The following is a 72,089-nucleotide window of genomic DNA, read 5'->3' on the forward strand; positions in this document are numbered from 1 at the left end:
CTAGTATCATGAACGGTTTCGTTACAGAAGGAATCCACGCCGGGAGCATGCAAGAGTTCGCACGAAAAGAATAAACGAACTACACAGACAACCCAAGAGTAATGAAATATACATACAAGTGAATGTACTTGTCGCAATCTCACGGTCCCATCTCATGACATACCCTTAAAAGGTATTATCCCATATAAATCGGTACCCCAGTCGCGTATAAAAGTTTTCGACACATCGTGCTGAGCGTAAGTTAGCGACTTCCTCCGCCATGAAGGGGAAGTGAATGTGAAAGAAACCAATGCAGCAGCTAAGGCCAGTAAAAAAAAAAAACAGGAGCAAAGAGGTGACTGGAAGCATCTGGCGCCCATCAACAGCCTAAACCTATAAAAAGTTATTGTTTTTATTCTGTCACCGATATCAACAACGAACTGCAAACGCGTTCACCGATTTTCATGGGAGCAAAGAACAACACCAAACGTTTGACCACATGATATATTAAATAATTGTTACACACTGGAAAACTCCCACACACTTGGAACAAAAAAGTAGTCAAAACTAGCTATACTAAATCGAAGAACATACATTTTCTAATACAAGATGTATTTGCGCCACAGTATAAACAAATTAGCCTATGTAGTATTTTGGAATTAAAAAAAAAATCGCTTTTTTGTAAGTTTGAAACCCAGGCCAAAATATGGCATCAGGTCTATACGAACAGAAGGCCAAAAAAGTCAAATTTCGAAAAAATATGACATTAAGCTTCTTCAGTTTTGACTGTGGCGATATTTAAATTTAATTGGTCAAAATTGAAAATAGTTTTTTGAAATGTAAGTAGCCTTTTCAAGATTAACACTATCACCACACACTATCTAATTTCGAAACAGAATAACTTGAAGAAATATGGCATTTGCAAATTAACCGATTGAAAAAAAAAGTTTCGAAAAGCAATTCAGACTCAACCACACTTTCCTTTATTAAATTCCACAAAGCACTATGAATATAACAGTTCTGTCATTATTCCAAAACGAAAAATATTTCAAATTTTAAGGCATATTTACCAATAATGATAAAAACATTAAGAATGCTGTTTTTAGAAAGCCTATGCAAGACAAGGTAGTACGCATACTTTGAGGTATCATAATCATTTAAAATTACCAATTTAAAATTTATGTTATTTATATGCCAAAATTTTGGTAAGAACAACAAATACAGCTAATTTCTACTAAAATATAGGAACTTCAATGTTCAAGACACCTTTGTATCTGGCTAACCTATCCCAGTACTGATTAATTTGACGACTGCATATTTGATAAACATGCTCTACAATTTACATTATAAAAGAAAAGATGGAGACGAAAAAGGTTGAACAATACCATGAACGATATTGCCTTGTATCACACTTAGTGAACAAGTTGAATAGTATTATGGGTGCATTTTTGCAGAAGTTAACTAATGCATAGAACATGCAACAAATACACTAAAATTTTGACAAAATTAATTTCCATCTTTAAATATGAAAACAAAAAATTTCATTTTCTTTGTGCATAAATTATAATAAAAAAATATAATTATTTCACGAATTAAGATGCTACTCAAATCTGTTGCTCAAACTCATTTTTGCTTCTAACACAGAATACAATTTCACAGGTATTTTATTTTACTTATGTTTGTGCAAACTCACCATTTGCCATTCAACTAAAAAGAGAAGGTTAGAAACTATACAATCATAAGACTGGAATTGTACATTGATACATAAGATTTTAGTTATTTGAATGGCGCAAGCAAAGCCTCAACGAGGCTGACCAACAACCAGTCTATGTAAATGTCATCTAAAATATTCAAATCTGTTATGTTACTAAAATAAACTTCACGTTATGCCACATAAATAAAAGCACCTGCTCAGCACACAGAAAGCTAACAATTAGAAAAATTCAATGAACTCAGTATGCATATCAGCATGTATTCTAGCAAAAATAGCTTTGAAGGCACCAAAAATCGACGACCTACCCAGCACCTATTCACAAACCACCTGTTGATATACAAGATTGTTCTTCAAATTCCTAATGCTGGATTTGAAGTCACGAAATCCAGTATAAAATATTTTAGATTAGATTAATTATATATATGCTGGCATATGTTAATAGTGATGTTATATGCAATATGTAGAAGATTAAAATCGACATATCATTCATCCATTCATGAATATAACCGCTACATCACCAAATCATATAATTTTTGTAGAGAGAAACCCATGTCATTGGAGCAACCCAATCTTTGAGTTGAGATGTTAACTCTTCGAGTTCCGGTGTTTGCTTATTGACCTTCGAGACTGCTCCAGAAGGCTTATAATGAGCAGTAAAAGCAATTTCAACTAAAGGTCCATCAATTCGCTCTGGTGTAGCAAACATAAGGGTAAAATTCCATACTGGATGCTCAATTCCACCACCATATAGTACGAAGAACGATTCTGCAGAAACAGAAAATTGCATTGGAATCCTGAAAGGCGGTAGGTACATAATATTTTAATTTTAAATTATTTACTTCTATCAATGGTGGTTTTGAAAATATTTCGCCAATCTCAATCAACAACAATCAATATTAAAGTTTGGAGATGACACTTTGACATGAGTGGGTTCGCATGTATGAAGTGGAAACCAATGGTAATTCCAGCAATATTATTGCTAAAACATGTCCCTTAAAAACAACCAAATATTGCTTTGCAGTTTGCACATATTGTAATGATGCAACGAATGATTAGCATCACATGACACAGATTCCCATACTTGGTCTAAATACAACAATACAAACCATTGTGAGAATGTTTGCTCTTTGCTTCGTTCAAATCTTGATGAAACGACCAATTCCTCAAAGATCCAGGATATACTGGTGCAATGTGAAGTGCCATGTTGGGTGGGCCTTTCACTCGAAACGTGTGCTCTACTATGTAGGCTAGAAAAAGTTGTAAAAGCATGTGAAACGAAACGCAAAAACTGATATATGCACGGGAGAAACTGGAACAGAATTCTACAGGTATAGAATAGGCAGTACTCACGTAGTGTGTGTACCAGGTTAGGCCATATTTTTTCCCGATATTTCTTACTTTTAGTTCTAATACGAGTGGGGGATCCGTCTGTGTTAGCCAAGTGAATATCCCCCCTACCCATAGGCTTCCGTCCATTTACACAACTTGATGTAAAGTAGGCGAACAAAATTAGTTACCTCCATATTGGTATTTGGTACACATACTTCTGGAGCGCCGGATAGCCTACAATATTTCAATAGGCCAAAATGAGGTAGCGGATGGGTTTGAACAAACATCAATAACCTTAATTCCATTTGTAAATATGAATTATGACTGTATCAAGGCAATGCAATCAATCTTTGAGTATGAACTATAAAGATACTTTAACTACAATTAGGCAATGAACCTACTTCCATCAGATGCAGGACCATGCAATCTATTCCAATGAATATCAAAAGGATACACTTCAGTTGTCACAGATGTAGGAGGGGGTGGAGCAGGTATGTACTGATTTCGCTTCACTAATTTCATGACTGGCATGAGATGAGGAAATTCGCAGTATGTTCCTAGACATTAGAATTGATAGCTAAATATATGAATGAGCCGGCAGAACACAAAAGTGCAGGTATTAAGTTAGAAGAAACATCAAAATTGTGATTTTATTTATAGCACGTTTCCTGTAGTTATGAGAAGCTGTATCACCAACAACAGCTGGTTTCAATGTATTGTTCACAGTATAATGATAGGAAGTATGTATTCAGCTTAATACCAGATTTGGTAAAATTATTCGCGAAATACCCATGGAATTACTGAAGAATTTTACATACGATAATAATTAAACAGCTTCAAAGGCCTCATCTCGTGTATTATTCGGACACTAAACACATCTAATCATTGTACAAAATTGCAGATGTTACTACCTTTACATGGCTGAATTTCAGCATCCATGATACTCTGAGGTCCAATATTATATGTTAAACCTGTATAATCCAGGTGGCAAACAAACATTCCCGAATCATTCCTGACCATATCACCATGAATATCATAAAATTCACGTTGAATATGCTGTAAAAATCAAATGAATTCAAATAATACTGAATTTGCAGTTTCCTTGAAAATTTTATCAGGCCTATCACCTGTTATAATTTTTTCAAATAATATTATAGAATTGAACAGAAAGTGCAATTTAAAAATATATATATTTTAGAATATATCATCACTATTGTTACACAAAAATGAATAATGTCATCACCTGCATATAAAATCTTTTGTTTGCTGGACTAATAGGATCATTATCAAATGGAAAAGTATATCCTGAGAAACACAAGACAACTGATGTCAATAGACAAGCCGTCATGAATATGTAAAACCTAAAGAAATCACAAAAACTATGTCAAAATCCAGAATACCATGTAAATAATTAATTTTATCATACATATTTCATAAGTAACCATGTTGACTTATACCTGCATCCTCTGTTAAGCCCATTGATAGCAATTAAAAATTGGACAAAAAAATAGCAACTTATCTTTGAAATATAAAAAAAGACCCACGCTAGAATGATGACAATAAACAACGGTACTCCCGAAGTATGTGAACCAAGAGTGCGGACACCGGAACGTTGTATGTGTATCAGATTTGGGATTAGGGCCATAATTTTATTCCAATTTTTCGTATTTCAGTTCTATTAAGAGTTCATGGAATAGCCAAGTGACTCTCGTAGTATTTGTACCTGAAATTATGGCCTAATCTTAACCTGGTACACATACTAAACGTTTCGGTGTCCGCCATCTTGGCTCACATACTTCGGGAGTACCTAAACAACAACTCACCCTTTCAAAGAATTGACAAGATAGATGGTGCAAACTTGAAAAGAGAAGACACCAATAATCGATAAACCGATAATAATAGCAATGAAAACTTCAGGAGGAACCTCTGTTCCTGATCTTCCAGCTAATGCCATGAACAGAGATCCGACAAGTAATAATTTATTGATCAGAATTGTAGCAGGAACAATCAGAACACCAAGATACAATATTACACGATTTATACCTGGTGATCCTGTTATTATGTATATTGATAAAAAAATATTATGAAAAGAAATTAGTTGAAACTTGAAACATTAATAAAAGATTTTTGAATTGCCGACATTACATTGGCACTTGGCAGGTTCAGTTTACTGAAGAAATAAGAAAAGTGAAACATTAGTAAGAAATAAATAGCAATTATACTTATTCACAAATCTATATTCGTACAATACATATTATGTATAGGGTGAGATTGCCCCTGCACTTAAATGTCTAATGCGCAATAAACCCATTCAAAGTTTAGGCAATTCTCTAAAATTTTCATTCAAAATGAACCAATAAACTATGTCATCAACATATATGTTAAAAATTAAAATCATTATCACATCTTTAAACATGTCATTGTAAAATATATATATGCTACTTACTTGATTGGTTGCTGAAAACACTACTGCCGAGAAATCCACGAAGCATAACAGCGAATAGTATCTGCATCACAAACAAATATGAGGAACCAATATTCCTCAATTGAAAAACGACAGATGTCCACATGATTAATTCCGCATCAAAGAAAAGACTTTCTAACTTTCTAGCATCATCACCCTGTAACGTAAAAATAAGACCAGTGGATACAGGATGGAAAAATAAATGAAAAGGGATAAACACAAAAAAGAACAGAAGTGAACTGAAATTGATTTATCTATTCATTGAACATTATCATTCATAGCAGAAAGCAAAAAAAAATTTCCTACACAACACAAATATGAATAAGTAGCCTATACATTTTATTTCTGATACATGCAAGACCAAATCACTCCTTATTTCTAAATGAAACAATTAGGATGTTGAAAGTTTGCTTAGATCATCATTATCTATAAATCAATTTAATCATCATGTTAAAAACATATATCATATGCCAGGATCTATGAAATATAATGTACTTTCTACGAAACCAGAAAGAAATTAATGAAACAGATTTGTAGAGAGCGGTAACACAGTGATTCTAAAATGATGGGGCGCGAAGCGAATAAAAAATGTAAATATTTGTTAGGTTTGATTTTTTCTGCCCATTTTGGATATTTACGTTGCATCCACGTATTTTCAACATGTTTTTTTGCATAAAACATACTTTCGACTTAGCTTATTGTTAGCAAGTTATTTTTGAGGTAGGGAGCGAGACTTGAAAAATTCTAAAAATGGGGCGAAGCTTGAAAAGTTCAATACCCACTGCTGTAAGATGTAGATAGTATTTTACAATGAGAAGGATAATAATTATCACTTCCACGGCAGAAAATTGAAGAATTTACCCTGGATTTTATGTATATTCCATCCAGTATCATATCTAAGATGAGTCATCAACTAAATTCAACTGAGAACGATAGTTTTTATTCCTTTATTTCAAAGCTTACCTTGAAAATAGTTTTTTTAGCAATGTGATGGACAGACACGAGGCCCAATAATCCAGCTGGAATGTAAAGAGCAAATGCAATGGGTGCCTGGGAATACCACATCAGAGATAGATTGTTTTTTGTCAAAAATGCTGCCAGAATAGCCAGGAATAGAAAACATGATGCGTAACCAAGAATGTTGACAGCAACAGCCTTGATTAACTTACTGCTATATTGAAATGATGAATATCCTGTTAAAATAGGACTTGAATTAGAATAATTAGAAAAAAACAAATTGGTGTTGTTGATGAATTAAAACCCCCAAGGCAAAGGTAAAAAAATTATTGACGGGATCTTTGTCATATATAAAGGTTTCATCAAAATTATCTTAAATTAGGCAAAGAACTGACAATCCATTTCATATTCTGCTGTGAATATAATAAAATCATATAACCTAGCTATAAATGTTTCCTTTAGACTCAGAAAGAAAATCCTCCATTCTTGAAAATATTTAATGTTTTTCAGCACATTTGCATACATCGAATTTAGCACAGTATTGACAAGAAAACATACATATACTACTTTATGTTAATAATTGGATGATGAGAGATACGATCAACAAAGGATCTTACACATGAGTATAGACTTCAGGGTCCCATTCCCAGCTGATAAATATTCAAACATACCACTGAGTGAGAAATAAAAAAGCTATACAATACCAGTAACTTGTGAATGAAACATTCTTCTTCCGATATAGGCAAGTACGGAAACTATTGCAAAATAGTTGATGAATGACAGGAGACGTAGAGGTATAACTACAAGTGTCAGTCCGAGCACATCAAAGTACGCAACTTTTCCATGACGATAAGTTGCAGGATCCTTTAGAAGAGATTCTGTAGATTGTACAAAATGCCGAACAACTCCATGTATGTTTTCACCAGCTCGTTGAATACACCCAGGTTGAATCATGGCCGGTACATCATGATAAGTATGATAGACGTAGCCATTTCTGATATAAGCTAAGTCAACTCCGGGAATATGACCATGATCTCTGAAAATCCTGTTAAACCAAAATAAATTCAAAATCGAATAATCGAAACATTCCAATTCGAAATTCGATTCAAAAATAAAATATTCGAAACTTACATCCCTACTAATAACAAATGATGTGCAAAACAAAGGGCGGTCGTGAGGATATTTTCGCTTTATGTAGCTAATTTTAGCGATTCGCAAATTCGAATATTTGGTTCGCTTGGACAGCCCTAATTAACACTCAAAACTGATTTACAAGTCATGAACTTGCGAAGAAATAAATATGACGGATGATTATATTTGAAAAAGTAGCAAAATCTGAGAATTTTTCCTGTGAATGAAACAGCTATGTTGAACAGTAGGGATGAGTAATTCAAAATATCAAATCCGCATCAGAGTTCTCCTGAAAATCAAGATGTGAACCACAAAACAGACGCCGTTATATGCTTTAATTAAATAATCTAATTAAATAATTTAATACAAACAAACTAAACAAAAAACTTTGTGCGTAACAAGAATTAATTGGGGAGAACCTAAAGAATATGTATTGAGTTTCCGTCGACCTAGAGTCCATTTATGTTATGTTATATTATGCTTCATTTGTTCAGGTCTAATAGGTCCTGCTACGGATTTGCGTTCCCATTTTTTGTACCCTACTGTTTGCCGTGAAAGTGTATGATGGAAATCCAAATTTAAAAAACAATACGTAATTACTACTTACTAGGACTGATAATTTTAGTGTCATTACTTTAACCGTTACCCAAGCAAAATTGCCTGATATCTAAAGTAGAATCGAAGATAATGAGGAAATAAATCACAACCACCCTCAGTTTTATCTGTAAAATATATTTGGCCAAAGAATTTGGAAAAAAGGGACTGAGTTTGACATCCATAGCATGCTTCACTATGAAAAACAAGCATGAACCAGATAACAAATTTTAAATTACAAATTACATGAATACTATTTTTAATAATCAGAAATATTCAGAATTATATTATATGCTAAGCAACAGAATGATATTCACCTAAAGTCAGTATCAGATGGAATTATTCCAGCTTGAAACAAATCTTGACCAACTGAAGATCCGTGAGGATGAGGAGCATGTTTGGCCCAAGCCCAGACTAACCATGGATTCTCAGGTCCAGTTTGGAATAAAAATTCCTTCCCTCCGGCACCAGCAGCCTCAAGATTTATAAATGCTTTTATCTGAAAGAAAATAAAAGTAAGAAAATGTACTGTTTATGAATTGCTCTGCTTTGTTTTGTATTTAGAGCATTTGGCAATCAATTACAATTTTATAAACGTAAGTTGTTGCTTTGGAATTTCAGTTTCAAACTTATTTAATTGTATAATCTGAATTAATTGTATAATAAACGTATGATCGATAATCAAATATTTTATAAAGAAGCAGTAAATTAAATAACCCAAATTTATAAATCAATATTAAATTTAAATAGTTTAAATTTTCAAAAACCAATAATTTGAAATTTTTAATAAAAAATATGATGGCCTGATTCACAAATAATCTTTTCATTTCGAAAAATTTTGGAGATGAACATTTACAGCCTATTTGACATGAAATCATTTGACATTCAATATATTTCTTCTGACTGGAAACTACAAATTTTCATTTATTGAACCACATAGATATGCTAGTACAGCAGCCGTCACACTCACACCCATACATCAATTACCGTAGATCAGAACATTATTAAATCCTTACTTCGATCATTATTTTGAGTATTTGTTAAAAAAAAACCTTGAATAATAAGTATTCATATTTTGAATTGAAGTGCTGTATTATTTTAAAATGACTTAACGACCAACAGTTACAGATTGTGGTCAAGCTGTATTGCCTCACAAAAGAGAATCGAGTTACAGGAAAGACCTTAGATAAACACAATAGAAGCGATAACTGGGAAATTATTTGAATGGTATCAAATTATGTTAGTACTCCTTATGTTATTCTTCCTAAAGTCGAATCTGAAACGTGGTGATAGAATTTTTTACTTCACATTTTGAAAATTTGGCAAGCTACTTGAAATAGATAATATAAGTTTGCATGTTATTGAATGTCATATTGTGACTACGGTTATACAACTGTATAACATTGCTTTATTCATTTTTATTTTTAGCTTACAATCAACATCTTTCAACAAAATTCGGGGCAATCGCTAAATAATAAACTGCGATCTTATATAACTGACATGGCCTGCAGGCCTAACCCGGCCCGCTGAATATTTCGATCTGGCCCGCCTGATACTGCCACAACGAAACTGAAACCAAAGTTTGATATATTAGCTAATAAATAGCTTAGGGAATTGTTGAGTTTGCGATTAAATTTCGTTTTGGCGCAGAGACTTTTCATTTTCCATTTTTGCTTTTGTAACACTGTAAATATTTTTCATAAAACTTAACTTTTTATGTCACACTTACATGCGGACCTTGTTATATACAATATATCCAAAATAAATTAAATGTGGACGTGTCATTACTACTTGATATTTACTTAAGATAAGAACATGGAACTATGTACACTAACACGCACATGTTGCTTTCAGGATCAGTGCATGGAAATAATGTGTGCATAACTTTGAATATTATATTATGCCAACCAAATTGTATAAATTATTTCCAACTACGCAGTTCTAAAGTTCAAACCAATTTTCTCATTTCAAATCTACGATAACTAAATCTTCATAAAAAGACAGTAGTTTATCTTTGAAATATTCACCTGTTTAACCCACTTATGTTGGGTAACAAATCCATGACTTGCTTGAAGAATATTTTCTTCTGCTCCATTGAATAGAAAAATCAAAGGATGCGCAAGAGGAGTTTCATCTGCTACAATGGCTCGTAAAATCTCCAACATAACAGAACAAGCAACTGCATCATCACTAGCACCTGTAGATGGAATGTTGAAACAAAATAAAACAAGTTTCTCTACATTTATCTAAATAGTTCTTTTAAAAAATAAGAGAAATATGACTTAGGATACTATGTCAAGAGTCAAGAGTTTGACAAAAAGTTAAATATTAAATATCAACCGTTAATCACATTAACATGCACATGATGATATAAAAAAATAGAAGGTACTCTTGTAGTATGTGTACTAGGTTTGGGTTAGACCATAATTTTATTCCGATTTTCTTTATTTTAGTTTTAATACGAGTTCGGGGACTGTCTGTGTTAGCCATAGACCCTCTTGTCCATAGGCTTCAGTCTCTTTACACAACTTGATGTAAAGTAGGCAAACAAAATTAGTTACCTCCATAATCCATATTGGTACACACACACACCAAACAAAATGCTCATGCCGCATGGGGCATTTATCAAAAATATGATTATAAATTGAGTAACACCTGGCCCATTGATGACAGAATCAGTGTGGCAATTTAGTAAAAGAGCATTTTCATCAGATTCAGGAGATGAAATCCTTGCTACTGTATTTGTGATATTATTGTAGCATTGGGTGAAGTCATCCAAGAACGGTAGATAAAAACATCCCTGAAAATATACCATAATAATGATTAAATCAAGGTAGTTACGTGATTTCAATATTTAGTTAAATTGATCCATATGAATTTAATCATTAATAAATCCTGAGAAATTCATGAATATTAGAAGTAGTAATTTGATAATAATAATACAACAGTATACCAAATCTTATAACAGTTTGTGTGTAGCTAATATCTTACAACATTTCTGTGAGTTTACCATCAACTTTCGAGATATCTACAGCTTGATTCAAAATACAATTCAAAATTCTTTAATTTTATCATTACCATGAGCAAAATGAGGAAGAAAATTATCACTTTCATGAATCCGAAAGAACCATAGGAAACAAAGATACTGTTATGTTCAAGACATAATTCATGGCTCACATCAACTATCACTATATTTAGCACATGTTTAGAATAGATTTAGAACATAACACATAATTTAGAACTTCCACTAACGAAAGACTCCAAATAAAAAATTTCCAAGTTGCGAAATGTTTTTTGTAGAAATATTGCTCCGAAAAAATGCTTCTAAATACGAAAGCCTGAAGGTGCTCTGCCATTGGCTGATGCCCAGTAACTTCCTGAATCCGAACATCCCATTCGTTCGTTTGTTTCCCGCGGGTACGTATGTACAACCAGTCTCACAGAAGTATTAGAGCATAGGTTCTCAAAGTGCTCCCCAGGGCTCCGCCAGAGAAACCAAGGGGCTCCGTGAGCTATTCGATTACTTTTGAAAATACTGGCTAATTTTGTAACTGTCCAAAAATGCAATAACAGCTTTGATAAAATCTGGCAACAATATAGCCTCGAAATATGGCAAAGAGATGGAATTAAAAAATGACATTATTTATAGGCAGGAGCACAGCCGGGATTCTAAGAGGGAGGTGGTTCAAAATTGGAATCGGAAATTTCCGCTCAACATTCTTCGCGATTAAAAAAACGGATAACGAGATTTCTGTTCGTAAAATATTCAACCCATGACAGATGCGAGCATTTAACGTGTCTCGTCGTTATAATGTAATTGTGCTCATCGTTACTCACGTTTGATTCTAGATTACTATTAGGGTTACTAAAATGAAAGAATACTATTCTAAAATAGCAAAAAATATGTGATAAACTGCAACCTATAAATAAATTGAAGTCGTATTTTTGCGATCTTGGGATTTGTCAAACTTAATTTCTTCTTTCGCACTTGAGATTATTTTTAAGCAAGATATCGCCGTTTAAAAAATCACAATGTCTGGGCAAAATACGAACAATTGAAATTAATTTTATTGCGTGCGGCTCAGTCGGTAGTTTCATAATGGGGAAAAAGGTACATCGCGCGCACAATTGACTGTGTTACGATTTGCAGTTACTACGATGAAAACCTAACATAACACTAAATTTTGTGATTTACAATGTCTATAAAAGCATTTTCAACCTGAGGTGAGTCTGCTGAAATCAAACGTGTGATCCTTCCATTTTAAGTTTCAGTTTTAATATTTTAGAATGCCGCTTTTCAATCAAGAAATTAGAGTTGCGGATTCGCCTCTTTATTAATTATCATTTTTAGCATTTCGTCGCCGATGACTATAATATGGTAACATGTTTTTCACATTGAACTCATAATTCCCCACGAGAACAAAAAATCAAATAACGTCGTCATTGTGTAACAATACATGTATATGCCGAGGGAAATTTTTGATCCAGGAAGAATAAACACCGGCGTAAAGATGTTTAGAGGTTCAAAAACACGTCATGCTGACGAAAAAAACCGTGATGGTAACAAAATGCAATCGCGCACGTTATTAGCGGCCTTTTAAGTCTTCCAAAAATGTCAAAAGGGAAAAGATTCAACCCCTAATTTATTAATATGTTTATCAGCTGTCAAATTCACAGCTTTAGTATATATAATTTATGTTTGAAATTTAGATTTATGTACGACTTGTATTAACCCTATTAAAAAAGGTTAAGCATTTAAATTAAGTAAAGTACCTTTAACTTGCTCCGGAATATTAATCTGAAAGTACCAATTTTAACATTTATTTTGGGGCTCCCTGAATAATAGTCAACCTTTTCAAAGGCTCCGCAGAACCAAAAGTTTGAGAATCCCTGTATTAGAGCATTTATAGGGTGAAATGATATTCTACTCACAATATTTTTTGCTTACAAAACAAATTAATTTTGTAATAAAGGTTCTACTGTACTTAAAATGGTACATTGTTATCAAATTGGTGATTAGGAATCTTAGAAAAGGTATCATGACAATGACAACATAGGCTACCTCTGGTCTCTGAACATTCACTTGAATTTTTTTCTTTGTATTATATGAATTCTTAACATTGATGATAGATTTCATGATGTAATTCATGGCACCAATGTCATTTTCATAACTCCCTGCTGGTCTGGAACCCATTTTCACAAAATTTTCTAAATGTGATCTGAAAATATATAAAACATATTAGCATGTATATTGATGCACATCATTCTTCAAGACTAGTATTTCATGGTCATTATATTATATTTATAATTTAAACCAGATTACGAAAAATCATGTTGACAGGTTAGTGCTATGACATCTCAATCTCATCATGGCAATTGATTAAACATTTGATTTCTGCATGGCCATTTTACTGAGTTTTGGGCTAAAATAAGGGTCTGGAACTTGAAAAATATAAACTCAATTTATCAAATATATTCCTCGCCAGCATCTTGTACCTTGCACGTTCTTCCGTAAACTCGTCAGGTGTAGATCCTTTGATCGTCCTAGGCATTGGTAGATGATTGTTCACAAGTATGTTCAAAGAAACAAGAGAGAAATAAAACACTGCCATAAGAAGCATCCATGAAAAACAAGATATGTGTCCATCCATTGATAATTCATGAGTTTTAGGATGGCCATGGTGATGCTCATGGTGGTGGTCATCCTTTGATTTTTTTCCTGTGAGTGAAGCACAAGAATCATTTGAATTATTAAATTCACAAATTTATAGGTTATTGAAAAATATAAATACTGTTATCTTGCTTTGAGCAAAATCTCTTGAAAGAGACCTAACCCTGTTTAAGCACATTGACTAGGGCAGTATTTCCCAACATCAGATATAGCATAATAATCTTGCGGGCCAGCTACCAGTACTAAATATTGGAATGTCTGACATAAAGCATGAAATTAAAAAATGGGAATACAGGCACGAGGTCTCATTTTATTGAAATTTTTTTTTTTGAATTTGCTGTTTCGTAGTTTTTGACTGTGTGAATATTCTTATATCACAGTATTGAAAAACAGTGACATAGGTAGGTAGTGTTGCGACATACGCAAAATCAAAATTCAAGGCATCAAAAGTGGCGCGCTCCCATCCACGACTATCAACAGTCTGCACAGTTGTCCGATTCCAAGAATAACCCCACATTGAAAAATCAATTATTAAAGGGAGTGCAAACCCCAAAAGAGTTCCTAGCAAAAAAATGCAATTGCTGAATTGCTTTAAATCATTAGCGCGACAAGCGTAGCGTGATGTGATGCATCTGCCAGATGAGAGTGTATGTTTCATTGAACCAAATGTCAGAACATCATGAACTCGGAGAACTGTCTGACTGCGTAACCAAATCTATACAAACTGTCGGCGCTTTTTTGAATGATGTGACATTCTTATTATTTAAAGTCATGCCTTCATTACTGCTTTGCTATACACTGACATATAAAAACAATGTGTCCAACATTTAGATAAATTAGTATTTTCCATGCAGGGTGGTGTAGCCAGTCTGCGGACGATTTCATTCAAACCGCTATAAAACAAAAACCAATATTTCTAACCTGTTAATTTTTTCACCGTAGGTGCATTGGCATTCATTCTACACGCTAACTTTCTACGACCAGGGGTTATTAAAGCTATACAAACCACCAAAGTACGACACTCGGAAGACGTGTTTGCAACTGAACGACCACAGATTTCAAGCCTTGAACATCGTTTCTGCTGCGTCGAGACTAGAGCATGCGCAGCCATGCGTGAAAAAATTGGGCTTCTATTTGCATTTCTGACCGTCATATATTTTAAGAACACGGTTATTTCGAACAAAACTCGTCAAATTATATACAAAGCACCACCACACAGCAATCAAACAGACAAAAACACGGTGGTCGCAAATTGGTTGACAAAGATATTATCGACGTATTGGAAATGCGCCCCCCCAATTCCCCCTCCTTCGAATGTAGAATCGCGAAAATTTAAAGATGGTTAAAAGAAACACAACTCTACCCCCTTGCCAAGTTTCATCTTTTTATCCCTTATATTTGTTTGGATTTTCAAGTTTTTTTAATGGGACAATGGGTAGTTAGCAACATGAAAAAATGTTCCGTTTTTTTCTTCTTCTTTGGTCGAGTTTTCGGTCGTAACTTTTTTGTTTGTGGCCACATTTTAGTGTAATTTCGCAGAGCTATGAGGGACAAGTGTACGATAAAGCGTGAGAAATATCATCGCGGTTCGTTAATTTTTTCGGTATTAATTAGATCGATGAAGTTGATGGCCGCAAAGTGGGTAAGTCACCCTAGTACTGTGTAGTAGGTTACAACAAGGAGAACCATCATACGACAGTCTTTGAATTAAATTAGTATTTGTTCATTCTGTCATATCGAAATGAAAATCCTACTCACTACAGCACTACCAACACAAATCTGGGTCGAACATTCAAAGTTAACGTTAACTAATTTAGAAGCCTTTGTCCGAATATAATTCAAATGTACATTTCAATCAACATTCAATGGCTGAATGGTAGCATAAATTATGAAACAAGTGTCATTCTTATCTGTTCGAACATACTTCAGTACTTTGATATGCCTGTATGTAAAGCACAAAAAAATGGAGAGGGTGATGTGGACTAAAACACAATTTTTGTGTTTTGAACACTTCTGACTTCCGAGATTTAACAAATCGCTTTTGCAAAACAACAAAATTTCTAGCAGGAATATGAAAAATACACATAAGAAATTAGGAAAAAGACTACCCGTATTTATTATTTTTATAGGGTCCCACAAAGTCTGAAAGTGGATTATTCACCTTGTCGAAAAGGGCCTTTTTTATCAGTTCTTTGCCGGACTTCCATGAATTTTTCTTGACACTTTTTTCTATAGCACTGTAATAACGTTGAATGTATGGCACTAGCGTTGTCTGGCTGTATATTTCCAAGTTTAAAAGGTGCAAACAGAGAAATCCAATATCAGATTTCGATACCACAATCTGACAATGCAGCAATGCAACGTATGCCAGTATGCCAGCTTTCAAATCTCTGAATCTCAGAGCCTAGTCCCGCCTCCTGACCCGCTACTGCCGTTACCGGTACCGGAACGCCAATATGCCCACAGTTTTTCATTACACAGGCCTGGGGTGTTTACAAATCATGACGTTGATAGATATTTTGCTTTTAGCAATAAATCTTTCTGAAACTGATAAAAATGGGTTACCTTTTTGATTGGCCTTCTGCAGTCTGCACTGGTATATACCGGTATGCCACCAATGACATTAAACAACATGATAGGCAACTCTGACGTCACTCCATAAGACCAGAGCCATTATATTGGCTCGGATAAGACTACATTTTTTTTTTTTTTTTTTTTTTTATCGGATCAGAGTACGGATGTGAAATCGGATCGGTATTATATCAATACGTCATGTCCGAGTTTTAACGGTAATACGCTTCATAAACATATCGCTGCATATGCAGCAATCATACGTATGTCAGGGGGTTGTGAACATAGCATAATTGCCGCCCCCGAAGCTTCCGTTTCATCATTTCCGACGGGGCGGTAGATGGTATTGACTTATCTAAGCTACCATTTATGGGTAGCGGGGTATGGCCTTGGGTTAATGTTACGTATATTAGCCTCGCTCATATCCGTTTAGGATTATCTTCCAGTTTGGGACTATTCCTAACAACCGAGTATCTCCGTATTTATTTTCTATAGTGCTCAGGAATTCTTTGTACATTTTGATTGTGGCTGTTGTTATGCCAATATCAAAAGGGCCAATATATCGGTTTTCGATATCTAATTTTATTTTCAGTTTTATTGTTTCCCGTTTCATAATAGCGAAGAGTTTGTTTGTCGCTATACGAGTTGTGGTCCCGAGTGGCTATTATAGTAAATATTTTTGTTTGTAGTTTTTATCTTTTGCTGGCTGATTGCGTTCAAACAAGTTTGTAAATATTAGATGTGCTCGGTTATTTTTGAGCAGTGGAGGAAAATATGTTCAGTAGAGTCCGAATTCGCTTTACAAAATTTACAATTTAGGATCCTAATTTTTCCGAATTGATCATGGCGGAGTGAGGTGCCTTTGCGACGGTTTCCGAAAAAGTATCCATTTTGGACTATTCTGTAGCTACAGACTCTTTCTGCATTGGAGATGTAGTTTTGAAGGTAGCGCTGTTTTAAATTTACTTCTTTCCAATTTATTTCCGTTTTTGTTAGGTCTTGCTTTTTAAGAATCTGATATATATCCCTGAGCTTCATAGTTTTCCAATCATTTAATGTTTGATCAATTTGTTTAAATAGGATTACAAGCGTTTTCCAGTGCCATGGTATGACAAGGCTGTGCGGCATAGAATTTGTATATGCTTCCGGATTTATTATGCGTATCTGTGATCCGATAGAGTAGAGAGCCTCGAAATGCCAGAACTGGCTAGGTGTCTCCATTTTCACAAGTTCCCGCATTTTTTCCACTTGGCATGCGTTGATTCTTGCTTTGACGTCTATGGTGTTGAAACCCCCGACCTTTTTTCCTCTTTGTAGAGTTGTCCTAGCGATTGCTTCAATTTTTTCTGGGTGCCAAAAGAACTTATAGATTAGACGCTGTATTTGTTGTATTTTACTTGGTGGGACTTCAATAACGCGAGCATGGAAAATTATTAATGATACTAGCAGGGCGTTTATTACGTTGAGTTTGCCATACCACGTGAGATGTCGTGATTTGACAAAATTCAGGGTTTTGGTGAGTTTGATGATGCTATCATTCCAGGTTTTCCGTACTTGGTCTATTCCGAAGTAAACGCCTAAGATTTTTACGGTGTCCTTCATATATATTCTGTATGGTGAATTGAGAAGTTTTTGTCTCGCGTCCCTAGTTATACATAAAATTTCGGTTTTACTCATGTTAATGTTTTGTCCCGTGGCCAATTCAAAATGTTTTAGTTCCTCGAAAATAGCGGGAATTGAAGATGGTTTCTGCACTGCAAAGGTAATGTCGTCCGCGTATTGATCTAGTTTGTGTTCATACATTCCTAATCTGATACCGCATATCTGTTGGTTATGTTTAATCGCTCTGGCAAGCGGTTCCGAGTTTATGGTATACAAGATCATGCTGAGCGGGCACCCTTGCCTTATTCCTCTGTGGATTTGGATTTCCTTACTAGGTTTCCCATTTACGTCTACTATACTTTTGATATTTGAATAGATATTTTTGATTAGTTTGAGGGTTCTTTTTCCAAGCTCTACTTTTTCCAATACTTTGATGAGAAACCGATGGTTTACTCGGTCAAAGGCCTTGAGGTTATCTATCATGATTAAGGTTCCAGGAATGTTTATTTTGGTACAGTATCTCACTATAGAGTTTATGTTAAAATGTACATCTGTCATATTTCTGTTAGGTAGTGTACTTTTTTGGGAGGGGCTAATTATTCTACTAAAAACTAGTTCGAGTCTTTTTGTTAAAATTTTTGTTACTATTTTATAGTCCATATTCAAATTAGAGATAGGGCGCCAATTTTTCAAGTCTGTTTCTTTTCCTTTCTTGTATAGGAGTTTAACTCTAGATAGAGAAGATGATTTAGGGAGTTGTCCAAATGTGAAGATGTTGTTTACCAGTTGCGTGAATTGTTTTTTTATTATTGGCCAAAACGTCAAATAAAATTCTTTACTAAAACCATCTGGTCCAGGGGATTTGTTGTTACTCATGGATTTGATTGTGTTAAGGATTTCCTCTTCTCCCACATTAGCCTCTAAATTATTGTTTTCCGCTTCATCTATTTGGGTTGTTGCCATCAGGTTGAGGTAGAGATTTTGTTCTTGTTCATTTGTTTTATCGGGGAATCCCCACAATTCGGAGTAAAATTTCTCGATTTCACTGATGACTTGTTCTTTCTCCTTCACTATTTGACCATCCTCTAATTCAATCTCTGTTATTGTCGTCTCTTTTGCCCTTTTCTTTATCCTGTTGTAAAAGGTTTTAGTTGGCTTCTCGCCTTGTTCCAGGTTCTCCATATTCGCCAGCATGGCGTCTCTTTGTTTTTGCTTTTCTAGATATATTTTCAAATTTCTTGTTAAATGGTCTATTTTAGTAACGTTATGGCTGCCCCCTTCATTAATTACTTGGTCCAAACATTTGCGCATTTGTCCTATAATTGTTTTGCTATGTTTAGCTTTATATATTGCGTAGGTCATTGACTGTTTTTTGATGTTTGTTTTGGTTTTGTCCCACCAGTCCTGTATGTTGTCGAAGTTTTCTATGTATGTTAAGGAATCTTTATAAGTTATTTCTATAAGTTCTATGTACGTTCTGTCAGTATATAAAGTCAAATTGTTTTTCCAGAAACCTCTGCCCCATCTCACTTTATCAAGAGTTTTCAGAGTTATCATCGGGCATAAAATATGGTCTGCAACATAGTTTGGTATGTGCTCTATACCCCTGATTAGGTGGTCAAGGTCCCTCGAGTGGTAGAATCTATCCAGTCTCCGACTCTGCCATCGGCATTTGTAGGTAAAGATTATTCTATCTGGGTATCTGGTTCGGAAGGTATCTGAGATGTTATTTGTATTAATAAACGTACTAAATATTCTTTCCGGTGGTCCAAAGTTAAAATTTGTGGCATCTAGAACATCTTTTTTGCTCAATACTATGTTATAATCTCCAGCGATCAGTATGGAGAAGTTTTCAGAGTATGGTTTTAAAATTTTCTGTGAGTTTTTGATAAAAGTTAGTTTTAGGTAGGCCGTTTTTTGCGGGAGCGTAAATGTTAAAAAGTTTAATTACATCGTCGCCGATCTTTATCTCAATACTATGACATCTGTGTTCGATATGTACTATATGAGAGTTATTGTTCGTTACAATCCCCTCTTCTATCATAAACGCTGTTCCTTGTCTGTATCCTATTTGTTTTTGGCCATTTTCTAACGCATTTAAATATATTGAGTATCCCAAATTCGATGCCCAGTGTTCCAAGAGCTTTCCGTTAACGCGATGTACTTCTTGTATGCACAATATACCTGGTTTCTCATTTTTAATAAACGTCTCCACATCCTTTGAGTGGTAGTGAATGCCATTTGTGTTGAGTGATATCATTCGTATATCTCCCATTTTTATTTGTTTAAAGTCGTCATTATTGTAACGTCGCCTGGATGTAAGTCATTCTACTCTTTATCGATTGTTTACCATTTTAGCTTTGGATTTAGCGATAGCAGACAAAAATTGCCTTTGGCTGCCGGAATATCTAACAATTAGGAAACCACTGAATTAAGCGTTTGTCAAATAACGAAACGTAATGTGTAGTCATAAGAAAAAAAAAACGTAAAATGAAACTCACATTTCGTGGTTTGCCACCGTCCACTTTACCTTTGTAGTCCGTTATCCCTGCCGTTTCTTGTTAGGCGTTTCTATCGAGGCGTTAGTTGAAGTCGAAGATGTTGCGATTTCGTTTCTTTCTCTTTTCTTTTTTGTGGTTTGGCTATATTCTTCGCTTTCTAAGTACGCTGGTGCAGAACAGGCTTCCATTAAATCCGAGTATATTGATGAGGATGATAAGTCTCTGGTTTCGTAGTCATGTACTAATACTTTAACTTGTGTTTTTCCCAGATTAGGCAAACGGTATGGTGTGGTCGAGATTTCCTTCTTTTTAGTTGTTTTGTCGTTGTTTATGATCGGTGACTGTGGTGATAGGTGCGGCGATGACAAATCAGGGTCCTCCGATAATGACCAGTCTTTTATTTCCTTCCCTATATCAATGTTTTCATTTCTCTTTTCTTTAACTTCAAGCGGTTTGTTTGAATCATCTCCAAGCGACTGTATTTCGTCTCTCGTCGTTTCGGAAGTTTTTGGTGACAATAGGATTCCGGCATCCAGTTTGGTATTTATGTTTGGTCGTTTCTGTGTATTATCGTTGGTAGTTATTGTTTTCCGGGAGGACAGGTGCCACGAAGTTTGCAGGTTTTTTCTTTGCCGTTCGTTCCATTCGGGACATTCCCGTTTGATGTGCCCCTCCTCTTTGCAATAGCGACATACTGGTGGGCTGTCGCAATGCATGAAATTGTGACCTTTTTTGAGGCATCTGCCGCATGTCGGGATGTATAAATCTTTAGGTAGATAGGTTTTACACCGTATTCCGTCGATTGTTACAAAGTCCGGAAGTTTGTCTTTCTCGAAATCTTCAATAATGAAAGTTGTATAGCCATTATAAATGGTAGTGCCTCTGTGCCAGTTCTTGGTTGCGCTCTTTAATTTTCCACAGTTTAATTTGTTAATTACCTCGGCAGCCCTAATGAACGGCGTCTCGTCTGGTATTCCCTTAATAGATATGCGGACGGGCGTTCCCGATGGTAACGTAAACAAAACCCTTCCATGGGGTGAATCTATAATTCCTTCGGTAGACAATAGGAATGCCTCTCTACAACTTGAAATTTGCGAATCCGATCCGGGCTTGAATGATAGCATCCATAATCCTTTTTTAGTTTCGAAAAGTCCGTTAATCTGCTTACAAAAGTCTTTGGTTTGTGGAGCTAGATTTAGGGTGTCCCATAAAGAGTTGAAGTCCGCGTCGCCTTCTACTTCAACAATTAGAGATCGTGGTCTACTATTTCCAATTGGTATTCCACTGGAGCTTGTTGTTGCAGCGATCTTTGAATATGACATATTAATTCAAATGTGTAAGTATTTTTATTCCAAAAAAACACAACTAGCGACTGTCTAATAATGTCCTTTATTCAGCACCTCTAGTTGCCTCAACATCATAACACACGTTGGATTAAAAGTCCAACGCTCTACCGACTGAGCTAACCGGGCTACGGTTACTAGTTTCAATATAGATTTATCTATGCCTCCCCAGCATAACATCCACCGTGAAGCTTCCGATTCCGGACATAGCCATTTCAGCAGGGACATAGTGGACATCGCCATTTTAGTGGGGACATAGTAATTTTAGTAGGGACATATCGGGATTGCGATTTTAGCAGGGACATAGCCATTTAAGAAGGAGATATAGCGGACATAGTTATTTTATAACTACCCCCTGACGCGTCGTTGTTGCTCATCATGTTAAGTGTAAGGAAAACGCTCGCCACCGCACCTCTGATTACTTTGTGTTGGTTTGCATCTTTTGCGTAAATAGTTTTGTGCGAGAGGATTGCTGTACTCCGTAGGGTGGTCCACGTAACGGTTGGTCGGTTATGGCTTCCTCCACCAACAAGTCCATGCTGCCAAAAACAAATAACTAACTATTCCCATTCCCGACATGAAATGGTAACCGGACGAGAAGCCGTGGTTCGCCATATGGTTGAGCCGTCTTATCGACTTTCTTCTCCCACGGGATAGATATGTAAATCCTATCCTATCCCGGTTCGGCGCATCGTGCATAGCGTTAGTTAATGAATACGATCGCCACCGCACCACTGATTACCATGCGTGGGTTCGAGCATAGATACCTTGACTTTGTGAAGTCATCGATGGTTCGAGAGAGACTACTTACACCACAAGTGAAATTGGAACGCCGGGTTTGTTTGTTGTATTCTACACTTCTCTTTATTTTCTTGTATAGATATAATAGAAATTGCAGTCTATGTTCAAATCCAACACTCGCACCCGAGTATTTATGCCCGAATTATCTTTCGTATATTTTTTTTGAAATTTACCTCAATGTTTTGTTTGATGTTTGGGTACGTGGGCGCGTGCATCAGTACGTTTTAAATCTTTTTGAGATTTTGAACACTTTTCTGATTTTCCATACATTCATTTGTTTTGCCATGTAATGCGTCATTGGTTTGGTGTAACGGAAAATCGAAATAAACTCACCTACCATGATAGTTATGTGCGAGAAGATTGCTGGACCGGCAAGATGGTTCAATTAACCGCTGGTCTGTTACGGCTTCCACTACCATCAAGTTCATATATCTGAAAACAAATAACTGGATAACTAACCCAAGGTTCCCTCTAAGCTGCGCAAGTGCGCAGTGCCACCAGAACATTTGCGCAGTCTCATTCTCGCGCAGATGCAACATTTCGTTTTCAAAGCGTGGCTCATATTTCATATTTATTAACCTTAACTAGAATGCTCGTCCTGTGTTTCACGCGTATTTGGTGACCACTGGTCATTGTGAAGTCACACACGTGTATGTCACGCTCAAGTACATTGATTTCTGTATGCCGGTGCCGCATTTTAAAATTTTCATCGTGCGCTATGAATTTCGTGCTGTCGACCCGACAAAATCTTGTTATTGTCCCTATAGTGTAGTCAATACAGATGTAGAAATGGAAGATTTAGAATTTTAGCAGGTTTCAAATGTTGCAAAGCTGGTGCCCACTGTTTGTTACAGTAAATTTGTTGGTTGCTCGCTCTGCTGCGCTAAACTAGTTGGAATTTGAAGGAGGACTGAGTTAAAGCGAGTGCTAGCGCCGTCGGCTCTTGAATCTCCAGATTGGGACACACGTGACCATGAGGTTATACTGAATGATACCAATGTTATATAATAAGTATGTTTCACCTGAAATTACTAAAAAGAGTTTTAAGCGCTTTAATATTCAGCAGGTTACTAGAATGAGTGGTTTATTAACCAATATACCAAAACCAGGATACTAGTGTTATTTATCTGACGTGTGAGTAAAACGTATATTCCACGTAGCATGGCTAAAAATAAGAACATTGATTTTAAAGTGGAATGACTAAATGCAACAGTAGAGTGTTTGACACTAATTTGCAATGTGATAACGGTATATAAGTTGAAAAAACTTCTAAACTTTCTGAAATTTATTGCTATTCCGCGTAAAGGAATCTGATAATCTGCAAAGTTTGTCGGGAAGTGGCACCTAATAGTGATTTGGAAAAGGCAAATCCTGGATGGGAATGGGAAGTTGCCTATCTAAAACGCCATTCAAATCAGAAAATGCATATTGACGCAATAGAATGGTTCCCAACCGCCGGTGCCGGTCCACGAAGCTTTTTAAACGTTCAGCGAGAAATTTCGTTTTGTTGATTTTCTGCCGTATCGATCGCTTTATCCGAAAAGACGGATTGACGGTTTATTACGCATTTCTCTTCCGCCGTCATATTACTGTTTGGTGAGGGTGGTATTAATCGCATGGCAACGTATTGGCGCCGTGTGATCTCACTTTTCGTTTCCGATTCATCGCAAAATAGCCCCGTCAAATCTCGCAAGATTCATAAACCTGGAAATCAGCATGCGTGCTTTTTCCGTTCTGCGTGCTTTTTTCATTAATATTACCATCCAAATATAAGGTTATGAACATTTCTTTGTTTAAACCAGAAAACATTCAAGAAATGTATAATATTACAGAGTATGCCTTGGGAACCAGCAAAATATGAACTTGTTGCGGCCCAGCAGGTGGTCATGAGATGCGCAACAAAAACATTAAGATCTTTTCTAGGTGATGCACAGCAGGATTTTGACCCCATGGTGCCAAGTTAGAAATTACTTTATCATTGTAATATAAATTCATTTGTCTGGGGCGGGATGCAGAGGGATGTTATGATGAAACCATTAGTTTACAGTCCAGATTTATAAAAGAATCACTGTCACAATATTTGAGCTCTCTTGATAACAAATGCCCATCGCTAGGTAATCGAACAATCAAACTGTTGTCCAAATATTCAACCAGGAACTTATACGAAAAAACTTCATCATCGCTAGCTTTAATTAAAACGAAGCAAAGAAATAGTCTGTGGGCCGCTGTAGAGCTAGGTGTTGCAAAACCTTTTTCATGCCTCGTTTGCAATCTTGTATTGACAACGAAACAGCAGCAAATTCTCACTAGAGGTAACTGTGTTTGTACATGATTTGGCATGTACATGTTTTTTACGTGAGGTGTTTTCTTGGTGTATTTTTTACGCGAAATCGGTGCCCAGCACTGCATGTTGTTATGCAAATATATGTTATTATTTTATGTTCCAACTATTTCACATTTTGCCGGTCCGCGAATACATTTTATTTAATTTAACCGGTCCGCCAGGGTGGAAAGGTTGGACACCTGCACTAGATGCATTACCTCAGAAGCGAAACGTGGAAGCAAGAGGAGGTTGTTCGAACTTTCTCACCGCAATACCTACCGCTGAAGAGAGTGAAGTTTTGAAATAAAGCCTCACATAGATAGTGTTCTACCGCGTGTTAAGCTGAATACATCAATATTGTCGCGAGGTGATAAATAGTCGTGTGTCAAAATACACTCTAAATTGCCAAATTCATATTGAAACAAAAATTACGGGTTTGAATTTTTGAAGAGCATAGACTTTTACTGAGCGTAAGACAAACAAAATTTCATACCCTGATTGTTGATGAAAGCAATGATATTTCAACAACAAAAATGTTGAGATTGTACATTAAGTATTGTACTTTGTATGATTGTCGCTTGATTCAGCAATAAAACACAACAAACATGGACAAAGTGTATGGACGTTGGAAAAGCACGAAAACAGGGAATAGATATTTAAATTAAATGTGTGCTTTCTTCGCATTCCGATAATAAATAATAGGCTACTATTGTTACATTCCACAAAGTTTGCAAATAATTCAGGATTCGGCTCAGCGTTAAAATAGTCTTGCTCAGTAAAACCAACATTTGCGCAGTGTGAAAGTTTCTTAGAGGGAACACTGAACTAACCCCATACCCGCATGTGGCCTGCAGCTTGATTATCTGTGGGCGGCGTCGCATTTACTGGAGGTTGATCAAAAAATCACATTTGGTGTTGTTTCGTCATAAAATTAACCAGAAAAATCTTTTGACATATTGTTACATCACTAATGTCACTGAATTGACTATTGTTATGGTTAGCTGATGCAACTAGCGAAGTTGAATTATGTGCTTGGTTATTCTAAATCAGGGGTGGGCAATTACTTTCCTGAGTGGGCCGGATGCGGATAACAGACTTGGTTACTGGGCCGGATGATCAAAATTCGGTATGATCAAAAACGGTTATTTGCAAATACCTGGAGTCCTAGACACAATGATCAATTGGCCGTTATTATGGGGGCTGACAAATTACGGCAGCAGCGCAAAGAAAGTTGATAGAGAAAAAAGCTTAACAGCTGGGCAAATGCGCTAGCTAGGATAACGTTAATAATAAAGATAGCACAATGTAACAATTGCGGTCATGATGACCGTATTTGATAAATAGATTATTCAAATCAAAGAGTATAAATGATGCCCATTCCTGTCGTTTACGAACAAAATTACTGTAACTTGGGATTTAGGAGGCAAGTGTTATTTGATTGATTTTATTTTGTATCCAAAATGGGAAACGGAAATTCAAATGGCAATAGTCGTCGTGATTACCCATTTCTTGAAATTGCCGACTTTGTCACCGTTGATAGTTTTTCTGTTGCGCAAAATGTTCAGTTCAAGATTATTACGAGAATTAAAAATGTCTTGCCATATCAATTTAATATATAATATAATTAATTTTATTATATATTAGGAAAAGGAGCGATTTTGGTCATTTGATTAGTTTGAGCCACTTAAGATTATTTTTAAGAAATCACCATTTGCAAAACTCCAAGGTCGGTCATAAAATCCCACCAGTACAATTCATTACGATAAAGTAAAAGCATTGCAACTTTGAAATAATGCGGCAATATGGCGCAGCACAAACACATATTTGGGAACCGCTGTGATTTGCTATAGTTTCCGATCCGATGAAAAATAACGAAATTTTTGGGATTTACCAGGTCAAAGTAAAGCTTTGAAAACGAAATTTATGATGTTCTGGATTATATTTTGTGATATATATATATATTTATCTTATGACTCCGTTCCTTTCTTACAATAATCACTTCCTCATTTTCAGTCGCTAATTGGATTTTCGGATTAAATTTTCAGTTTGTATTTAGTCTCTCGTTTCAGATGACGACACAATAAAGAGTTTTGCACACTTCACGCACAGTTGCAAGGAAATCTTTTTCTTGACGTCCTCATAATACAGGGATAATTCACTGTAATATAGTTTACCGATATATTACTGATGTTCACGTCTTAAATACGATTTCAACTCAATCCCCCCTGTACTAGACTAAAGTAAACAAAACGTATTGGGACATCCACGAACACGCGCGTAGCAAAATGCAGACCAAAATGCTGATATGTCAGATGCTGGCGTTTTTGAATTATTGTACAGAAATTATTCAGATGGTTTTATGTTTATATTCAGGGCTGATAGTACGTGTTGAATTACAATATTTACATTTGCGGACGATTTGTTGTTTCTCCGATCTCTTCAACGATAATTTTTATGCATGAAAACTATAGCCTAATTTCAGCACGAACAAGTGGGCCGGATAAAACACTAAAGTGGGCCGGATCCGGCCCGCGGGCCGTAATTTGCCCACCCCTGTTCTAAATGTTTTACCTGCCGAATACGATCGTTTGACTTGCCCACACACGCCTTCTCAAGCTATACGCCTACAAGCAAGGTTGGCGGAGAAAGCCGTAACTGACAACCCATGACGTGAGCCCGTTGCCGAACTCAAGTTTGGTATTCACTGTTGCAGGTACGCGACATATGTTTAATAATTTCTTACATTGTTTCCTCAAAGCGTCCCTGTGAAAATTGCTAGTAAAATCTAACAACTTTGATGTAGGTACCAACTTGGCGATAAAACGACACCGTTTTGACTTTCAAGTTTTAATGATATGCGAGGGGGAATCAATCAAAAATCAGAAATACAACAAAAAAAATGGAAAATTGCATTCTAATACTCTTATATATGTTTTATGCACTTCACCAAATGTCACACTACACGTGTTATCAACAAGTCACAAATTACAAAGAGGGTTATTTGTTGACATTAAAAAAAGTGAAATATTTATTGGACTTCTGGGAAAACAATATTTTGGGAGAGCAAAATGAGGAGTTAATATTACTAAACAATTGCAATCTATTTAAATTATTATACCCGCAAGGATATTCTCGATTACCCTAAATCTGTCTGCAGAGCAAACTCCACTGATTTCGTTCTCGTGTAAAGATAAATATTGTAAGGAAAATATTATATATATTATTTACAAATAAATACACAAAATATCAATTAAATAATGTGTGCTGTTATCGGTCATTCTTCATTGTGGGCAAACGGATTGGTGCTGCAAAGAAGATCCCGCTGTGGTCCGCAGTATTTTTTCAATATTCTCTATAAAAAAAGTTATGAGTTATGTAAATATCTATGTATTAGTTTATATATACATTATTTGGACGATATTAAACTACTAGAAAATTTATGTTTGCGATCACTATTGTTGTACATTACTATTATAAATATAGTTGTGTTATACTACAATCTTTTGAGATAGATCTAAGGCAATTTGAGACTTCTCAATATATACACAAAAAGACGATATGAGAATGAGGGATTTATTGCAACGCTAGTGAAAACAAATATTATAGCAAATATACGTATTGCTTCGAAACGGGACATGCATATATTCGATTATTTGTAAAGACATTTGTAGAAATATTACGAATATCGAACTCGATAAATGCATACACAAAATACTAACAAGATGTCTGGGAGGAATGCAAATCCCTGGTGGTTTTCCCGGGAAAGGTGTTCTCATTGGTGGTCCACATAATGGTTTCGCTACACAATCAAGTTTTTTCGTGGGGTCGCACTTTCCAAGAGCATTCCACGGTCCGCCACATTTTTGCCATTTTTGTTGAGAACAAACTTTGCAACATCTAAAATCCATGCACATAAATTCTTACTGATTGCGAAATACAAATTTCAAAAATGTAGTGAGCAAAATTGCAGATTTGAGGCTACTCCCTTTCCAGAACAACAATGTTTACATCTTAATGGTATTGTAACGATTTTATTCTTTGTGTTGTAATCACTGGTTATTGTTGGGTTACAGTGAACTGTGTTCACCTTACTACAGTTCATGCTTGTCGTTTGTGTTCTAGCTTTCTAAAGCTACATATTTGGTCAGTATAAATAATTTATTCAGGTAGTATTCGAGACGACGAATTATAACAACGGGTTTATAATAAAATCATGTTTTTATCAACATTTCCCTGACAGATTTTTGATGATTTTTCATCCCGTACTAAGCAACATACCCGCATGGATCCATAACCACACCGACTCCGCGTTTGCACTTCGGTTCTGGGCAATTTCCTCGATTGTTATGACAAGGACAGTTCAACGCATTAATAGTAACTACAACTAAGCAGAGTGAGACTGGAACAACAAATTTCATCTCAAGTATATTTTTTTTTATAAATTATTGTTTATATTTCACCTGTGACAATAGAAACCTATATTATTCATAAAATAAGCTTACTTTAACAATCACCTTATTTTAAAAGAAAAACTCATGCAACCTGATTCATGTTTCCCTCCATACGAAAATATATGAGTATGACTAAGCAAATTTAACAATTTGTTGAATTAGAGTGACAAATGAGTTGGTCTATTTGAAATGGCGGCCTCACTTGCTATAACATAACACAAACGTCTTCCATCTGATCTGACTACTGATAGGGTTGTTGTTGACTGTCCAAATTTTGTCATGTCTGCACGTGTAACCACGCACGTTGCGAAGACCCTAAACTGCACGATTTTATTAACTCTAGTTTGCATCGGACAGATCTTACATCCCCGTCGTAATATATGCATTTTGATTATTTAGTGCTGTTGTATTGCATACACCGGAAGTTTACTTGTATGTAGTGCTACTAAACTCTAAGCACGATGTACTAAAGTTACTGAGAATATAATTTTTCTAGCTTAGATTGTTGACTCATAATGATTTGTAAAATGAATCTTTTTACGGAAGTTACTGAATATTTTAGTTGAAATATTCGCATCATTCAATAGCCCGAAGCTATGATTGGTCTTAACCCCATTCAATTACACATTGCTTAGCAGAGCCCAATATGACAATTGACAAACTTTTATTTCCTGTTCTTATATATATGCGATATTCCTAATGTTGATATCTCTACGATATCATGTCACATATTCAACTAATTACAGATTGTTTGAATATTGCTTTTATAGTTTCATTCGTAGTTACTTACTAAATACTAATGGTATATATATTCAATCGTTCTTCTTCTGCGATTGTCCTTATTTGATATCGTAATGTTACGATAAGACACATATCAAAACATCACAACGATTAATAGTTAGGTATAATAAAATATAGTTAGTACGACAGTGATTTCCAAGTTAAAAAAATACCTTATATATTGCAAATGTATGCTGAAACTAATCTATTCTCGATGTAGATTAAAGTTTAGGGAAAAAATATAAGTAAGCTTCACCGGTTCCAGTTATAGTTTCGAGTTATATAGTTGTTAAGGTTAACTACAGTATTTGCTGAATTAGATCAGAGCCAGTAAATTGCATTTTAATTGAATCCTATTCCATAGAACAGGTAATCGACGGGTTGTACTGATCTTATTTTACGAAGTATCGAAAATATTGCATTTCCGGGTTATTTACGAGGTTAATTAATTATTCATTTAATCTGAATTCAAATTCTTTTTGTCATTTCCTGAAATCATCAAATTAAGAAAGTAACTCCCCGAACCAAGAGTCATAAGAAAAATGCGATTATTCTCAGTGTAAGACTCAAGAAATGTTGTGCATACGCCATTAGTTAAAATGTATTCAAACGTACTTGCATTCACCGAAAACTTGAAGTCCTACCACTGGTGCTATATCCTATATATCAAACTGCCAATATCCAAAAATCACTCTTCTTTTATTGCCAACCAAAAACGAAAGTAGTTTCTTGGAGTGGAGACTATACTTGTAGAGCGACGGTACCAGGGTTTCGATTGCTTCCAAACGTGATAACACTAACACGGAAGATAATAAAATTGCATAAAATACTCCCTGATGTACTATCTTTAGACCCATAAATATATCACGAATGCACGTGCAATGCAATCCAACAAACTTCAATGATTTATTATCAACCTCAACAACTACACTCGATAAAAGTAGCCTACACTCAGCAGTTCAAAGTTTGGTACATTCTTTTATTTAGAGCAGCATTACTGCTAGAAATCAAAAAGCGTTTAATTAAACCATTTCTCGGGTAATATGTACAAACCAATAATGATCTAGTGATTATTAGTCATGAAACGCCTGGAATTATCCCGTATTATAAATATATATTGATTTCCTTGTTATATTTATGTCTGAAACGGACTCCATGAATTTCCCCACGTAGACGTAGAGGCTATTTCAAAGGGAATTTTTTCTATATACAATTAAATTTTCCACGGAAGAAACAACGAGATCTTTGTTTGTGCGTAACCAAACACGAAAAAAATTCTGGGTACTCCCGTAGTATGTGAACCAAGATGGCGGACACCGGAACGTGGTATGTGTACCAAGATGGCGGACACCGGAACGTAGTATGTGTACCAGGTTGGGGTTAGGCCATAATTTCAGGTACAAATACTACGGGAGTCACTTGGCTAGTCTCCGAACTCGTGATAGAACTAAAATAAGGAAAATTGGAATAAAATTATGGCCTAACCTGGTACACATACCACGTTCCGGTGTGGCCATCGTGGCTCACATACTATACGTGAGTACCAAATTCTAAATATTTTATCGCTGTAAAGAGAAAATATTCAGCACTGACTTGTACTATTATGGAGATATTGTTTGCAAAAGATATTGTTTAAATCAGATGGATAATACTCTTGCACATCATACCAAATTAAAGCTAACAATATGGCAAAATGCAGATTTAATTCGATTAAATTATGAATAAAATCATTGGCTAGAGAATATGAATGACATTCTGCTGGTAACTAAGATTCACCTATTCAAGTATCAAAGCTTATTTAACAATTCGACGGAGAAATTAATAATTGCGTCAAGCTTGCACGTGATGTTCGACGTCCCTCATTGCAACTGGTCACCAAGTCACCAGTTTCCGCTTTGAATAATTAAACTAGTATAGTTCCTTAACTTAATGACGCATGTGGTTTTCTGTGCCTGAATTATCTAGACGCGTCATTGGCATGTCTGGGAATCATTCCTAAAACATGTATGTTATAACTTAAAAAAGCAATTTCACTAAGAACACTGTCCGTTATTTAGCAAAAAAAAATTGACTACATAGTCTGCCTCATTATACTATGACTTTATATACTATGTAGGCGTAGCTTTATGTAATGTATCATTTCCAAATTAAGATGATGTTGGCATTTCAACTTTGATAATTATAGTTACGCAAACTCGATTGTATTCGAGAAATTAACGAACTTCAAAGTAGGCTAGCATTCAATTCTCAAATTTCCCTCTGATTCACAGACATCATAAATGAAAACTATGTTTTAAATTTAAACAGAAGGAATCGTATTAAATCGTTTTGGATCATTATATTGCCATGTCATAAACATTGTATCAGCATTGTCTCCAGTAGTTGTATGCATAGCATTCCGGAGCTACAGCCGTACTTCATTTATTGCTAGATTGAATTCTTTCAATAATTTTGGACATGGCTTGGCTCACAGGTAAAACACCATATGTCACATTGTGAACACAGGTCGGAGGTTTGCAATGTCTTGGATATAGGTTATCAGCATGGCTCATAGTTCACGATCTATCCAAAAAAAATGATTTCGAGATCAGTATTTTAACCTATTTTTTAAAACATTCTGAATCATATTGAGAAACTAAATATATCGGAAATATTGGTCTAAATTTAGCCGATACCGATACACTACCGAAACCGAAAAATTAGCCGATACCCGATACACCTCTAGTATATATATATATATAATACGGTAATCACACGGAGACATCTTCGCCAGGGTACCGGGTACAGTACCCGGTCCGCCCAAATTTTTCCACTTCCTGTGCCGATGATTAATGCATCCAGTTTCAATACCAAATGAAATGAAATTTCAAAGCAATGGTTCCGGTAGTTAATAAGAGTTGCGAGTTTTTGGAAGAAGAATAGAATGACTAACAGATGCAATATACAAACACAAAAACAATACATACGTGTCCAACAAGAACAACAACATTATACCACAATTGAGTGATGCTCAAATATATGGACGCGGAAGGATGTAGTACGGCCTACGAATTCGAAATGATACGAGTTCGGAGACTAGTCAAGTAACTCCCGTAGTATTTGTACTTGAAATTATGGCCAAACCCTAAACCTATTACGTTCCGGTGACGGCCATCTTGGTTCATGTACTTCGGGAGTACCAAATATATATATATATATAAATAACACGATACGATTGCACGATGTAGTGGCGTTATCTTGGCAATGACTAAAATCGTTCATTTTTCTTACGTTTACAGCGTTGGTTTCGCTCAATATTGTTTGACTACTTGAAATGTTAGGAAGTTTTACAAATATAGCATTATATAAACGTTTCCTCGAGTTACCAATATAATATCATCATAATAAAACATCATTGCATTATATTTTATTAAAAACAGTCTGTGATGTTTCCCTCGTAATCATTGCTTCTTCTCTCTTCTCTTCGGTAACAACAATTAACCAGAGTTCATCATTTGGATGAATATTGAAGGTCAATTTTATAAAAAAAAGAATCACTACGGTATACATCCGTATTGTTTGCAAACATAATTTATGGATCAAATATGTAACTGAGTGCATCTCTTTGAAGCAAAAAATCAATTTCATCAGTAGTTATAAATTAGGTAGTTTATACACCCATTCAATGTGCCCTTTCTACTAACTTTCGGAATATTCTGATTTGAAAATAAACTATTCGAAACTTACATCCCTAAGTATGGCTATGCAATCTGTCACAGTAGACTATTTTATTTCATTTGATTATCGTTTTCTGAACGAATATTGAAAGTATTTGAATATTGGATAGAACGCCCCACAATGTTGTAGAGGTGGGTTGGTATAACTTTTCTCTACTTCTCTGTTTGTCGAATATTCATGTTATTCCCCTAATGGGAGTGTGCACAACAAGGGACACGCGTGCTCAGTGTCGCATGCCACAAGCACGCACGTGTCACGCGAACGTTTTGCATGATGCTTTACAACAAAATTCATTACTGGAGGTTTACTTTCGCCTTGAATAATAGAACTAGCCAGTTTATTAAGAAATGCAAAAATCGGGATTTTTTAATTTGCAAGCACGTACATTTGTGAACAGGCAGTTTCAATCATGAAAATAAACGACCTCCTGAAGTATGCGCACCAAGATGGCGCACAACCTGAACTCAGGTTGTGTACCAGGTTAGAGTTCAGATTGTGCGACATCTTGGTGCGCATACTTCAGTACCCGAATATTTGCTACGGACTCGGTTAACAGATGAACATCCAGATTTGGGGCTGCGCATCGCTTTTTCTGCTTTGAAGCCCAACATGTTGGTCCACCAAAAACGCTTTCAAGCGGTAGTTTACCAGGATATTAAGTTGCTTTAATAAAATGCCATTCATTTTGCGTTTTACGGTAGTTTATTTACAATACCAACAGTTATAACGTGGCATGTCACGTGAAAAGAATATTTCAATAATTTCAGCACATATCCCCATTGAGTTGTGCTCCCCTGCTATAATGTATGCAGTCATGTTTCTTTTAAGATCGTGTACAAGTGTACAGCAACATTGAACAGTGATTTTAAATTACGAGGCTTATTTAGTCTGAATTATTCCAAAAATTGATTAATTGATTGAAGTTTTTTTTTAATCTGAATAGGCTTTAAAACAAATTATTCATTTGAAAAAATAATTGTGCGTTTAATCATCATGGAAATACAATAACTATACTCAGTAATGACAAAATTAATCGAGTTAGTAGACACCTGAACAGGCTCAACAATACACATTCGAACTTTTGGGCAGAGTCCTAGCATTGTCTTGAAGCTCACCTTGTTTTGATACAATATTAAAGAAAGAACCCTTATCTTCGATTTCATTTGTAAATATAAAAGTGCAGTTGTTTTCATGAAAAATTATCTAACGTAGATAATTTTTTTGTTTTATGTTTTTTTTTTTTTTTATCTTGTTCAACCTAAACTACAAACGCAACTATATAATTGTCGATTTAAAAAATATTCTCATAATGCCAAATTTTCCCAGGAAGAATAAACATTTGTAGCTATAGATATCCGTCGCAATTTATTTGTAAATTTAGCCTGTTGAAAAATAAAACAGTAGACTTTATACTCTTGAATATGCTTTGCTAATTCACACATTGTTTGAAGTTCTTGTCGCTTGTTTCTTTTCTGGTTCGCGCTTTAGCTTAAGGTGTCATTGGGCACACCATGTGCAACAAACGATGAGTTCAGGCGCGCAAAGGCAATTAGTCTGGGATAAATCAGGATCTCAGGTTTCATTCTCGTCCCTATAGCAGCTGTCTTATTCGATTCTGTACAACAACATGTCAATTCCGCGTTTTCAAAGTCGGTGCACAAAATGGCGTCCATGAAATCGCTTAACAATACGTAAGTTGGTTGCCGCCTGTTAGTATGAGAGGCTCTACAGGCCATAGTTGGCGAGCATTTTTGAATAAATAAATAAAAAAATATATTTTAAGAATGAAAAAGAGGACTGTTGGTCATATATTTAATCAAAGTTTGCATCATCGAGTAACTTGCTATTGCATCTCCTTCACAAGACTTAGAATCCTTGATTTTAATTAATTCGTGTGCGAAAACAACAGTCTGCTAGCATCTGGTTATCATATACCACCAAAACAAACTGACGCCCTTTTTGTTTAGTGCACCTACGAAAGGCGATTGCCGTGACTAAACAGTTGTGAGAAATGAACAGATCAATTTTACTGTCATGTCATAATCATTACAACAGCTGTGGCTGCTCGCCGCCGATATCGTAGTTTAAATAAAAAAAATATTGCCAGACTGAAAGAAGGCAGGTTTTATTATTAGTTACCGTCACTCAAATTCATCTCTTCTTCCTCATCTCTGCTCGATTTTCCTTTGGAATAAAAAAAAATCACTCGTGTTCGCTTCAGCTCGCGAAATTGCAGCGAGTAGTGTCTACCTCTATTGTTACCGTCTACAGAATATTGAACGCCCAAGCTCAGTTCAAGTGAACTCGATATTGCGGGTAAAAAATGTTTCTCTTGGTGAAAAGACTGTGTGTGATCCAAGTTGCAGCAGAGTTTGGTTAAATGAAATTCTTCCTTCTTGGTCTACTCTAGAAAAATGTTATTTTGATCCATGGACTCTTAGACTTCAATTGTGTGCGGTCAATATGAGTAACCTTTGCATATTGAAGCTGGAGCCCTGCTGGGAATAGTGAATCCAAGCGGGAAAGAAGGTCTTCCCAAGTGCCGAGATGAAGAACGCATGGATCCAGAAAATGAAACTATAAGAGGTTTTTGAATGGTACATAGTTCCATATTTTAAATAAAACTGACAGTTTCGAAAACCTAAACTACGAGTCCCAAATCGCAAAAACACTATTCAAACTAAGAATCAAAAATTTTAAGATATTAGAGCAGGGTGGTCCAAACCCAGGCCAGCGGGCCACATGTGGCCCTCCGCTTCATGTTCTGTGGCCCGCGTCGCATTCGGAGAGTAATCAAAAAAATCGCATTTGGTGTAGTTTTGTCATAAAATTAATTAACCAGAAATTTTTTTTTGACTTATTGTTACATCACTAATATGTCATTGAAGTAACTAGTGTTATGGCTCGCTGAGACAACTAGCGAAGTTGAATGATGTGCATGGCAGTCTAAATTGTAATCTGGCTTTCTATCGTTTTGGTCGGGAATATATGCTAACAATTAAGGCGTCTTAGAAAACTAAAAACCAAATGCTGATTCTATTAGCTTCGGTTGGCTATGCCTGATAACTAAATGTTATGGCCTAACAATGTAATTCTTGCCGGGTGTTTTTTGCAGCCAGCCTAAACAGTATTACAAAAAATGCTGCCTATATGTCAGAAAATTTAGTAATTACCATTCTGTACCTCACATATGGTAATCAATAAATCTGCAGTCACTTTGTAAACAAGAGTTTAAGAAGAAAGCTGAAGAATTCAAACATATTTTAACTGTATGTGGGATGGAAAATACCACAATGCTTGCCCAATATGTCGCAAGTTGTGTCGGTGACAAAAGAATTGAATTGTAAACAGCATTTTAGCATTTTGTGAGCAATGAGCATTTTCCAAAAAAAAATTTTATTTCCGGAAGCACTTTTTCCGTTATGAAGAGTTCAAAATCTTACATTATATGTAGATATATATAGAAATTTTGTTGCATGTTTTAGTAAGTTTTTTGGTGGCTTCTGCATGGGTTAGATTGATAAATGACATAAACTGATTAATGTGTTTGCACAAGAAAAGTATTTGTTTTGTATTGCACTGTATGCTTATTATTGACACTCTTGTGGCCCGCGAACAATGCAAAAATAATTTTGTGGCCCGCGGTGCCGACAACCTTGGACCACCCTGTATTAGAGTATATATTGTCACGCTAATAACCGATTTGCGTAAGTCATTTTTAGCAGTTTTAAGAATAACGTGAAAAACTTCCAAATGATATTGTTATGCCATTGAGAGTCAATAATTTGCCATGGTTCAATTTTTTGATCATAGTCGGATTTAGGTTAATTTGTATGACAAAGTTATGTGACGTCATAATGGCGCACTGTGACTTAGGCAGAAATGTGTCTATGACTTGGGGACATACGCAATTTTGCAACTTGACCATATGCCCCATTTCTGAAAACCAAACATTCCAAAAACCAATGTGATACTCAGTATCTACGATGTATAATTCTTAAAATACCTAATCTGTTTCAATTATATTATTTTTTGTGTTAAAAAATATATATTTCATCAATATAGCACGCTCTGCACACCCACCGAAATAAGGCTAAGATTAAATATGAAGAATAAAACAGCAATGCACCCAATATAAAAGCCAACCAAGGTAAATTGGACATGGACAGGGAATATCACAAGTGCACGCTTTCCTCCACTGTAGTTAAAATTCGAATTTATAAGCGCTAAGCTAGAATATGAGATGCAAAAACTCGAAAATACTTCGGCGAGGTTCATTTGTCTTTGTGACGTCACAATATTCATGCGGTAACAATGATACTTAATTATGACGAAACATTTGCACAAATGTGCATGTCATACAAAATCTCCAATTTTATGGGTTTCAGAATTCTTAAAATAAAATCTGAGTTAACAGACAGGTGCGCAGCATTTCATAAATACCTATTTTATAAAAAACTCAAAATCGACAAAAATGACTTACGCAATTCGGTTATTAGCCTGACGAATATATATATATATATATAGACTGATATATATATCAGTGTGGTTTCAAAACGGTAATTCTTAATATTTGGAAACTAAATGAGACGTAACTTGTTTCAAAAAATATTTTTCAGACTTCGACGTCTTTAACTTCAATAAAAAACAATTCAAAAGTTTGGTTCTAGTAAAAGGCAAGGAATGCTGATCTATTCACTCATGAAAGGTTGGCCTACGAAAAAAAATCAGAATTACTAATGATAATGAATACTTCAAATATCATTATATCTTCAAACTCAAATGTATTTAGCAATTGATCAGAGACGCTGCTTGCGTTTCCTGAAATCAATCACTGAGAGGAAGCATATTATCAATATGGGGACTCAGTAAACACCAGTTATAAGCTGTAGCCTCATTGATACATTCGTTGTTCTTGGCATTATATAGTACTGAGTTTGCTGAAACGAACGGCGGTCAAGCAATACGGGGGCGGTTAATCCCTATATAATATATAAAAAATAGGAAAAGTTTTGGTAAAATTTTGGGTCCAGGTAGGACTACTTCGTTTATCTTGAATACTGAAAGTTGCCGAACATTAGTCCAATGTGGGTCAATTTGGCTTGAGAAGCGACGAATGGAAACATTAATGATATCTGTTGTGATGTATGTAAATACGCAACTAAAAGATTTGTACAGTCTTTTGTGCAATTTGTACCGGGTAGTGCCGAGAAAACTACTCTAGATACTCTCTAATCGGGCTTTAAAAACTTGTGAGCATTGTGATAATACATACCGATTTCATACATGCTGGAACCTTGGGAAATTAAAACAATACAGGGATCAATGCAGACAAATATTATCAGCGAATCATAATCTCAACGATATGTAGTATTAAATTATCCAACTTTTTATTATTATTCATCAGTTACCTTCAATTATTTGTCTACTGTTGTCGTAGTTCGATTGCTTTCAACACGCCTTCATTATAGATAGAATGTACATTCTAAATGAAGCCCAGCTCAAACGTCTGGATAAGTATAAAGAGAGCGTGTACGGAACTTGTACCGTGGACAAGTACATTGAACCATTTTGGGAATGGCTGATAAAATACTTTCCTGTGTGGATTCCATTCAATGCAATAACCTTAGTCGGTTTATTTTTCAATGCATTTGGAACGCTAATGATGCTATATTATACATCATATGGTAAAGAGGCCGCGCCATCCTGGGTATATATTGTCAATGCGATAGCAATGTTCGCAGCTCAAACGCTGGACGTATTTGATGGAATGCAGGACAGAAGAACAAGAGGCGTATCGCCGATCGGAGATTATGTCGATCATGCATGTGATTCCTTATCTGGAGTGTTTATCGGAATAACCATGTCTTGTACATTCCTATTAGGAAATTCTCCGTATTTAGCATTTAGTATGATTGTGTGCTCATTAGTTTTGTTCTATTGTGGTCATTGGGTGTCATACGCAACTGGTACGCTTCATGTTATGAAAATTGATGTGGCTGAAATTCTAGTTTTCAGTGAAATTTTGCTTTTAATTACTGCTGCACTTGGAGGACGAATATGGGAAATGGTGCTACCAGTTGGGGCTTTACCTATCAATACTTTGCCGGTCTTTGTGGTATTTTGCGGGAGTTCCATTATCTTTTTTCTTTTTGTTCATATTATCATAATAAAGAAGGGCACAGGTTTCAATAGATCTTCAATCGCACTCACAAGCGTCAAATCACCTTTGATTACAGTATTTTTATTAATATTTATTACATTGGTCATCGTGAAACAATCCGGATTAGTTGAAAACCATCTATTTTTATTTGTTCTATTTTTTGGAATATTGAATTCCAAACAAACCCATCGCCTCATTATGGCACACCTTACTAGCAGTAAATGGCAAATATTGGATGTATCCTTTCTAGCACCGGTTACCATATTTTTGAACTACCAGTTACCTAGTGATATTATCGTCGATGATCATTATCTTCTGCTGCTCTGTTTGGTTTTAGTTGCAATCGACCTTATATGGTATTTTACAGATATGTGTTTACAGATATCTCGGCGTTTCAACACCACGGTATTCATGGTCCATTATAAGGTCACGGGATCTATTAAAAAGAATACTACTGGGGAGTAAAAAAGACTGAATACATTTTTGAAAATTCAGTACATTTCCCTTTGTTCTTTTTTAATAAGCGGAAGACTTAATTATATTCAGAGTAGATACATAGAACGTATTTATTTAAATGCACATTTTTTTTAAATATACGTTTTTTTATTAGCAATAAATGTGCCATGTTGTTGCAGCTAATTTATTACAACCGTATGACTGTCTCAAAATGTCGTGGCCTACTTGTCTCACGTGTCCCGAGTATCCAACGTGCCATACTTGTCCCACTTATTTCACACTTGCTTTTCCATATTTGAAATATATATATATGTATTTAAAAAATATTGGCATATTACATGACATGTTATCTGCCTAACAAGTTTGTTTTTACTGGGAAATAAATAATGGATTGTATGTACTTGGGAAAAATTTCACCTAAACAACGAATCAGATAGAGCAATTTTTAGGGTTGTGGAAATTGGTGTATTGATGAACAATACTGAAGATTGTAATTACAATTTGTGACAGATATTTCTCAAGGAAAAAATTTGAATGGGGATACATGTATCCAGATGAAAATATTTTAAAGCTATTCTAGTTATTGAATTAAAAAGTTATCCGATTGTTAGTTTCGAAGTACGTGATGATATGGTGATTTTGGTAATTATACACCTAATGTAAATTCAGCGACGACGACTTTGCAAAGCTATGAGAATAATGTCGATTGAATAGGACGTTTAACATAAACTAGATTGTGACATCAACAAGTAGCCTATAAAATGTAGTGTTTCGTAATCGTAATTGACGTTTCAGCAACCTTTGACTCCTGAAAGATTCTCCCTATACCTCATCATTGCAAAATTTTCAACGAGTATTTTGGGGAGTTGGCGCTTACAAACTGGCTAATGTGTTCAAATCTATCATTTCTATTCAAAACAATAAACCACGTTCCGCTTATAGGTACTGATAGCTAATTTTATGCTAGTTTATCGAGGAGTTTGCGTATAAATTTTTGAATATTGTAACTAAACTAAAGGCCCCCGAATGACATATTGACACTTAAGTTATTTGATTTACAGCTTTTTTTGGTAACATAACTAAAAACTGACAAATAATTCGCAAACCTACCAAAAGAGGCAATGTTTACAACAACCCTTGAATATCTGTCTGAGCGAAAGAAGTGTCTGAGCGGCGGCATAAATCCAATTGTTACGTCATTGTTAACTTATTGCTGATTTATAATTGTTACGGAAATAAACAAGGAAATCGATACTCGAGGAAACGTCCATACACCATGCGGTTCAAGTTTCAAGAAAGTCAGTGTCAGTAATACTTTAGATTGTGTATCCGCGTTCCCACTTGTATTATTCGCTCCACTTGAACCAATGATACTTCTAGTACACTGTATATATCGTTGCATTTGTACTGCATTTCATCATTGTCTCTCTATATGCGTGTCCCATTTGCACCGTCTGTACCACAAATACCATTTTTCCCGTTTCTTTTTTTCTATCCTAACCCATTCGACATGTAAGGGAATGTGGGTAACGGTGGGACTTGGGGCACAGTAGAAAATAAGCTTTCACACTTTCATACTATATCCGGAATCAGGTCTGCGGTTCGATGTTTAAATCCGCTGGCGTGTTACAACGTCCCCACAAACGAACAACGGCCGACGCAAGCTATGAGGTGAAACTAGTTTGGGGGATTCAAACTAAAATTTACCCATTTCAGTTTATCTCTTTTTCCTACTCATAACATTGGCAAATGGATGTGCCTTCAAAATTCCGACATTGAACAGTCTGAAGATATTTGTTTCCCAAGGGGAACAGTGGGCGGGGTTCAGTGGGACATTCTCCACTAGGCAAAATTCGACAGTGTTTGATCGATTAAGTACTTAGAAGGCATGGAGATGCTTACATAAATATAGAAAACAACATCAAATTAATATGACTTACAGAAAATTATTATTAGTAATCTTACAGGAAATATTTATATCTTACTGTCTACAACCCTCATAGGGAATAACCACTACTCAAACAGAAAACCAAACCCATGCATGTGTAATAAAAAGAGATCCCACATCAAGAAAAGAGTAAGAAACATGCGCATGAAAAGGTCATAATGTGGACAGCTATTTTTTTAACAACTACCATATATATGATAAAACAAAATAGCCATACAAATCCCAATACGTTTGTTTTTGTACCAACCGTCTGAAAACACTAGAAACCTTGCTAAAACGCTAAAACACAGTGAAAAACCGTCTAAAAACACTAGAAACCTTGCTAAAACGCTTAAAAACAGTGTCAGCTATTTTGTCAACTACCATATATGTGATAAAACAAAATAGCCATACAAATACCAATACGTTTGTTTTTGTACCAGAGAAGGATTAAAAACAGTGAAAAACCGTCTAAAAACACTGGAAACCATGCTAAAACGCTTAAAACAGTGAATAACCGTCTAAAAACACTAGAAACCTTGCTAAATCGCTGAAACACAGTGAAAACCGTCTAAAAACACTGGAAACCATGCTAAAACGCTCAAAACAGTGAAAAACCGTCTAAAAACACTAGAAACCTTGCTAATACGCTTAAAAACAGTGTCAGCTATTTTGTCAACTACCATATATGTGATAAAACAAAATAGCCATACAAATCCCAATACGTTTGTTTTTGTACCAGAGAAGGATTAAAAACAGTGAAAAACCGTCTAAAAACACTGGAAACCATGCTAAAACGCTTAAAACAGTGAATAACCGTCTAAAAACACTAGAAACCTTGCTAAAACGCTAAAACACAGTGAAAACCGTCTAAAAACACTGGAAACCATGCTAAAACGCTCAAAACAGTGAAAAACCGTCTAAAAACACTAGAAACCTTGCTAAAACGCTTAAAAACAGTGTCAGCTATTTTGTCAACTACCATATATGTGATAAAACAAAATAGCCATACAAATACCAATACGTTTGTTTTTGTATCAGAGAAGAATTAAAAACAGTGAAAAACCGTCTAAAAACACTAGAAACCTTGCTAAAACGCTTAAAAACAGTGAATAACCGTCTAAAAACACTAGAAACCTTGCTAAAACGCTAAAGAACAGTGAAAAACCGTCTAAAACACTGGAAACCTTGCTAAAAAGCCTAAAAACATTGAAAAACCGTCTAAAAACACCATAAACTTTGCTAAAACGCTTAAAAACAGTGAAAACCCGTCTAAAAACACTAGAAATCTTGCTATAACGCTTAAAAACAGTGAAAAACTGTCTGAAAACACTAGAAACCTTGCTTAAACGCTTAAAAACAGTGAAAACTCGTCAGAAAACACTGGAAACCTTGCTAAAACGCCTAAAACCAAAATAATAAAATATTAATAATGCAGGGAATAGTCCAACTGTACGCCTAATCACAGTAATTTCTAGTTTCAGGAACAAGAACAATAAAACTGTCCATCATTACAATGAAAATAACGATGTGGAAGTGAGGAGTGTCCCAACATTCATAAATAATATTTGATTCAAAAATAGTTAAAAATCGATATTTATTTGATATATATATTTATCGATCTTTAAAGGATATATATATATAAGGAGATGGCCGTGTCACTTGGCGATTAGATGCGCTGATATCAAATCGGGCAATCGCAAGGCATGTGGTATTCTGTGTCATTTTAAGTTACTTCAGTTTTATGTTTTGGTTTAATCTTGTTAGATTAGGAATTTGGTATAGCCTTCCAAACTTTTTGGAACCGTAAAATAATTTACCGCTTAATCCAAAACGTTTTTGGTAATTCATATGCGTGTTTTTTTACTCTAATTTCATAAAATCGGGTGCCATAAAAAGTCCCTGATGGAAGTGCTGCATAAGAAAGCCCAAAACTACACCAACATAAGCTTGTAAGATTTGTTTGAGAAGTTTCTTATAGACACAAACATTGATTAACACTCTCACATTGTGACCCACTCTCTTATGTTCCAAGATAAAAATATAATTATTGACCCATTCATTGAAAAAGGTTCGCCTTCTCTGGTCTAGACCAGTGGTTCTCAACCTTTTACTGACCGCGTACCACTTTACTGTTTTTTACCATGGCCGCGTACCACCGACAAAGCTCCTTTTTGGCGTGGGAAAAAAGACACAAGAAACATGCTATGTGTGTATTTTATAATGTGGCACTACATCCTTTGTGGCGTAACACGCAAAACGAACAAAAACATGCCCATATCGCTTCATTTGAGGTGGCCAATGGCGATCTCTAAAGACATGGACCGATAGCGCACCAGCGCTATGGACGTTACCTCGACCATTAACCCCGGAAAAATTACTCTTATACTTTACTATTGCAAACTTTATGCTTATTCTGAGAGTGTTTTGGTATGTTGGCGCATATAAACTGGTTTACGTGTTTGAAACCATAATTTTTATTAAAATTAATCAATAATGTGTCGTTTGCAGGTACTGATATAGCTAAGTTTGGCCTTCGCAGCATTTGCGAGATTCAATTTCGATCACTGCAATCAAAGTAAAGCTCCGCGCAAGACATAATGCCAATTAAGCTAATTAATTCACTATTATTTTCTTGAAACACAACTGAAAACTGACAAATATCACTCAAAACTACAAAAATGAGGCAATGTTTGGCTGTTTGCAACCATCCTTGAATATCTGTTTGAGCGACAGAAGTGTCTGAGCGGCTGAGTGCAGAAATTGTAATTGTTACGTGTTGCGTCATTATTGACTTATTGCTGATTGGTTATAGTTACGAAAAAACAAACAAGGAAACTGATGCTTGGGGAAACATCCATAAACGCTGTTCAGAGAATACATACAGTAAGTAAGATAAAGCGTTGCCGCCATATTTTAGCTAACTGAAAGGTTAATTGTTGCAATAATTCAAATCTGCTCGCGTACCACTTGAAAAGCTCCCGCGTACCAATAGTGGTACGCGTACCACAGGTTGAGAACCACTGGTCTAGACTCTAGGACACGGATTACGTTTATTGACGCTACATCCACAATAGCCGCTATACTATCCTGCATGTCTCGTTGTTCTGTTTTTAATTACAGCTCCATTTCACGGTCAGGTTCCCAAGGTGCTTCGAAGCACTGGTTTAACTACAATACTCTTATACAATATCTCCGCGTTGCTACTAACTGGTTTATTTTTCTTTCTTGCGTCATTGAATAACTAGGCTAAATAACGAATACATACATTGGCAAAGGTCTAGCTCTAGCCCAGGGGTGGGCACGGTTTTTAAACCAGAGGCCAAAAATTTTGCCCACTTAGACTGGCGGGCCATAAAAGTATGACGTAAGAAGTTACATTTTATGAATAATATTTACTTTATTACAAAGCAAAGTTGAAAAACAATATGCCTCGTGTCAAAACTAACCGCAATCTCAACAAATTCCTTGAGCTATTTTAAGCTAAATTCAGTGGTTCTCAAACTTTTTAAAAAATTATGCATGACGGTCCCCTTGCAATTTTTCTGATGACTCTCGGTCCACCAAAAAATGAAAGCAAAGTGCAACGCTGTATATCAAGCATTCATCTATTGAATGACATTGAAACGGTTCAATGAGCCTGCTTGGCTTCCACTAGTTCTTCTACCTTGGGTTCTGTTTTGGATAACTCAACTCTCAAATCCTGTCTCACGTTCCAACATTTAGTTTTAATAGCTAGTAATGTAGAAAAAACTGCCTCACATTCGTAAGTTATTGTAAATGGAATTCCTCCAGCACTTATCACAGCAAAATCAAATTTTACATATGAATCGTTATATCTAAATTTTTATTTTTCTGATGAGGGGCATTTTTAGATTACCTCGAAAAAATTTACAATCAGACGCACACACCTTCCATAAACATTACGCTCTGATTTGCGGTATTTGACACGTTCACAAAAGTTTGTCTTCGGTAGAGCGTGCCGTGCTCTGGAGAAACACTCTAAAAGCATGACACCAAAATTTAACTTCAAATCAAAGTGCTTCTGTGCCGAGGTTAATGCTGTCTCGCGGTCCCCCTAAAATCGCTTCGCGGATACCTAAGCGACCGCGGACCCCAGTTTGAGAACCAATGAGCTAAAGATCAAAATGTGATTTCAGTTTGGTTGTAGCAGCATCAGGCGGACCAGATTGAATAACCCAACGGGCAGGATTTGGCCCGTGGGTCGTACTTTGCCCATGTCTGCTCTAGCCTGATACAACGTCATGTTTTGGCTGACATTATTTAACGCCGGTTTACTATTTTTGTTGCGTATGTTGATAATATCGAAGACAGTAACCTAAGAAAATTATTTAACTGATATAGATTAAAACATTATAATAAATATAAAGCACCACAATGAGTTTGCCGAAGCGAAATGTAGGCGATATCGTAGCAGATATCTCCTACATGTTTTTTTCCAGCAGCAAATACTGTTTTGCAACCGTTGTGTTTGCTGCGTAATAAAACGTTTTTATAGCGTAGCGATGAAGTCCAGAATTTAATGGCAGTTAACTAATATGCATCTGGAAATGTTGCATATTTCCAGACACTTTAAGAAAAAAAGCATTGGTGCTATTCTTTGAAAACAAATTTGAGTGCTTCGTATCGATCTTTCTGGTTACAAAATCAAATTAAATACTCTTACTTTTGGGATCGGGTTAAAATTTTCATCAGCCTATTCTTGTAAAGTGCGTGATCGCGCTTCTAAATATCAAGAGAAACCGCACTGACAAAACCAAACGAGGAGACTAAAAATGATCCCGATATTATTCCGGCTCATCCATCTCACTAGCATAACGTTCTCCCGTAGTGTGTGGTCTGTGGAAATTGGTCAGAGTGGTTTAAATAAAAACATGCAAATTATTCAAATGATACAAGTAACAGGAATCTGTTTCCGAAACAATATTCAAATCATCGTAAGTTCCGACAAAGCTATTTTGCGGTGTCCCTTCCCTCATCTTTAAATTTAGTGTTAAGGGCAAATAAAACTTGACAAATGATTATTCCTAAGGCTAAAAATATATAATGAAATTTTAGCGATATATATAGCAATAATATATAATAACATTTTGGCTATTTATAAAACATCAAATTCAAGAATTCAACCATATCGGCGAGAATTCACCTGATTCAGTATTACATTTCATCACTTCATTATATTATTTATTAAATTCTTGCGAATAATTTCACATCACGATGTGACTGAAAAGTAGGATTGTCTTCAAGAATAACGGAATACGACCCAATGAAACAAAGTCTTCTGGGGTGCTTTCCAGTATATTTCTAATTATATATAATTTTCTAAATTGTATTATCAATTCTAAAAACGCAATAATTATTAGTAATACTTTTATATTGAATTATTATCACTGACTCTATATCGAGAAGAACATGAAAAGTCGCGTTTAGAAATACCATGTTGGCACACTTCTTCCGCCTATTAATAGTTGTAGTTTTTTTAAATAGCTTTCATAGTGAATTTGTGGAATTTTTCAACTCTCGGTTTTTATGGTTCATTTCTCAAATAGATTATTCAGTTTCAATATCTGTCTTATTGACCTATATATATATACGCCATCGACGCCACTCACGTGCACGATCTATTTGTTGGAACAAGTTGAACTTCATTAAACAGAGTAAATCGTATTTTTGGAAATTTATAAGTAGAAAAAGATCAATACATTGTAACATTTCTAGTGATTGGTTTCAATTGTCATATGATGCCACGTTTGCAAAAATTTCTCCTTAGTGAAATATTATAGTATATATACATACTAATTTGCAATGGAGTTATGTTAGAAGAAGATTCAGCCATACAGCAAGTTAGAACATCTTTAAATATCGTTAGTACTAAAACTATGCGTGTCATTATCATTCTATCAATGTTTTTTATTGGAACTTTGCATGCTTTGAATTGCTTTTGTCCAAACGGAGGAAAGAATTGTCCAAAACCAAAATGTCCGCCGGGTGTCAGAGTTGTAAAAGATATGTGCGGGTGAGTACAATATTACTACTCAACAAAAGCAAATATCATTCTACAAATAACAAATTCAGTTGCTTTTTCTGTTGAAACTATTGCGTGTTACGAGTTTTTGGTTTACTTACTTCGGTCTTTTAACAAGCCTTTCGACAATTAAAAGCGCACCATGAAAAACCATAAATGCATGAAATTTGGAACAATTTGACAGCAAATTCTTCGTACACGCTAAACTAACAAATTGTTTAGTGTGGCAAACTTGACGTAATTCATCGATATCAATACTGACCATCCATGTTGTATCGATTCCACCGAAAATAAACTTTTATAGCATTTAAAACTGAAATAATCAATCGATACTTTGGATTACAACTTCGTGTCTAAACGTGGTATTGATGTGAACTTTTCACAGATGAATTAAACAAGTAACAAGTATTGCTCAAAATATTAAATAATTTCAAAAGTTTTATCATATGTGATTATAGTTATATTTCAATATTAAACATTTTTAGTTGTTGCGATGTTTGTTACAAACAAATGTGGCAGACATGCGGCGGACCGTTTAATGCACTTGGAAAATGCGATCACACAAAGAAATTGATTTGCGCAGAGAAGCCATTCTGTGTGTCAACGATGAGAAAATCGAAAGTGAACATCATGCCTGGGATATGCATACCAACCAGACACTACGTAAGTGAATAAATATCAATCCTTGTTTGTAAAAATTGCTTGTCGTATCTAGAATAGTCTTTTTAAACTATAACTGGAAATCGCGCATGCTATTAAAACTGAAAATGGACTAGAGTTATTCAGTATATCAAATATATAATGAAGTTTTGTTTTACATATTTTAGAAACTACTGAGAAAATATTGCAAGTATCAAAGTGATCTGTTTTGCGGTAACCCATTTGAAGAAGAATATTAAGGACACTTACGTTCAAACTACCAGCAATCTAATTTCTGTGACACTTTATATTTTTTCAATTAAATTTATGAGTCTTTCATTTATTTATACTTTATTTCATGAGCACTGTTCCGATGTAATAAGTTCTGAACGACATATATCTGTAATAATAAAATGTTTTTGTTATATCTATATTTGCTGTCTATTTTCCTTTATTGAAATTAATTTATTTTTATGATAAATATTTTTAAATGAATAAAACGTATCTGAAGATTCGAGTTCTGTTTTTTATAATCTACATGAATTTCTATATGGCAAGACTTACAAGAGGACCTCTTTTATGGCTATATCAAAGTACAAATTTCATCAAGATTACGATAGGCAACCAATAGGAATAATTTGCGATATGCTGACATACGCGAATACAAAAACATGAAACTCGTTCGGTAATCAAAACACTACTTCCTGACTGCATTTTGTTTTTACAGTATATGGATCATTTTCAATTTTTAGTTCCAATTTATTCATTTAGTTTGGATCCAAGGCTTGATAGTCAGGATAATATATACTTTTCTTTGCTTGTGCTTTTACATCAACTTACAGATTTACGGCGAACTCATATTGCAAATCACAATCTCTACTCCCTTCGTCAGTCATCCTTACGCTTATTGTAAATTAGGTTAATTTGCTTAGGTTATCTTTTTCCAAACATCAGAAAAGTAGATATTTTTTTATCGAGGTTTTTGCTCTTGTACTCTAATAAAAATGTACGCAATTTAAGTTACCATCCCTTTTATTATAAGATTATAATTTGAGATGCTATTCGTTTGTTATCATAGAATTCGAAGTTCGGTGTTTGATTGCATGATTTATCAAATATTCCGCAAATTTGTCTAACACGAATTAAGTTCTTTGGTCACTTTTCTATAAAAATGAACACTGTAAATCGCAAATAGGTGCTTGACTGACTGATGATTCGTTAAACGCATCGCAACTACTTAAAAAAAATGCAAGAAAGCTTTCGCCTGTAGGCATCGGACATCTTGAATGCGATGTTCCGCCATGCACCGATTGGCGATTTGGTTACTTACGTTGGTTCTGGATCTCTGTATTCCCCTCCGAAAAATTCATGCTCAATAAATTGAAAACATCCTGAAATAGAAGAACAGGGAGTTTTATTGTGAAGGGAAATTTAAAATGTGTTTTGCGCCCAGCATTGTGGCCCCCTCCAACCGCTCTGTAGCCCCCTTTTAGTGGGTCATGAACCCCCGTTTTGAAACCGCTGCATTAAGATTTGTCGACAATTTTCTTTAAAGTTAAAGAATTTCGGGTTGGCTTTTTTTGTATAATGTGTTCATTTTTATTTGCACTAATTGCTGGATTTACCATCGGCTGCCGTGATGAGCAGCTGGTGGTATTGGCTGACATAAATATTTTGTTGACTATTTTGGACAAGAACTATTTTGTTGAACTTTATTGTACACCTAATTTTAGTTCAAGTGAGCTCGATAGTGCGGGTAAAATGTTTCAATTGTTGGAAAGACTATGTGTGTTCTAAGTCGCAGGAAGGTTTTTTATTTTAAGAATAAAAATTATAGAGTTTCATTCGTAACAAGAGAGGGAGCTCTGTCACGGACCGTAATGTCCGTGTTGATGTGTGTATATATTTTATGTTTATATGCTTACCCCTTATGCAATGCTGTTTTGTCGGGTCTGAGCATTGTAGTAACATCCGAATTTGTATTATAAGACTCCGACCATCCATAAAACGTGCGAGAGAAAATATAACTCTTGCTGTCTTCAATAAATATTCAAAATGGAATCTTGAATCTTGCAACTTAAAAAACACAGTAACAAAATCCAAACTGTTGCACTGGTTATTTTGACTCCGGAGAGTATTAGTTTAGTTGTAGTAGCTTAATCCAAAATTAGTTCCGAAAAGGCTGCGATAGACTGGGATAAATTACTATTCAATATTTTCAAACGGTACATAGTTCCATATTTTGAATAAAACTGACAGTCCCGAATACCTGAACCACGAGTGCCAAATCGCAAAAAAACTTTCAAACTAAAAATCAAATATTTTGACATGTTGAAGTATATATAGAAGATGGCTGTGTATACTCGGCATTTTTATTTACTTTAGTTTCATGTTCCGGTTTGACCTTGTTTGCTTATGAATTTGGCATATCGTATTTTCGCAATTGACGTAAACATAGCTGTATATATTTCTTATTATTTCTTAATAATTGTACTCTAGGACATGGATTACGTTTGATGTCGCTTCATTCACAATAGCCGCTAAGTAGAAGGTATCTCCCACATGGCTTCATTCCAGCCCCAAATACTGTTTTGCAACCGATGTGTTTGCTAAGTAATAAAACGTTTCATAATGTAGCGATGTAGACCGTTCAGAAGTTATTGGCATTTAACTAATATGCATTTGAATAAAGCAGGCGAAAATGTTGCATATTTCCTGACACTTTGAGACAAAAAAAAGTACTATTCTTCAAAACAAATTTGAGTGCTTCGTATCAATCTTTCTGGCTAGCCAAATTAAATAGCCTTACTTGTGGGATCGGGTTAAAAAGTTTTTTATTGCCCTTCTCAGCTTATACTCGGTAGAGTGCCGTGATCGCGCTTCTAGATATCAAGAGAAACCGCCCTGACACAACCAAACGAGGATACTAAAAAAGATCCAGAAAATAATAAGCTGGCCGCATTTCAACCTGCTCATCCATCTCATCATACTTATAACTGAGCTGGGGGCAGGAGCGTTTAGCATACTTTTATCAGGGAGGCTTTTAGGGACAATTTTGGAAAACACTGATATTATTAACATACCAACTACGCATGCACACAAACAAAGAGGGAGGTGCAACGATCCATTGCTACTTCGTGACACAAAAATGGTCCAAGTGGTTTGAAAAAGACGTGGAAATCATTCTTTTTCATGTAAAAATTAAAATGATACAAGAAAAAGGAATCTGTTTTATTGACAATGTTTAAATCGTCGTACGTTCCGACACAGCTATTACGCGGTGTCTCTTTGCTCATCTTTAGTGTGTGTTAGTGCAAATAGTGTTTGGAAAATGATCAACACTAGGAATCTCTGAATATTCCTGAAGATAATAAATAATAATAAAATTTCAGTAATATATAAAATCAAATTCAGGATTTCAATCATATCGGTGAGAATTAACCTGATTCAGTATAATAAATTACTTAATCATTGCATTTATTAAATTCTTATGAATAATTGTACGTCACGCTGTAACTGCAAAGTGGGATTGTCTCCAAGAATAACGGAATACGGTCTAAAGAAACTAGACGCAAAAATTATTAGTACTACTTTTATAGTGAATTATCATCGCTGACTCTATATCGAGAAGAACATGAAAAGTCGCGTTTAGAAATACCATGTTGGCACACTTCTTCAGCCTATTAATAGTTGCAGTTTTTTTTCAAATAGTTTTCATAGTGAATTTGTGAAAATTCTGAAGGTTTGGGTTTTTATTAATTTCCGAAATAGATTAGTCAGTTTTACATGGCTTGCAGAATTATATATACGTCATCGACACTACTAACGTACACGATCCATTTATTTGAACAAGTTGAATTTCATTAAGCAGACTAAATCGTATTTTTGGAAATTTATAAGTAGAAAACGATCAATACATCATAACATTTCTAGAGATTGGTTTCAATTGTCATATGATTCCACGTTTGCAAAATTTTCTCCCAAGTGAAATATCATAGTATATATACATACTAATTTGCAATGGAGTTATGTTAGAAGAAGATTCAGCCATACTACAAGTTAGAACATCTTTAAATATCGTTAGTACTAAAACTATGCGTGTCATTATCATTTTATCAATGTTTTTTATTGGAACTTTGCATGCTTTGAATTGCTTTTGTCCAAACGGAGGAAAGAATTGTCCGAAACCAGAATGTCCGCCTGGTGTGAAAATTGTGAAAGATATGTGCGGGTGAGTACAATATTACTACTCAACAAAAAGTGTTCTACAAATAAAAAACTCAGTTGCTTTTTCTGTTAAAACTATTGCGTGTTACGAGTTTCCTTACTTCGGGCTTTTAACAAGCCTTCCGACAAGTAAATGCGCAGTATGAAAAACCACAAATGCATGAAATTCGGAACAATTTGACCGCATATTTTTCGTATACGATAACCAACAAATTGTTGAGTGTGACAAACTTGACGTAATTCATCGGTATCAATACTGACCATCCATGTTGTATCGATTCCACCAAAAATAAACTTTCATAGCATTTAGAACTGGATTAATCAATCGATACTTTGGACTACAACTTCGTGTCGAAAAGTGGAATTGATGTGAACTTTTCACAGGTGATTTAAACAAGTATTGCTCAAAATATGAGATAATTTTAAAACTTTTAGCATATGTGATTATAGTTATATTTTAATATTAAATATTTTTAGTTGTTGCGATGTTTGTTACAAACAAATGTGGCAGACATGAGGCGGGCCGTTTAATGCACTTGGAAAATGCGATCACACAAGAAACTTGATTTGCGCAGAGAAGCCTTTCTGTGTGTCAATGATGAGAAAATCGAAAGTGAACATCATGCCTGGGATATGCATACCAACCAGACACTACGTAAGTGAATCAATTTCCTTCTTTGTTTGCTAAAAATTGCTTGTCGTATCTAGAATAGTCTTTTTAAACCATAATTCAAAATCGCGCATGTTATTAAAAATACAAATTGACTGCGGTTATGTATAGGATATAAAATATATAATGAAAAAATATTTTACAAATTTTAGAAACTACTGAGAAAATGTTGCAAGTATCAAAGTGATCTGTTTTGCGGTAACCCATTTGAAGAAGAAGATTAAGGGCACTTACGTTCACTACCAGCGTGAACTACCAACAATCTAATTTCTGTGACACTTTATATTTTTTCAATTGAATTTATGAGTCTACATTCATTTATACTTTATTTCATGAGCACTGTTGCGATGTAATAAGTTCTGAACGACATATAACTGTAATATTAAAAATGTTTTTGTTCTTGTTATATTTATATTTGCTGTCTATTTTTTTTTATTGAAATTAATTTATTTCTATGATAAATATTTTTAAATAAATAAAACGTATCTGAAGTTTCGAGTTCTGTTTTTTATAATCTACATGAATTTCTATATGGTAAGACTTACAAGAGGACCTCTTTTATGGCTATATCAAAGTACAAATTTCATCAAGATTACGATAGGCAACCAATAGGCATAATTTGCGATACGCTGACATACGCGAATACAAAAACATGAAACTCGTTCGGTAATCAAAACACTACTTCCTGACTGCATTTTGTTTTTACAGTATATGGACCATTTTCAATTTTTAGTTCCAATTTATCCATTTAGTTTGGATCCAAAGCTTGATAGTCAGGATAATATATACTTTTCTTTTCTTGTGCTTTTACATCAACTTACAGATTTACGGCGAACTCATATTGCAAGTCACAATCTCTACTCCCTTCGTCAGTGATCCTTACGCTTATTGTAAATTAGGTTAATTTGCTTAGGTTATCTTTTTCCAAACATCAGAAAAGTAGATATTTTTTTATCGAGGTTTTTGCTCTTGTACTCTAATAAAAATGTACGCAATTTAAGTTACCATCCCTTTTATTATAAGATTATAATTTGAGATGCTATTCGTTTGTTATCATAGAGTTCGAAGTTCGGTGATTGATTGCATGATTTATCAAATATTCCGCAAATTTGTCTAACACGAATTAAGTTCTTTGGTCACTTTTCTATAAAAATGAACACTGTAAATCGCAAATAGGTGCTTGACTGATTGATGATTCGTTAAACGCATCGCAACTACTTCAAAAAAAATGCAAGAAAGCTTTCGCCTGTAGGCATCGGACATCTTGAATGCGATGTTCCGCCATGCACCGATTGGCGATTTGGTTACTTACGTTGGTTCTGGATCTCTGTATTCCCCTCCGAAAAATTCATGCTCAATAAATTGAAAACATCCTGAAATAGAAGAACAGGGAGTTTTATTGTGAAGGGAAATTTAAAATGTGTTTTGCGCCCAGCATTGTGGCCCCCTCCAACCGCTCTGTAGCCCCCTTTTAGTGGGTCATGAACCCCCGTTTTGAAACCGCTGCATTAAGATTTTGTCGAAAATTTTCTTTAAAATTAAAGAATTTCGGGTTGGCTTTTTTTGTATAATGTGTTCATTTTTATTTGCACTAATTGCTGGATTTACCATCGGCTGCCGTAATGAGCAGCTGGTGGTAATGGCTGACATAAATATTTTGTTGACTATTTTGGGCAAGAACTATTTTGTTGAACTTTATTGTACACCTAATTTCAGTTCAAGTGAGCTCGATAGTGCGGGTAAAAATGTTTCAATTGGTGGAAAGACTATGTGTGTTCTAAGTCGCAGGAAGGTTTTTTATTTTAAGAATGAAAATTATAGAGTTTCATTCGTAACAAGAGAAGGAGCTCTGTCACGGACCGTAATGTCCGTGTTGATGTGGTGTATATATTTTATGTTTAAATGCTTACCCCTTATGCAGTGCTGTTTTGTCGGGTCTGAGCATTGTAGTAACATTCGAATTTGTATTATAAGACTCCGACCATCCATAAAACGTGCGAGAGAAAATATAACTCTTGCTGTCTTCAATAAATATTCAAAATGGAATCTTGAATCTTGCAACTTAAAAAACACAGTAACAAAATCCAAACTGTTGCACTGGTTATTTTGACTCCGGAGAGTATTAGTTTAGTTGTAGTAGCCTAATCCAAAATTAGTTCCGAAAAAGCTGCGATAGACTGGGATAAATTACTATTCAATACTTTCAAACGGTACATAGTTCCATATTTTGAATAAAACTGACAGTCCCGAATACCTGAACCACGAGTGCCAAATCGCAAAAAAAATTTCAAACTAAAAATCAAATATTTTGACATGTTGAAGTATATATAGAAGATGGCTGTGTATACTCGGCATTTTTATTTACTTTAGTTTCATGTTCCGGTTTGCCCTTGTTTGCTTATGAATTTGGCATATCGTATTTTCGCAATTGACGTAAACATAGCTGTATATATTTCTTATTATTTCGTAATAATTGTACTCTAGGACATGGATTACGTTTGATGTTGCTTCATTCACAATAGCCGCTAAGCAGAAGGTATCTCCCACATGGCTTCATTCCAGCCCCAAATACTGTTTTGCAACCGATGTGTTTGCTAAGTAATAAAACGTTTCATAATGTAGCGATGTAGACCGTTCAGAAGTTATTGGCATTTAACTAATATGCATTTGAATAAAGCAGGCGAAAATGTTGCATATTTCCTGACACTTTGAGACAAAAAAGTACTATTCTTCAAAACAAATTTGAGTGCTTCGTATCAATCTTTCTGGCTACAGAATGAAATCAAATTAAATACCCTTACTTGTGGGATCAGGTTAAAAAGTTTTTTATTGCCCTTCTCAGCTTATACTCGGTAGAGTGCCGTGATCGCGCTGACACAACCAAAATAGGAGACTGAAAAAGATCCAGAAAATAATAAGCTGGCCGCATTTCAACCTGCTCATCCATCTCATCATACTTATAACTGAGCTGGGGGCTGGAGCGTTTAGCATACTTTTATCAGGGAGGATTTTAGGGACAATTTTGGAAAACACTGATATTATTAACATACCAACTACGCATGCACACAAACAAAGAGGGAGGTGCAACGATCCATTGCTACTTCGTGACACAAAAATGGTCCAAGTGGTTTGAAAAAGACGTGGAAATCATTCTTTTTCATGTAAAAATTAAAATGATACATGAAAAAGGAATCTGTTTTATTGACAATGTTTAAATCGTCGTAAGTTCCGACACAGCTATTACGCGGTGTCTCTTTGCTCATCTTTAGTGTGTGTTAGTGCAAATAGTGTTTGGAAAATGATCAACACTAGGAATCTCTGAATATTCCTGAAGATAATAAATAATAATAAAATTTCAGTAATATATAAAATCAAATTCAGGATTTCAATCATATCGGTGAGAATTAACCTGATTCAGTATAATAAATTACTTAATCGTTGCATTTATTAAATTCTTATGAATAATTTTACGTCACGCTGTAACTGCAAAGTAGGATTGTCTCCAAGAATAACGGAATACGGTCTAAAGAAACTAGACGCAAAAATTATTAGTACTACTTTTATAGTGAATTATCATCGCTGACTCTATATCGAGAAGAACATGGAAAGTCGCGTTTAGAAATACCATGTTGGCACACTTCTTCCGCCTATTAATAGTTGCAGTTTTTTTTCAAATAGCTTTCATAGTGAATTTGTGAAAATTCTGAAGGTTTGGGTTTTTATTAATTTCCGAAATAGATTAGTCAGTTTTACATGGCTTGCAGAATTATATATACGTCATCGACACTACTAACGTACACGATCCATTTATTTGAACAAGTTGAATTTCATTAAGCAGACTATATCGTATTTTTGGAAATTTATAAGTAGAAAACGATCAATACATCGTAACATTTCTAGAGATTGGTTCCAATTGTCATATGATTCCATTTTCTCCTAAGTGAAATATCATAGTATATATACATACTAATTTGCAATGGAGTTATGTTAGAAGAAGATTCAGCCATCAGCAAGTTAGAACATCTTTAAATATCGTTAGTACTAAAACTATGCGTGTCATTATCATTCTATCAATGTTTTTTATTGGAAGTTCGCATGCTTTGAATTGCTTTTGTCCAAACGGAGGAAAGAATTGTTCAAAACCAAAATGTCCGCCGGGTGTCAAAGTTGTAAAAGATATGTGCGGGTGAGTACAATATTACGACTCAACAAAAGCAAATATCATTCTACAAATAACAAATTCAGTTGCTTTTTCTGTTAAAACTATTGCGTGTTACGAGTTTTTGGTTTACTTACTTCGGGCTTTTACCAAGCCTTTCGACAATTAAAAGCGCACCATGAAAAACCATAAATGCATGAAATTCGGAACAATTTGACAACATATTCTTCGTACACGCTAAACTAACAAATTTTTGAGTGTGGCAAACTTAATTCATAATGACGTAATTCATCGATATCAATACTGACTATCCATGTTGTATCGATTCCACCGAAAATAAACTTTTAGAGCATTTAAAACTGAATTAATCAATCGATACTTTGGATTACAACTTCGTGTCTAAACGTGGTACTGATGTGAACTTTCACAGATGAATTAAACAAGTATTGCTCAAAATATTAAATAATTTTAAAAGTTTTATCATATGTGATTATAGTTATATTTCAATATTAAACATTTTTAGTTGTTGCGATGTTTGTTACAAACAAATGTGGCAGACATGCGGCGGACCGTTTAATGCACTTGGAAAATGCGATCACACAAAGAAATTGATTTGCGCAGAGAAGCCATTCTGTGTGCCAATGATGAGAAAATCGAAAGTGAACATCATGCCTGGGATATGCATACCAACCAGACACTACGTAAGTGAATAAATATCAATCCTTGTTTGCAAAAATTGCTTGTCGTATCTAGAATAGTTTTTTTAAACCATAATTCAAAATCGCGCATGTTATTAAAAATACAAATTGACTGCGGTTATGTATAGGATATAAAATATATAATGAAAAAATATTTTACAAATTTTAGAAACTACTGAGAAAATATTGCAAGTATCAAAGTGATCTGTTTTGCGGTAACCCATTTGAAGAAGAATATTAAGGGCACTTACGTTCAAACTACCAGCAATCTAATTTCTGTGACACTTTATATTTTTTAAATTGAATTTATGAGTCTTACATTCATTTATACTTTATTTCATGAGCACTGTTCCGATGTAATAAGTTCTGAACGACATATAACTGTAATATTAAAATGTTTCTGTTTTTGTTATATTTATATTTGCTGTCTATTTACATTCATTTAAATTAATTTATTTATATAATAAATATTTTTAAATAAATAAAACGTATCGAAAGTTTCGAGTTCTGTTTTTTATAATCTACATGAATTTCTATATTGTAAAACTTACAAGAGGACTTCTTTTATGAGGTGACCGTACATTTGAACCCATGTGTATATTCGCGGGTTCAATCTATATGCGGGTGCTAAACCCATGGGTTAGGGTTAGTATGGGTTCAAATATCCGTAAAACAACAAAAATTTTCATAGGTGCAATAGTATGCCGGTGCAATCGTCGTGGGTTCAAATGTACGTGGGTTCAAATGTAATGGAACCCTTTTATGGCTATATCAAAGTACATCAAGATTACGATAGGCAACCAATAGGCATAATTTGCGATACACTGACATACGCTAATGCAAAAACATGAAACCCGTCCGGTAATCAAAACACTACTTCCTGACTGCATTTTGTTTTTACAGTATATGGACCATTTTCTCAATTTTTAGTTTCAATTTATCCATTTAGTTTGGATCCAAAGCTTGATAGTCAGGATAATATGTACTTTTCTTTGCTCGTGCTTTTACATCAACTTACAGATTTACGGCTTACTCATATTGCAAGTCACAATCTCTACTCCCTTCGTCAGTGATCCTTACGCTTATTGTAAATTAGGTTGATTTGCTTTTCAACTCTTTTTCCAAACATCAGAAAAGCAGATATTTTTTCTATCGAGGTTTTTGCTCTTGTACTCTAATAAAAATGTACGCAATTTAAGTTACCATCCCTTTTATTATAGGTTTATAATTTGAGATGCTATTCGTTTGTTGTCATAGAATTCGAAGTTCGGTGTTTGATTGCATGATTTATCAAATATTCCGCAAATTTGTCTAACACGAATTAAGTTCTTTGGTCACTTTTCTATAAAAATAGACACTGTAAATCGCAAATATGTGCTTGACTGACTGATGCTTTCGCCTGTAGGCATCGGACATCTTGATTGCGATGTTCCGCCATGCACCGATTGGCGATTTGGTTACTTACGTTGGTTCTGGATCTCTGTACTCCCCTCCGAAAAATTCATGCTCAATGAATTGAAAACATCCTGAAATAAAAGGACAGGGAGTTTTATTGTGAAGGGAAATTTAAAATGTGTTTTGCGCCCAGCATTGTGGCCCCCTCCAACCGCTCTGTAGCCCCCTTTTAGTGGGTCATGAACCCCCGTTTTGAAACCGCTGCATTAAGATTTTGTCGAAAATTTTCTTTAAAATTAAAGAATTTCGGGTTGGCTTTTTTTGTATAATGTGTTCATTTTTATTTGCACTAATTGCTGGATTTACCATCGGCTGCCGTGATGAGCAGCTGGTGGTAATGGCTGACATAAATATTTTGTTGACTATTTTGGGCAAGAACTATTTTGTTGAACTTTATTGTACACCTAAGTTCAGTTCAAGTGAGCTCGATAGTGCGGGTAAAATGTTTCAATTGGTGGAAAGACTATGTGTGTTCTAAGTCGCAGGAAGGTTTTTTATTTTAAGAATGAAAATTATAGAGTTTCATTCGTAACAAGAGAGGGAGCTCTGTCACGGACCGTAATGTCCGTGTTGATGTGGTGTATATATTTTATGTTTATATGCTTACCCCTTATGCAATGCTGTTTTGTCGGGTCTGAGCATTGTAGTAACATTCGAATTTGTATTATAAGACTCCGACCATCCATAAAACGTGCGAGAGAAAATATAACTCTTGCTGTCTTCAATAAATATTCAAAATGGAATCTTGAATCTTGCAACTTAAAAAACACAGTAACAAAATCCAAACTGTTGCACTGGTTATTTTGACTCCGGAGAGTATTAGTTTAGTTGTAGTAGCCTAATCCAAAATTAGTTCCGAAAAGGCTGCGATAGACTGGGATAAATTACTATTCAATACTTTCAAACGGTACATAGTTCCATATTTTGAATAAAACTGACAGTCCCGAATACCTGAACCACGAGTGCCAAATCGCAAAAAAACTTTCAAACTAAAAATCAAATATTTTGACACGTTGAAGTATATATAGAAGATGGCTGTGTATACTCGGCATTTTTATTTACTTTAGTTTCATGTTCCGGTTTGCCCTTGTTTGCTTATGAATTTGGCATATCGTATTTTCGCAATTGACGTAAACATAGCTGTATATATTTCTTATTATTTCGTAATAATTGTACTCTAGGACATGGATTACGTTTGATGTCGCTTCATTCACAATAGCCGCTAAGCAGAAGGTATCTCCCACATGGCTTCATTCCAGCCCCAAATACTGTTTTGCAACCGATGTGTTTGCTAAGTAATAAAACGTTTCATAATGTAGCGATGTAGACCGTTCAGAAGTTATTGGCATTTAACTAATATGCATCTGAATAAAGCAGGCGAAAATGTTGCATATTTCCTGACACTTTGAGACAAAAAAAGTACTATTCTTCAAAACAAATTTGAGTGCTTCGTATCAATCTTTCTGGCTACAGAATAAATTCAAATTAAATACCCTTACTTGTGGGATCGGGTTAAAAAGTTTTTTATTGCCCTTCTCAGCTTATACTCGGTAGAGTGCCGTGATCGCGCTTCTAGATATCAAGAGAAACCGCCCTGACCCAACCAAACGAGGAGACTGAAAAAGATCCAGAAAATAATAAGCTGGCCGCATTTCAGCCTGCTCATCGATCTCATCATACTTATAACTGAGCTGGGGGCTGGAGCGTTTAGCACACTTTTATCAGGGAGGCTTTTAGGGACAATTTTGGAAAACACTGATATTATTAACATACCAACTACGCATGCACACAAACAAAGAGGGAGGTGCAACGATCCATTGCTACTTCGTGACACAAAAATGGTCCAAGTGGTTTGAAAAAGACGTGGAAATCATTCTTTTTCATGTCAAAATTAAAATGATACAAGAAAAAGGAATCTGTTTTATTGACAATGTTTAAATCGTCGTACGTTCCGACACAGCTATTACGCGGTGTCTCTTTGCTCATCTTTAGTGTGTGTTAGTGCAAATAGTGTTTGGAAAATGATCAACACTAGGAATCTCTGAATATTCCTGAAGATAATAAATAATAATAAAATTTCAGTAATATATAAAATCAAATTCAGGATTTCAATCATATCGGTGAGAATTAACCTGATTCAGTATAATAAATTACTTAATCATTGCATTTATTAAATTCTTATGAATAATTTTACGTCACGCTGTAACTGCAAAGTAGGATTGTCTCCAAGAATAACGGAATATGGTCTAAAGAAACTAGACGCAAAAATTATTAGTACTACTTTTATAGTGAATTATCATCGCTGACTCTATATCGAGAAGAACATGGAAAGTCGCGTTTAGAAATACCATGTTGGCACACTTCTTCAGCCTATTAATAGTTGCAGTTTTTTTTCAGATAGCTTTCATAGTGAATTTGTGAAAATTCTGAAGGTTTGGGTTTTTATTAATTTTCGAAATAGATTAGTCAGTTTTACATGGCTTGCAGAATTATATATACGTCATCGACACTACTAACGTACACGATCCATTTATTTGAACAAGTTGAATTTCATTAAGCAGACTAAATCGTATTTTTGGAAATTTATAAGTAGAAAACGATCAATACATCATAACATTTCTAGAGATTGGTTTCAATTGTCATATGATTCCACGTTTGCAAAATTTTCTCCCAAGTGAAATATCATAGTATATATACATACTAATTTGCAATGGAGTTATGTTAGAAGAAGATTCAGCCATACAGCAAGTTAGAACATCTTTAAATATCGTTAGTACTAAAACTATGCGTGTCATATCATTTTATCAATGTTTTTTATCGGGACTTTGCATGCTTTGAATTGCTTTTGTCCAAACGGATGAAAGAATTGTCCGAAACCAGAATGTCCGCCTGGTGTGAAAATTGTGAAAGATATGTGCGGGTGAGTACAATATTACTACTCAACAAAAAGTGTTCTACAAATAAAAAACTCAATTGCTTTTTCTGTTAAAACTATTGCGTGTTACGAGTTTTTGGTTTCCTTACTTCGGGCTTTTAACAAGCCTTTCGACAAGCAAATGCGCAGTATGAAAAACCACAAATGCTTGAAATTCGAAACAATTTGACAGCATATTCTTCGTATACGATAACCAACAAATTGTTGAGTGTGACAAACTTGACGTAATTCATCGGTATCAATACTGACTATCCATGTTGTATTGATTCCACCGAAAATAAACTTTCATAGCATTTAGAACTGGATTAATCAATCGATACTTTGGATTACAACTTCGTGTCGAAAAGTGGTATTGATGTGAACTTTTCACAGGTGATTTAAACAAGTATTGCTCAAAATATGAGATAATTTTAAAACTTTTAGCATATGTGATTATAGTTATATTTTAATATTAAATATTTTTAGTTGTTGCGATGTTTGTTACAAACAAATGTGGCAGACATGCGGCGGACCGTTTAATGCACTTGGAAAATGCGATCACACAAGAAACTTGATTTGCGCAGAGAAGCCTTTCTGTGTGTCAATGATGAGAAAATCGAAAGTGAACATCATGCCTGGGATATGCATACCAACCAGACACTACGTAAGTGAATCAATTTCCTTCTTTGTTTGCTAAAAATTGCTTGTCGTATCTAGAATAGTCTTTTTAAACCATAATTCAAAATCGCGCATGTTATTAAAAATACAAATTGACTGCGGTTATGTAGGATATAAAATATATAATGAAAAAATATTTTACAAATTTTAGAAACTACTGAGAAAATATTGCAAGTATCAAAGTGATCTGTTTTGCGGTAACCCATTTGAAGAAGAATATTAAGGACACTTAAGTTCAAACTACCAGCAATCTAATTTCTGTGACACTTTATATTTTTTCAATTGAATTTATGAGTCTTACATTCATTTATACTTTATTTCATGAGCACTGTTGCGATGTGATAAGTTCTGAACGACATATAACTGTAATATTAAAATGTTTCTGTTTTTTTTATTTATATTTGCTGTTTATTTACATTCATTTAAATTAATTTATTTATATAATAAATATTTTCAAATAAATAAAACGTATCGAAAGTTTCGAGTTCTGTTTTTCATAATATACATGAATTTTCATATTGTAATGTCATATTTCATGGGTATATCAAAGTATAAAATTCATCAAGCCTACAAATAAACGATAGGCAACAAATAGGCATAATTTGCAATACTCTCCTTCACTATTTCAGATTAAAATCACTGATAAACTTGTAATAACAATAATACTGCTCCAGAAGTATGTGCACCAATATGGAGGTAACTAATTTTGCTCGTCTATATCACATCAAGTGGTGTAAAAGGACTGACACCTATGGGTAGGGGGTATATTCACTTGACTCATACAGACAGTCCCCGAACTCGTAATAGAACTAAAATAAGGAAAATCGGAATAAAAATATGCCCTAATCCTAACCTGGTACACATACTACGGGAGTATCCAAAAAGTGAGTTGAATATAGTCGCAGTCTTCAATCGAACATTGTGGCGTTTTAATATCTGAGGACAGGAAAGAGACGCCGGATAAATCTTTTACTATGACTGTCTTATATTCGGCCTGGCCATGGCGTTCTACATAGTTTCGTTAGGAAAAAAGCGCGCGTTGATGCGACCACATTGAAATCTCAGATAATAATAATAGTTTTTCACACGTGAAGTTGCCAGATGAATGAAAAAACACACAGATCAAAGCCTTGTTTCAGCCAACGACCAGATCAAAATATCCATACTGTGGAGGAGACGTTCGCAAGGTTTTACCCTGACAAACCACGTCTTTACGGAACTACGAAAGAAAAATTTAGAACCATCAGTCCTCGACCAAACATCAAATTTGCTCAGCCCGCTAATTCAGAAGAACGTCGACTCGTAAAAGGACATTATTAAAGAACAACAGGACTAATAAAATGTAAACTGTGTATAACCACGTTAAATTCTGATAGGGATGCGTGCAATACTATTTAACAACGTAACATATTTACAAGTCTTTTGTTATTGGTTCATTATTGCGTTTGATGATCATCCTAAATTACCTTATAATTCGTCTGGTACTTTTTCTTGTTCACTAAGCATTTTGGAGATGTTTACTCGCGATTCGGAATTCAAATGAATACTAAAGATAAATCGACATTGTAATTCATAAATGCCATTTCCTCAGCCGCTTAACATCGATTGCGGTGAAGGCAATAGTGTGGAAGAAATGGAAGGGGTTGACATTTCTTTAAAGAAATAGCGAAGACCTAATTGAGACCACTGATCCCTATCGTGACCTACCACGCTTTTTCAGTGTTCCGTCAAGTCACGAATTGGGAATTAATGCCGTTCTTAATTCGGCGCTCCAGAAGTATGTGTACCAATATGTAGATAACTAATTTTGTTCGCCTAATTTACGTCAAGTTGTGTAAGTAAAGGGCCAGAAACCTATGGGCAGGGGGTAAATTCACTTGGCTAACACAAACAGTTCTCGAACTTTAATAGAACTAAAATAAGATAATTGAAATAAAATTAGGGTCTAACCCTAACCTGGTACGCATATTACGGGAGTACCCTTGATACGGTCCAATAATAAGTAAATGCTTATGGCATAACAATACATCATTACCCGAACATACATGCAAATCCAAACCTAAGTATGATATATCGCCTCGGTCATATAAGTTCTGCGTGTGTGAAGCTCAAATCAAAACAACACGATACCAACCCAGGATTCTTGGAGTTTGGTTGATGCACACATTGGTTTGATTTATTAACGACATTCTTCCTTCTCCTAATTGAAATACAATATTTTAGCGGCAACTCAAAAGAGGTTGGTCGCCATCCCACACCAAGGAGATTGCAAAATGAGAATTCCAATCAAAACAGAGTTATTTCTGCAAAACAACCTGACTCGGAAGGTATAGATTACGGCTGTGAAGATTTGAGTGGTCTAGAACAGTGATTCCCAAAGTGGGCGATATCGCCCCCCGGTGGGCGAAAACGATACAGAGGGGGGCGAAAAAGTCGAAGTGGGCGATAGGGGGGCGATTTCGCGAAACCTGTTTTTGCTCGGCGCCTCGTGCACTTGATTACTGTACTCTGCGTGCTTTCGTAGGTTTGAATCACGTGGGCGATGTGATTGCACGCGAAATGATTGCTGGACTTGTCTTCGCAGTGAGGTACGGTAGTTTGCGTATCCCAGAGGTCGGAAAATCTGTAGTAATCTGGCCCGGGACGCTTCACTTAATGGACCTTTCCCCGACCTTTGACCCCGGAAAATTCTTCCTATATTTTATCATTCTAAAATTTTCGGTGCTTATTTTTAAGAGTGGTTTCCCGTGGCCTATAAAATAAGGTATTTGTTTCAAACTATCTTTCTAATTCATACTATTCAACAATCTGTTTTTTAGGGAGTACCGGTAAATAATTTTAGCCTAGTCTATCACAGCTATTTCTACACTAATTTTTGATCACTGTAATTGGACTGAAACTCCTAGGGGGACAAAGTGATTATTGACCTATTATATTTAAATTTCCGAAAAACAACTAAAAACTAACGAATATAATTCAAAGTCGCGAAAATGAGGTGAGGTAATGTTTACGACCACGCCTGAAAGTCTGTCTGAGTGAGGAATGTGTCTGAGTGGATGCAAAAGGGGGCATTGTTACGTTTATTTTTGCATCTTGCTGATTGGCCTATGTCAAGAAGTAAACAAGGAAGTCTATGCCAGGAGAAACGTTCAAACGACGGTTTTAATGATGAATTGATTTTATTTATCATCTACGCTCGAGGAGTAAATTACATTTTTTTACGTAACAGAATTTATCGTGAGACACGTTTAGACTAAATTTTATTATATCCTTTATATAACAGCTATTATATATAACAGCTACTCGTTTAATGAGCCTACAATTTAATTATAATTAGACAAATGGAAACACGCAGAAAAGTTTATGCAGGAGTTCAATAGCGCAGTAAATATTCGAATATATTGCAATGCAATAAGGAAAAAAAAATCATATTCTATTCCAGAGATTCATCACTGCTCAATTTTTGTAAGAATATATCTTCTTAAAGAAAATCTTTATCAAAATTTCACAAACCATGCGAAAATATTCACTTCGATGTTTGGAAGTACATATTTGTGCGAACAATTATTTTCAAAAAGGATCATTACAAAGAACAAGCAAAAAACTAAGATTAGTGATGCCCATTTAGAAAATCTTCCAATCTTGGCGTCCTATCAAGCGTGATGCAGCAACAAGACAGTGTCACATTGAATGTCATTGTAATAATTTTTTAATAAGACGACTCAGTTGAATTCACGAATTGTCGCAGTTTTTGCACGAGGTTCCGTTCTTAACTTTCAAAAAATATATGCGATCCGCGAAAGAATAGCAACCCTAAATTTTGTCCCGCGAGCGACGTAAAATTTGCCGCCCCTTGGGCCAACCGAGTCCACGAATCCAAAACAAATGGCTGATTAAATCTATGGACTGGTAATCGGACTGGAGGACGTGGAATAGGGGATGAATTTTACCGGAGACCGTTGTATATCATGTATTTTGGTAAAGCTCATCATCAGGCTGTAGGGATGAATGAGATGTACGAAAATCATCATTATAAGTTTTGAAAAATTAATTTTGTTTTCATTATTTCAATGTGGAATGCGGTGAATTTAGGGAATTGAATGCAAGAGTACACGACAGTTTTTGAGGGAGTAGAACCCTGAATTCTTTCATTTCCGACCTCTGATATGGTGAAAGAAGGGTTTTCAGCCGTGCTGCTATTGCTATCAAAACAACTAAATCGCCTTTCCCTCAGTAAACGGGGTAATTTTAGATATAATGAAAAACTCGCTGAAGAACACCAAGCTCATCCATCTCATTAAAAAACACTATGAACTATGATTTGTCTTCTTATTTGGTCTGTAATATATTCGTTTCAAACTTTTTTTTGCAGTGCCGGGGGGCGATGAAGTTGTAGAAACTACTTTAGGGGGGCGATGGTACAAAAAGTTTGGGAACCACAGGTCTAGAATATTTTAAATTACTCTACTGTAATTTAATACGACTGAGGTGGTCGCACAAAAAAACACAAATAAATATTTAATTGATAATTACACAACAAATTGCATATTATCCTGTTGTCGTATATCGCCACTAGTCCGACGATAGAATTGTCATTGCGAAATTCTGAATGTGTAATAAACAAGCAATTTTCGAAGAGTCTGTTGTAAGATGATGTATGAAGGAAGAAGTTGTGAAAATGTGATTAATAAATAATAACTATGTCATATATATTTGAAAAATAAAATTGAAAAACATTTCACAATCATTCTTTTTCACTTTGGTCGGAACAGGCACAGGCAGTGCAATCAGAACCAAAAAATCCACTGTAACAGTTGCATTGCAAAACATATTTAGAAACTGTTTGTATAGGATCAACGTATTCATTATTTTCATTCTTTTCCACAAGTATCTGATAAACACCTTTCACAAAAGCGTACTCAAACGGATTTAAGGCAAAGGGCTGGTAATTGCTCAAATATTTGTATCCAAATGCTGTTAAAAGCATCTCCATTCTCCATTCCTCAATTTGTTGCGCTAGATCTGGAGGCGGTTGCAACATATGATCCACAGCTATTTCATCTGCATTGTCAATTCTATCTATTTCTTGAAGAATATTTTCTGGTATGTCAATAATCGATGGCTGGTTTGAAATGATATATGCCCACGCACTTGACATTTCATTCATCGCCTCTTGAACACTGAATGCCATATCATATAGAGGTTTTATAGAGCAAACTCCGTAAGAACAAGGAGAGTATGGACACATTAAAGCCCTTGTGTGTCGCATCAATTTGTAAAGTTTCGCCTTTAATTTGAGTCTGACTCGATCTGAATAGAAATGTGTATTATTTATCATAACTTAAACTAACCAAGTGTCGTCAGTTTGCGACAAAGCCTGTTCGTGTTCATTCATTGAAAAATTTACAACACGATTTGATAAAAAAACTAAAACATTACCATTATAACATTATAAAATAAACTACATACCTTCGTCCCAGATCTTTACCACCGTAAATCGATGATTATAAATATCTGTTGCTAATGCCACCAACGCCGCTAATTCTTTCACTTCTCTTGTATTATATTCCACTGTAATTACCGGCTCTATATTGAAATATTGTTATTCTCATATTGCATTTTACTGTAGCACTATATCGTTGGGTGGCGTTTTCTGGGGGACATCATCAATATATCAAAGAAAATCATTTTTTATCACTGTAGCGCGAGTCTATCAAGGTATTAAATTTTGAATTATAGGATATTTATGTACAAACGTAAAAACTATAAACCTGAAACTGTTGCAAGACACTGCATGATACAACAAAACAGAAATATAATATTATTATCAGACGACAAATTATGTCTACATTTTCGAATAGTTCATTTTATTAATTTATGATTCTACATAAGATACTGCATGCACTGTCGAGCAGCTACATAACATTACAAATTACATGAGAATGGTATATATATGTAAAAACATACTGCACATAATTGAAAAAAAAATACGAATACATACCACCAGGTCGTGGTGGAGCTGCCATTTTTAGTTGTGCTCCAAAGTGCCTTGGCGTCTCAAACAATATGCCTTCATCAGCTGCAGTATAAAAAATGTTTAACTTTGCATATAGTTTGGCAAAAAATAGCGACTAAATTAATATTATAGCTGTATATTCTGAAAGTAACAAATTTTATGACGGAAATCACAATTTGTCAACTTTAAATTAATTATTTTCAAGGATATAGAAAGGCCTATGTCATGCAATATATATACCAACAAATTGCATACCTGACATAATCCCACTTCCGAACTCATCAAAAACTGCAGTTATTTCTGAAAATCCAGATTGGCCCAAACAAAAATCAGCAAAGAAACAGCATGTTATCAGAATTGATGTTAACATTTTTGTTCCGTCCATTGAAAGATACTTTAGTCCTATTTAATATGCGAATATAATAATTTATTATTCAAAATGTTGTTATATATTTTAAATATAAGCAGTAACGAGGAAGTGTAAACTGTTGGTTTAGACTCAATAAAACAAATATGGCAGGCAAAAATTATATACATATAAACAGTGGAAATTTTCATATAACATCTTACGTCACGTAAAGGAAAAAAAACATACGACGCCCATAAATGTAGTGCTAAATCTAGGTGACATTACAATAAATAAGTTGAGTAGTACAATTATATTAATTCAGTAACAAATTACTATTTATATAAAAGAACCCCTTATGTAATGACTCTCTACCATCCAAGTACTTATTTATAGGACCTAACAGTTTATTTGAAAAACTAGATTCTGACCTACATTGGCTTTATGTCGCATTTCGCGACGAAATATTCTTGTAATAGTTTTCTCTCCTGAAAGTTTTCAGTATGTATGGCCTGTTTTTGAAACCTTATACATCGTGGAAGTTAAAATGAATCAATGTGTAAACATTATTTTGTAGATTGGGAAAAAGGTAATTTCCTAATGCGGTTTTCCGGCATTTCATAACTTATTTGCGTAACCTCATGTAATTATTGAAATATTATCTGATATTTAAAAAAAAAAATTAACGATAAGTAATCTATCAGTCTTATTTTGCCTAAAATTTAATTGAACAAAAGATTAATCCACACCATTTGAATTCGATTTTTTTTAATCTACAAAATTTATATTGCGATTAACCGATAAATTAATTCCATATATAAAATATATATATTTTTTGAACTTTTGAAATTGACTGATGCCGAGCACAGGTTAACAAATCTGAATAACGCATACAAAATCAGAGGTTTCCTGAAAGCCAATGTTACAATTGGGTAAGTTTTCAATGCTTGGCATATAAATGTTCTCGCTTCAATTTCTAATTCCATTTCTGAAAATTTTATTACCTTCAAACATGATGCCGATTGTGAGCCATCAATATTATGTTTGATTAACCACTTTTTTCAGGGTGGGTCATTTGATATATACTACACTATTACATTTTCAAACAATACATGTAAGTATTTTTTTGTTTTGAAGAATTGCTTTTGAAGTAGAAACATGTTAAACTATGAAAATGTTAAAGATTACATTAATATGATTATGACAAATTAGAATTGTTAAAATGGCTTGTCGTAGAAGATATTAGTTATATCGCTGAATATTTTAGGCACAAATAATGATAACCAATGACGTATGAACACAGTTAAGTGGTAATGCGTAAATCCGGAACAAAAATTAATATAAAAGCACGTGCTTTGTTTGCAATACCATCCAACACCATGATTGTTTTTATCATTCTAGCGTTTGTGGTCAAGAATTGTATCGGCGTTGCTGCAGCACGGTCGGAGGGTGTAGGAATGACTCTAAGTTAGTACATATTCCATTTGATATAATTGTGTTAAACTTATGCATATAGGAGTGATAATCATTTAGAATTAACCTGTAAATCTGGAAAAATTTTCGCAAAGTGTTTCCCTCCATCCATATACTCCGCATCAAAAAACTATCCGAATCAGTTTAAACATTTTTTTTTTATTTCTATCGCATTTTATCAAGCTAGGTTCATTTTCCGAGTCTTTGATGTTATTATTTACTACAGCAAATATTACTTTCAGATGATCCAAACGATCTTTCATCCTTCAGCGACACATTCACCTGTGAAAACGT

At 34.9% G+C, this 72,089-nt stretch overlaps 4 protein-coding genes across 4 annotated transcripts in view; 1 reads left to right on the forward strand and 3 right to left on the reverse strand.

Annotated features, from left to right (window-relative positions):
* Positions 1-469: 469 nt before the first annotated feature.
* Positions 470-16,419, reverse strand: LOC120337519 (endoplasmic reticulum metallopeptidase 1-like). Its single transcript, XM_039405323.2, has 15 exons — positions 16,001-16,419; positions 13,665-13,887; positions 13,231-13,387; positions 10,824-10,968; positions 10,196-10,365; positions 8,486-8,667; positions 7,148-7,488; positions 6,450-6,679; positions 5,469-5,643; positions 4,846-5,074; positions 4,266-4,383; positions 3,934-4,078; positions 3,424-3,579; positions 2,800-2,940; positions 470-2,458 (listed from the first exon to the last, which is right to left on the reverse strand). The coding sequence occupies exons 1-15, from the start codon at positions 16,044-16,046 to the stop codon at positions 2,208-2,210; spliced, it is 2,709 nt and encodes a 902-aa protein (XP_039261257.2). The 5' UTR covers positions 16,047-16,419; the 3' UTR covers positions 470-2,207.
* Positions 16,420-27,827: 11,408 nt separating this feature from the next.
* Positions 27,828-29,436, reverse strand: LOC120338238 (venom protein 302-like). The gene is made up of 3 exons (XM_039406195.2): positions 29,259-29,436; positions 28,700-28,877; positions 27,828-28,332 (listed from the first exon to the last, which is right to left on the reverse strand). The coding sequence occupies exons 1-3, from the start codon at positions 29,396-29,398 to the stop codon at positions 28,255-28,257; spliced, it is 396 nt and encodes a 131-aa protein (XP_039262129.2). The 5' UTR covers positions 29,399-29,436; the 3' UTR covers positions 27,828-28,254.
* Positions 29,437-68,700: 39,264 nt separating this feature from the next.
* On the reverse strand, positions 68,701-70,360 carry LOC120338013 (uncharacterized). Its single transcript, XM_039405935.2, has 4 exons — positions 70,232-70,360; positions 69,962-70,039; positions 69,430-69,546; positions 68,701-69,270 (listed from the first exon to the last, which is right to left on the reverse strand). The coding sequence occupies exons 1-4, from the start codon at positions 70,344-70,346 to the stop codon at positions 68,705-68,707; spliced, it is 876 nt and encodes a 291-aa protein (XP_039261869.2). The 5' UTR covers positions 70,347-70,360; the 3' UTR covers positions 68,701-68,704.
* A 1,372-nt stretch (positions 70,361-71,732) lies between these two features.
* Positions 71,733-72,089, forward strand: part of LOC144428063 (uncharacterized) — a 2,126-nt gene continuing 1,769 nt past the window's right edge. Inside the window, exons 1-2 of the mRNA XM_078116723.1 lie at positions 71,733-71,789; positions 72,038-72,089. The exon at positions 72,038-72,089 is cut by the window's right edge and continues 8 nt beyond it. Of these exons, the coding sequence (XP_077972849.1) occupies positions 71,780-71,789; positions 72,038-72,089 (62 nt within the window). The 5' untranslated portion in view covers positions 71,733-71,779. The remainder of the gene's footprint in view (positions 71,790-72,037) is intronic.

This window comes from Styela clava, chromosome 10 (assembly GCF_964204865.1).
Source record: "Styela clava chromosome 10, kaStyClav1.hap1.2, whole genome shotgun sequence".
Classification (NCBI taxonomy): Eukaryota; Metazoa; Chordata; class Ascidiacea; order Stolidobranchia; family Styelidae; genus Styela; species Styela clava.

Bases quoted from the DNA above. Each gene is read 5' to 3' on its own strand.
- LOC120338238 (XM_039406195.2), bottom strand. From the start codon at position 29,398: ATGAAATTTGTTGTTCCAGTCTCACTCTGCTTAGTTGTAGTTACTATT. The intron at 28,878-29,258 runs GTATGTTGCTTA...CATGGATTTTAG, and splicing joins GTGGTTATGGATCCATGCGG to ATGTTGCAAAGTTTGTTCTC. The intron at 28,333-28,699 runs GTTAGTATTTTG...CTTTTTTTATAG, and splicing joins GCATTCCTCCCAGACATCTT to AGAATATTGAAAAAATACTG.
- LOC120338013 (XM_039405935.2), bottom strand. From the start codon at position 70,346: ATGTTAACATCAATTCTGATAACATGCTGTTTCTTTGCTGATTTTTGT. The intron at 70,040-70,231 runs GTATGCAATTTG...TTTATACTGCAG, and splicing joins CGGAAGTGGGATTATGTCAG to CTGATGAAGGCATATTGTTT. The intron at 69,547-69,961 runs GTATGTATTCGT...ATTTCAATATAG, and splicing joins AGCTCCACCACGACCTGGTG to AGCCGGTAATTACAGTGGAA.
- LOC120337519 (XM_039405323.2), bottom strand. From the start codon at position 16,046: ATGGAAGTCCGGCAAAGAACTGATAAAAAAGGCCCTTTTCGACAAG. The intron at 4,079-4,265 runs GTGATGACATTA...TGATTTTTACAG, and splicing joins ACAAAAGATTTTATATGCAG to CATATTCAACGTGAATTTTA. The intron at 2,459-2,799 runs GTTTGTATTGTT...CTGTTTCTGCAG, and splicing joins GAGCAAACATTCTCACAATG to AATCGTTCTTCGTACTATAT.